The 69786-nt window shown below is 56.1% G+C and overlaps 2 protein-coding genes across 2 annotated transcripts; both read left to right on the plus strand.

The window, feature by feature from the left end:
• The first annotated feature begins 3751 nt into the window (after positions 1-3751).
• On the plus strand, positions 3752-11877 carry LOC132244006 (protein TsetseEP-like). Its single transcript, XM_059714830.1, has 4 exons — positions 3752-3965; positions 9140-9636; positions 11550-11621; positions 11839-11877. The coding sequence occupies exons 1-4, from the start codon at positions 3890-3892 to the stop codon at positions 11875-11877; spliced, it is 684 nt and encodes a 227-aa protein (XP_059570813.1). The 5' UTR covers positions 3752-3889.
• Positions 11878-27349: 15472 nt separating this feature from the next.
• Positions 27350-35925, plus strand: LOC132244007 (major histocompatibility complex class I-related gene protein-like). Its single transcript, XM_059714832.1, has 4 exons — positions 27350-27450; positions 33182-33369; positions 34101-34364; positions 35618-35925. Exons 1-4 carry the CDS (start codon positions 27350-27352, stop codon positions 35923-35925), a joined length of 861 nt encoding a protein of 286 aa, XP_059570815.1.
• The last annotated feature ends 33861 nt before the right edge of the window (positions 35926-69786 follow it).

The raw sequence follows: 69786 nt of genomic DNA on the forward strand, positions 1-69786 counted from the left end.
AAAATACCGATCGAACTTTGATCATCCAACACAAATTCAGGTTTTTTAAAAGTTGAAAATTTTGCAAGATCCAGAGCAGCGGTCCTCAGGGTTTTGAGGTTCAAACCTGTCCGCATTAGACTCACGGCATGCTTATCTTGTACTCATTTTTTGTCTGGGGGCCGAGCTCTTCCCAGGTAGGCTTTGCTGCACCCGGGCTGGGCGGCAGTGGTGCTGGGATGGGGGTTGGGGGGGCCATGACCAATTTTGGGGTGGCTGCAGGGCCCCCTCCAGCCCCCTTCCCAGCACCAGCACCACCTGCCCCGAGCGCAGCCCAGCCCAGCCCAGCCCAGCCCCTGCCGGGAAGAGCCCGGCGCCGCCCCGGCCCCAGCACACGTACCTGGTGCCGATGCAGTCGAGGTCTTGGCATGGATCCCAGTATGCTACCTTGGAAAGTGGGTTCCCCTTCTGCAAATGGGAGTGATGTGCAGCTTTTCAGGAACGCATCTACCACACGCAGCGAGGGCAACCTGGAAACCCGTCTCCTGGTTCAAAGGACACAGCCCACGAGAGCTGAGAATGGTTTGGACTCCCTAGATTCCTACTGGAAATCTCTGAGTGTATCTTGTGACTCCCGTACAGGTGTTTGCACACACACAGTGCTAATCACACCTTTCCCTGCGTGCGTTGAGGGGCCCGAGATACACGCGGACCATTATTTGTTGGGGACTGTGAACGGGCATTATCCTAAGGGCTGTAGATTTGCACTGACTCGTGTGACCGATCTACCTATTTCCAGGTTAACAAGTGTTTTTCTCCATAAAAGTCTGTTAGCGCTGGTGGGAGGTCATCCCGACACTGGGTAGAGCAAGGAACTGAGCAGGGGCTTCTCAGCACGCGGCCGTGACACCGCAGGGACAGCGCCCCGGCACCTCGGTACACGTGGAAATACAGGAATGAAGAAACTCAGACATCGTCTTGAAGTCTCTGCCTTTTAATTCCCAAAGTCTCCGATAATATTCCTGTTTATAACTGGACTAGTTAAAAACGCAACGGGGGAAACACCCACTTGTCACTGTCAAGATGCATATTTGCATCTTCTATCTGTCTGGGGCTTTCCAACCCAGCTGTCTTTCCAAACAAGGACCTGCCTCACTCCCAGGGACCATTTCCCACTGTGAACATGTCTTTGCCTCTGCAGTAATCACGATGGCTTGTTCCCATTCACTTGAGCGGGCTTGGATCAGGTTCCAGCTAGCGCAAAGGCAAGTGTAAAAGGGAGACGAAATATTGTCTCTCGATGTAAAACTTGAAGAGGGACACAGGGAGACAAAATAGGTGGAGGCTCCGCCGGGGTATGCCTGGACTCGTGGGATTAACACTCTTCCTTCACAAACCGTGTTTGATCCCATCTGGCCAAGACTTCGTTTTCTATCTCCTCCACCGACAGGTACTGCTGATACGAGACCTCCCCGCTCCAGCGCTGGGTGGACGTGGGGTTCGCGCTGGTTCGGAGGAGGGCCGCTGCCGACTCGTAATGCCATGATGTTGATCTTTTGTTTCCCAGGCCGTTGAAGACCGTGTTGAAAGCCTGCTGCAGGATTTCCACAATGTCACCAGGTTTTTCTGTGACTACAGGGCCTTTTCTTCTCCAGGCGAGGTCCTGGAAGTCCTCCTGAACAGGTAAGAGCCAAGAGCTGTGGAGGAAGCTGTAAAGGCCTTTATTGGTGGGATATTGCAGGAAACGATCTCAAATAGCATTGAAGAAGGCATACTTAAGAAGCTAACTGATTTGCATGTATGTCTAACAACCCGGGCTATCGCTATCCCTCTGCATAACTCTTTGCTCCATGAGTCGGGCTCTGCTGGATCAGAGCAGGGATTTCACAGGCCTAAAGGCACAAAGCATCCCCCTTCCTCCCCCTGCGCCACAATACTCCTCCAGCTCTGCTGTCGTGGAGGGACAGCACCCCAGCTTTGGTTTCCAGGGAAAAGCCTGGTTGAGCCAGACGAGATGAACCAGGTGCTCTTCTATTCTCAGTTCCTCCATCTGTGAAATAGGGACAAAGATAATATTTGACCTGCCTTGCGAGATTGGTGAGACATAGCTGCTGTTTGCCAAGTCCTTTGACAGTCTCAGATGAAATGTTCCCTCCAAGGGCAAAGCCTTGGTACTAGTATGGGCAGCGCTCGAGCACATGGCCCGTCGCATCGCAGACTGAAGTGTGCAGGCTGGGCAAGACTGCTTAGGCTTGAATTCAGTCGCACCAATTGCCACTCTCCCCAGCATCGTGAACGGGATATAAAATGGTAGATGGATGACATTATGAAGGGGAGTAAAGAGAATGACATTTTTCATCTTTTTTCTCTAAGATAGTTTGAATAGGGAAGTCTTGATTTTTTACTGTCTGGGCAAGGTATTGACATAAACTGCCTTACCATTGTGACGTAGACTGTTTTTTTAATAACCATCTAAAATATCCATTTTGATATTTAGGCATGGAAACAAGGACGCCTGGATTGGCTCAGGAGACGCCAGAAGAGTCCTCGGGAAGTAAGTGTGGCTTTCTGCTGTACAGGAAAACCTGTCAGGATTCAGAGCGTGTGGTCAGCTTAAGCATCTATATATATGATATGTGTGTGTTTGTGTGATATATATATATATATGTATGTATGTATTTCCCTAGCCTTTGTAATTAAGTGTCTATATGTGTGTGTGTATATATATTGGTTTCCCCCTTGTCAATCCCCCTGATCCCCTTTAGCTCCGGCAGGGCATCGCTGTGAGATGCTCCAGAAGAGCACTAGCACGGCTTCCGGCAGTAAGCATTTGGCTAAGTCGCCTTAACTCCCCTGATCTTGCTCCTCAATGACTCGATTTAAGCACGGGTTCATGTAGCTTCAATTCTTTGATTTGTTCTCGGGAAAAACAAGTCCCACGTCCTGTTTCTGTCATATGCCATGCCCAGGAAAGAACCAGTAACTAGTGAATAGAAGAGCAGAGTCTCACCTGCAAGCCCTCACACCACAGTTTTCCCTCCCAGGAACAACCTTTCTACCAAGTTTCATGAATGGGTTTTTGGAGTTGTCATCATTTCAGCATTGTCCAGTCCTAAGACATTGTGGCAGGGGTGTCACAGAGAATGCCACAGGTTTGCATAGCACATTACGAAATGACGATGAATACTTAAGATTATTCATGATAAGATAGCTGACCTAGCAGTCCCACCATCGCAAAGTCCTTTCTGAACTGGGTGGCGGTGGGGTTGGGAAGTGCGAGTAGGGCATGCTCTGGGAAGCAGCAGCTGGGCAGCGGGATCCGGCCTGTTGTTGGGATCTGGCTGGATAGGGACCTGGCTATGCCCACCCGCCTGCGGGACACAGATGTTGGGCACCGCCGGGATGGAGCACGTGTGTGTGTGCCTGCATTACCCCTTCCACGTGAACGCAGGTGTATATGCTGATAATAACCCTTGTGTGTCCAGGGTAGATTCATCCCTCTATTAAAGCAGCTTTTCTGCTTCTAGTAGTGGACAGCCTTTCTTGTTCACCCCTCTCAGAAAGGATCTCCTCCAATCAGAAAAGGTGCAGGGAAGGGCAGTACAGAGAGATGGATGCGGTAGTCATAGAACCAGGTTCAGTCAAAGATTGCAGCTGTCCTTTCTAAGGCGCCCAGATCAGAAGTCCTTGCTGGCTCATGGCAGAAGGAATATGTCCATCTTCTCGAGACAGGCTGAGTGACAAATATCACTGTTTCAAAGACTGACCATGGCCGGATTTGGTCAATGTATTTGTTTTCAGCCCGCTAGCCCTCCTCCTCAGCACCTGGCTCCTTACAACACCAGACGACTTTAGGGAGGCACCAGGTTACCCCAGCTTGAAAAGACTGCTCCACTACCTGCAAGGAGACATGCCTGGCTCCCAAGTGCTGGAAGAGGCAGAACACCTCCTGGCCAAGTTTCTCAGCGAAGAGCTAGAAAATGAGAGTAAGTTATATTTTTTCCCAAGCTATCGCTGCCTAACCTCCCAAACCTGAGCAAAGAATTGCATTTGGGGGGTAAATGTTACCAACAGTTATATTACCAGGGCAAATTCTGATATCGCTGACATGAGAGGGCCAGGCCCTGCAGACTTGAGGGTATGTCCAGTGTCCAACTGACACGTGGTCCTTCACCCAGGTAGAAACTTTCCTGTGGCAAAGAGGTTTGTGGTTCTGCTTCTCAGACCTGGTGCAATGTGTGAGCTAGGACTGGTGTCGAGCTTTGGCACAGCAGTGCAGAGAAATGATATATGAAAGAAGGGAAACAAAAGAAAAGCAGTATTTCACCCCAGAAACCTGACCTGCTGGGTGTTGCAGAAAGAAGGGGTTATTTTAGACTTGGGCACAGCGCCAGGTCAGCTCAGGCATTTAAATGTGGACACAAGACGCATTGCATAAAACACAACTCCTTTTTTCTTCAGCCTCCAAAATCATTCATAGATTCATAGATGTTAGGGTCGGAAGGGACCTCAATAGATCATCAAGTCCGACCCCCTGCATAAGCAGGAAAGAGTGCTGGGTCTAGATGACCCCAGCTAGATACTCATCTAACCTCCTCTTGAAGACCCCCAGGGTAGGGGAGAGCACCACCTCCCTTGGGAGCCCGTTCCAGACCTTGGCCACTCAAACTGTGAAGAAGTTCTTCCTAATGTCCAGTCTAAATCTGCTCTCTGCTAGCTTGTGGCCATTGTTTCTTGTGACCCCCGGGGGCGCCTTGGTGAATAAATCCTCACCAATTCCCTTCTGTGCCCCTGTGATGAACTTATAGGCAGCCACAAGGTCGCCTCTCAACCTTCTCTTGCGGAGGCTGAAAAGGTCCGGTTTCTCTAGTCTCTCCTCGTAGGGCTTGGTCTGCAGGCCCTTGACCATACGAGTTGCCCTTCGCTGGACCCTCTCCAGGTTATCCGCATCCTTCTTGAAGTGTGGCGCCCAGAATTGCACGCAGTACTCCAACTGCGGTCTGACCAGCGCCCTATAGAGGGGAAGTATCACCTCCTTGGACCTATTCGTCATGCATCTGCTGATGCACGATAAAGTGCCATTGGCTTTTCTGATGGCTTCGTCACACTGCCGGCTCATGTTCATCTTGGAGTCCACTAGGACTCTGACATCCCTTTCCACTTCCGTGCCACCCAGCAGGTCATTCCCTAGGCTGTAGGTGTGCTGGACATTTTTCCTCCCCAGGTGCAGCACTTTGCATTTCTCCTTGTTGAACTGCATCCTGTTGTTTTCTGCCCACTTGTCCAACCTATCCAGGTCTGCCTGCAGCTGTTCCCTGCCCTCCGGCGTGTCCACTTCTCCCCATAGCTTTGTGTCATCTGCAAACTTGGACAGAGTACACTTCACTCCCTCGTCCAAGTCGCTGATGAAGACATTAAAGAGTATCGGTCCAAGGACCGAACCCTGCGGGACCCCACTGCCCACACCCTTCCAGGTCGAGACCGACCCATCTACCACGACTCTTTGGGTGCGACCCTCCAGCCAATTCGCCACCCACCGGACTGTGCAGTCATCCACATCACAGCCTCTTAACTTGTTCACCAGTATGGGGTGGGATACCGTATCGAAGGCCTTCCTGAAGTCTAAGTATACGACATCCACCCCTCCTCCTGTGTCCAGGCGTTTCGTAACCTGGTCATAAAAAGAGACTAGATTGGTCAGGCATGATCTGCCTGCCACAAACCCATGCTGGTTTCCCCTCAGCATAATTTGCCCTGCCGGGCTCTCACAAATGTGAGCCTTGATAATTTTTTCAAAGACTTTACCAAGGATGGAGGTGAGACTGACTGGCCTATAGTTGCCCGGGTCCTCCTTCCTCCCCTTTTTGAAAATGGGGACCACGTTAGCCCTTTTCCAGTCTTCTGGGACTTGGCCCGTGCGCCACGAGCGTTCGAATATTCCCGCCAGTGGCTCTGCAATGATGTTGGCCAGTGCCTTCAGCACCCTCGGATGGAGCCCATCCGGGCCTGCCGACTTAAAGGCATCCAGTTCTTCCAAGTGACTCTGCACCATCTCAGGGTCTACGCATGGCAGTCTGGCGCCTTGCTGCTGCCTCTCTACAACCCCAGTGAGAGACTTGTCGTGCCCCTCGCTTAGGAACACTGAGGCAAAGAACTCGTTGAGGAGTTCAGCCTTGTCCCCCCTATCTGTCACCAATTGTTCCTGCCCATTTAGCAGGGGTCCTATTCCTCCCTGGGCCTTCCTTTTACTCCCAATATAGCTAAAAAACAATTCCTTGTTGTCCTTTACTTGGGATGCCATCCTCAGCTCCATGGTAGCTTTGGCCCGCCTAACTGCCTCCCTACAAGCACGAGCAGAGGAGGTATATTCATCTTTAGTGATCTCACCCTGTTTCCACTTTTTATGTGCTCCCCTTTTGGCCCTTAGGCTGCCCTGGATTTCTGTGGTCAGCCATGGAAGCCTCCTGGCCCCTTGCCCTCTTTTGCCTCGCTCGGGGATCGTCTTGCTTTGTGCCCGAAGGATCGTTTCCTTTAGGCACAGCCACCCTTCTTGGGCTCCCATCCCATCAAAACTCCTACTCTGCAGTGCTTCCTTGACTAATCGCCTGAGTGCATTGAGATCAGCTTTCCTAAAGTCTAGCACTTTCACCCTACTAGTTACCTTACCCATTCGACGTCTTATGTTGAATTCTATTATAAGGTGATCACTGTCTCCCAAATGGCTACCGATCTGGAGGTCCCCTATCATGTCATCTCCCGTTGCCAATACCAGATCCAGTATGGCATTCCCCCTAGTGGGACCATGCACCTCCTGTGTCAGGTGGAGGTCCTGTACCCAGGTTAGAAACCTGCGTGAGTGATGGGACTTTGCCGTCTGCGTCTCCCAGCAGATGTCCGGGTAATTTAGGTCTCCCATGACTACCGCCTCTTTAGCTTTTATGGTCTCCGAGAGTTGCCTCAGGAGCCCCGCGTCTATTTCTTCCCCTTGGTGTGGGGGTCTGTAGCAGACCCCTACCACCAAATCCCTTTCTCCTTGCCCCCCATGTAGCCTAACCCACAATCCTTCTACTTCCTCAACCTCGGATTCTGTTTTGATGAGGGTTGACATATATTGCTCACTGACATAAAGTGCAACCCCCCCCCCCCCCCCTTTCTTCCCTGACCTGTCCTTTCTATATAATCTATAGCCCTCAATATGTACCGCCCAGTCGTGGGATGAATCCCACCAGGTCTCTGTTAGCCCCACTAAGTCACAGGTGTTTAGTGCTAGCAGGAGCGCTAGTTCAACCTTGCAGATTCGTATCTGCAAGGTTGCTAATATGTGTCCAATGAGGCTCTGTCCCGGGGTTGGGTCCAGTGGGTCAAGACAATATTCAGGTCGATGTTTTGATCCAACTGTTGTTCAAAGTCAGCAGAAGTTTCCCGGGGGTTTGTTCCCGCATTTATTTCTTGCAGTAATATTGGAAAAAGGGTCTGAAACTTTGAGTGACAGACACTCCCTTGCATGAGAACGAAATGATCCACATCCTGAAAGAACGGCTCCGAATTACAATGCACTTGTCTGTGTAGCAGGGAGTGCGGAGAGGGCAGGGCAGTGTCTAATCTGAGCGTATGATAGGAGCTGTCTTAGAGCGATCACTTGTGTTGTGTCCATCCCGTTTGCTCATGGTTATACAGAGCTGAACGAGCTGTTCTTTCCAAAGTACATCCTGCTTTCTCCACAAGCACATTTAAAGGCTCAGTGAGGAGCCATTGGTCGAAGGCATTTCTTTAGTGAGAAACATGCAGGCAGAGCTTTCTATATGCAGCCTGAGCTCTAGAGACCCCCACGAGGACTCTCGGCAGGGCCCACCCATGTAGATTAGACTGCAAGGCTGGGGCAAGAGACAAGACACACACAAGTCCATTCTGGGGTTTGCCCATGCTGTGCTGGAGTGTGTGTGTGCGTGTGTGTGTGTGTGTGTGTGTGTGCGCGTGTGTGTGTGTGTGGATTGGAGGCCCCCCACGTTTGGGGCAGGAGGGGCACCAGTCTACCGGCCCAACCCTCCAGCACAGGCTGGGCAACCCCAGACACAACTCCCTCCCCTCCCTTCCCCACATGGGTGTCTGGTGGCTCTTGAGTCAAGGGGCAGCACGTGCCCCCCCACCCCGATACCAGTCAGCAACCGGGGGCACCCCAGAGGCCGATCCCAGTGGTTGGGGGGTGCCCCCCGGTGGCCAATCCTGCTGCCTGCGGGGCCCCGATCTCACTCACCATAAAAGCAGCCGCGCTGCTTCGGGAACTTGGTGACCACTTCCAGAAGCAGCGCGGCCATTGGAGCTGGCAGCCCCACTCCCCGGCCAGCGCTCGCAGGAGGGGCTCTGGTGCTCCCGCCTGCTACCCTGCCCACCGGCTACACAGGGAACGCAGCATGACAGGGGTGCCCGGTGCTCTCAGGGGGTGCACCCCCGTGCATTCCCTGTGTCGCCCCTGCTTCTCTGCCCGCATCCTAAGGACAGCACCAGGAACAAGGCCAGGCTGCTTCAGCCCAGCCCTGCTCCTGGCATGTCCTAACAGCAGTTGATGAAGGCGCTCTGCTTTGGAGCGCCTTAGTCTGCACCTTCGTGTAATGAGGGCTCATTGGTCTGACAATCAGGCATTTTTTAAAGTGCTCTGCAGCCATGCCTGTCTCTCAGTGCTTGGGTGTAGAGTGCTGTCAGCGGCTGATCATGGGCTAAAGCATCACTTGTCAGTGCCTAAAGAATATTGTAAGAAATACCAGACAAGGCAAGCCTAGCCCAAGAGTTTGGGAGCCGGCAATCAGTGCGGGTAAGAAGGTAAGAAGAGTTTTAGAGAAGTGGGTTTTAAAGAAGGATTTGAAAACAGAGACGTGTTGATGGAGTTAGACTATAGGGGAAATGCCAGCAGAAATGAAGAGGTTAACATCTTGTCGAACAGGATCTGGAGTTGATGTTACTGAGTTAAGACAGAGAGAGAGGAGAGATTCGAGTTGGGGCAGGGAAAGAATCAGAAAGGGACGACGGAGAGACTCTTTTTGTGAACAATTCTTGTACAATGTCATTGATGTGGCTTCTTTTCATAAAAGAGCCACACATAACTAAGGCTGGTACAGCCATTTTCACTTAGCTCATTTAGCTCCAAATAAATTGTTGTATTTAGGCCAGAGCGGGGACCAGCTCGAGGACCAGCCCGGGGACCAGCCTGAGCTCCAACATGAGGAGCAGCCTGGGGACCTGCCCAAGGACCAGCCTGGCAACCAGCATGAGGACCAGCCCGGGGACCAGCCCGTGGAGCAGCCTGAGCTTCAGCATGAGGAGCAGCCCGGGGACCACCCTGAAGACCAGCCTGGGGACCTGCCCAAGGACCAGCCTGGCAACCAGCATGAGGACCAGCCCGGGGACCAGCCAAGGGTCCAGCCCGGGAAACAGCCCGAAGGCAAGCCTGTGAAGCTACCCAGGGACCAGCCTGGGGATCAGCCTGTGGTCCAGCCCGAGGACGAGGCTGAAGATCTGCCCAAGGACCAGCTTGGGGACCTTTCTGAGGACCATGACGAGGACGAGCCTGGGGACCTGCCTCAGGACCAGCCTGGGGACGTGCCCAAAGACAAGCCTGGGGACCTGCACAAGGACCAGCCTGGGGACCTTTCTCAAGGAAAGGTATGGTCTAGAACCTTTTGCTCAAAGTATTCGGTGTGAAAAGGGTAGGAGGAACTGGCAATATTTACAGTCTAAGTGAAAGTTGAGTTTCCACGTCCATTGGCTGCTCCTGTCCCCCACAAGCTGGTCCTAGCTGTGAGCAAACACAAGTGCGCGGCTGCAAGCAGCTTCAGTGGCCCACCTCATTGCATGTGGTGTCAGATAAAGATGTTCAAAACGTAGTGTCTTCTGGAACGTGTGTCTTCTGGGGCTCCCCACCTGCCGGTGCTTTCAGAGTGGGAGGGGGCAAGGGAGCAGGAGTTGAGTCTGGGGGTTTCAGCCCCCCTCTACAGGCTGGGGCCAGTGTAGTGCAGCCCCCAAGGTGGGGTGGGGGCTCCACTTCCCCCACTCCATCCTTTAGCACCAGGTGCGGAGCCCCAAGTACCAGCTCCCTCCACTGCCTTCCGCCTCCCATTCGCAAACAGCCAGGACTGCACAGAGCCTGGCCCTGGCTGTGGGAACCTGCTTGCAGGCTCCCGGCGGGCAGCGAGATCCCCGCCCCTCTGGACCCGCAGTGACCTTCGGTTTGGTCTGGGGTAAGGGTGTAACTCAGATCACTTTGCAAAACTTGTTCTGAGTTACAGCTGGGAGCTCCACTTCTCTCTGCACCCTTAGGGCACGTCCGCACGTGCAGGCCCATGTGCTTGCAGCAGCTCAGATAGGAGCGGCACGTATTTGAGCTGGGGATTTCTCCTCAGCACATGTGTCTGCACGTGGCCTTTGGTGTGGGGCAAGTTGTGACACTTGGGGCAAAATAACCCTGCCCAGCTCCTCCCGGATCTGCAGCCAGGGGCAGCCAGAGCCTGCAGCCAGCACCGGTTTGCAGGAGTGGGGTGGGACAGGGGGTGGGGTGGGCGTGGGGGGTGGGACAGGCGGTGGGTGGATTGTGAGGGGACTGTGGGTGAGTGGGAACTGTGTGAGGGGGCTGCTCAGGAGGGGTGGGTCCTCTGCCCCCAAACAGGGCACAGCCCCCCCCCACAACCCATGCTCTGCTGCCCCCAGCACCACAGCCTTCCCCGCAGGGCCCACAGTTCCCCTGCATGGCCCACCCCCACAGTACTGCAGCCCACTACCCAGCCCGGCTGGGCAACTGGCAGGCAATGCCGTGCTGCCACTTACCCAGCCAGGGTAGGGGGCACAGGATGTGGGCATGGCAGTGCTGGGAGTGGGGTTTGTGCCCTGCAACTGCTTGCCCCCTTCCGCCCGGAGCAAGGTGCACCTGCATCATGCCCCTGCCCCCCGCCTGTCCTGGCTGGGCAAGAGGCAGCGAGGCATATCCCCCACTCCCAGCACTGTCGTGCCTGCAGCCCGGGCCCCTCTGCCCTCCTCCCCATGTCCCATGCCCCCCTCCCCAGCTGGGCACAAGTCAGAGGAATCTGCAAACACAAAGGGGTGCAGGAGATGGAAGCCGAGTGTCCAGTGTCTTTGAATATTAGTTTCCTTTTCATATCCCAAGAGAGCCCGTTTCCTTGGGCAAGGAGCCTTGCCCGATAGGGAACGGCAGAGAAAGGTCAGTAGGCACGTCTGCTCTGCAGGAGCTCCTTCCTGAGCAAAGCACCTTGTGTAGTCGGGATGCCACCGTTTCATTCAGCAGACAAAGTTCTCTGGGTAAAAGTGCTGTCTTTTATTAGACCAACTAAACACCCATTTCACACGGCAACACTCGATACCATCCATGTTTCAGGGGTATTAGTTGTAGATGAAATACTACATATGAATACTTCATTGCAAATACCAAACTGAGTTACTCCTGTCAGTAGGACACCACCACTAACAACATCCAAGGACCAGGTGTAGACCCCAAAATACTTGCTCCTGGTTCTACTCTTTCATCCCTACCGCTTCCATCACGTTTCTGACTTTTTCCTCCACAGCACACAGGAGACGCCCGTATAGTTCGGACCACAATGCCGAACAGCAAAGGATCTGTATATAAAAGCATCCTGGTAAGTGATGTGGAAGAGCTGTGTAGATTTATTACTGGATGTGCTTTCTCTGCGAATGATAATTTCTATGTAAAATCTCTGCTGCTCTGATTCACACCAAGACAAAGCTTTGCAATATTAGGGGCCACATAATGCCCTTGATTCTTAGGTGAATCGACACTGGCATTTTAGTAGTCAGAGTACAGTCCACCTCCCAAACTCTTCCCTGGCCTTTCAGCCGGATAATATCCACCACTTGTCCTCAACCATTGAGTAAGGTAAGGAGAAAACGTGCACTCCACTTGTACGAATGGGCGTGCGTGCACAGGTAGGCAGACAGATACACTGAAGAACAGCTTGAGGCAAGTCCCCGGAAGATGCTGTATAGCAATAGAGAGTATGTAGTAACACAAGGCTCCCAAAGGGCAGACACCTCTAAACAGCATCATGTATTAGCCTTCATTTTCCCTTAGAGGACAGTGGAGCTGGAAGGGACCTCAGGAGGCCATGTAATCTAACCCCTGCTGAAGGCAGGATCACTCCTGACTAAACCTTCCCACTCAAGTTACGTCTGACCTGTCCTTAACACTGCACAAGCCAGCCTCCCAACAACTACTATTCCCAGTGCCCAAAACACCAAGAATAACCGTCACCTGCTACAGGTAAAGCAAGGAGGCGAGGCCCAATGCCAAACGTGGGGCTTGGTGTGAGCCCGAGCAGAGAAGCAAAACCCAGGAACTTGCTGGTTGTTTTCGTGCTAGCAAGAGCCTCAGCACACCCGAGTCCAAGCCCCCAGCCCTAACTGCAGCCAGCAGACAGCGCTCCCAGTGCGGCTGCTGTCCTTCCCAGTCTGGGGCTCTCTGCACATTGGCTCAGGAAGCTCTTTATTCCTGCAGCCAAATCATCTGAACAGCAGCGGAGCCAGGACACATCCCTGGAGGAGTCCACTCAAAGCCTCCTGCCGTTCCCACCTGGGTCCATGCACAAGCGCCTTAGAGACCTGGCTCAACAGCCACAAGCAATGTGCTCTGGAGTCATTCGGTTTTGCCCATGTTTCTCCAGGTTGTTTCTGAGAAGGTTGGCTGGGTCTTTCCAGGGAAAGGGAAAGTGTTGAGAAGTAAACCCTGGGCCAGGTTCATGGTGATGCAGCTGCTGCTTGGGCCATCTCACTGGCACAAGGTAGAGTTAGGCAAGAAAAGCCTTGATGGCATAGGACCAGCCTCGTGGCTCCTGGGACTCTGCTCCGTGCGGGTGGTCACGCTGGAAGGAAAGGTTTCAGAGAGACAGAGGCAAAAGCAAAGAGCATTCAGAGTGGTCTTTTTGACACCAGGGACAAACACAATCTAGCCAGGCAGCTTGGTAGAGTCACATACACACAGGCACCGTCACCCTTTGCTAGGATGTGCTGTGCACGAGGCTATTCCCATCGCCGTAATTCCCAGTCGCGCGCTGTCTGTACCTCCTCGATGAGACACCAAGCCAACACGCCAGATAGATAACCTGAAAACAGATGTAGAGAAACAAAGAAGCAAAATCAGTCATTGCAAAATGCTTTTTCCAGTTAACCTGCCAGGACAGGACCACCGTGGTCATTGAAAAAATACTGGCGAAATATGATGTCGACGTCATAGAAGTCGATAATTTTGAACTTGTGCAGGTCATCTCCGAGCACAAAGGTAAGACAGCAAAACTTTTTGCTGCTTAAAATCTCCTCCTCATGGTTGCAGAAGAACATGCATGTGAATCCATTTTAGAAACAGTGCATTGTTTCATCTCAAAGCCAGGGTCAGTCGCCCTCCCGCTTGAGTACCTGGTAGGAGTCAGCACACCGCTGCTCCCCTTTGGCATGCCATGGGTGCAGTTGGGGAAGACTGACAAGTAGAGATCCAGCGCTGACATGTGTCCAGCGGTCTGCAGTCAGGCCCAACTGCAAAAGAAGCAGTGGGAGCATCACCTGTACACTGGCTGCTGCCCAAAAAGCCACAGGGAAGACACAGTCCAGATCCACTCCCTGAAATCCATCCTGCTGGACAACCTCTGCGCCCTCTGCACCAGGAAGGTGTCCCAAAGCCATCCTGACGGTCACAGACCCTACGGGGGAAAGCACTGTATAAATGCAGAGCATTACCCGCAGAATAGCTTTGCCTTCCCAGGGGGGCTCCTTGATTGTATGCATTGCACTTGCAGTGCTCGGCAAGCCCTAAGCCTGCTGGGTATCTTGCGTGGCAGGAGGAGAGTCCACCATCACTCCCTGACCATTGCCAGGTCAAACTCTCATCAGCATCAAATCAGCAGCCGCCTCAGGCCCTGCCCTGGATTTCCCAGCCCTCTTTCAGAGGCAGTGAAAGCAGGGAGGATGCAACGGGAGGGGAGAAAGCCAGGCTGAGCAGGCTTCCTTCTGCTCACCTCTGGGACCCAGCAACCCAAGGCCCCAGCGCTCCCCCTCCCCACACACACACCTCTTTGGAAAACAGCTGTCTCCCATTGCTGGCAGACAGGTATCTGGGAGCTCAGGGAGCAGCAATCTCCTCTGCTGCCAAAAGGCAAGGCTCAAGCCCTGCTCTTGGTGCATGAGGAGGTAAAGGGGTTGTCTCGGCTGAATGGAAGAGAATTGGTCTTGCCCCATTTGTTGAATAAAGCCCCAGCACATGCAAGCTGCACAAAACCACACGTGGAAATGATGCATTAAGGAAGCAAGGCAAATGATTGCCTTCCCCCTAAATGTACAGCCCTGTGTGCATACATCGTGCACACATCGTCTGCAGTCAATGATCTCAGAGCCAGGAAACGGTTTCCTGTAGTGCGCACGTACGTTTGGTGTTATCACACTTGCAGAAGCATAACTTTGGGTGGTACAACATTTCTCATACTTTTGCTGGTGGGAAAGGAGAAGTTATACCTAGTAAAAACCATGTTAAAGCCCCTTATGGGAACTTCAGAGAGGCACGTGCCCAGCCACAGCGCACCTCTGAATGCCCCCCCCATGTCCTGCGCTTGCTTGTCGTGCTGCTATCCAGAGTAAATCACTCGACGCGGCTTTTCTTTTCTTTTCTTTTCTTTTCTTTTCTTTTCTTTTCTTTTCTTTTCTTTCTGCAGAGCTAGTCTTCCCACAGGGAGCTAATGTGTTTTATGGGATGAACAGCCAGTGCAGTACAGACCTCATCCTGCGAAGAAAGCCATGTTTAATTTTCGGCCCATGGCCCGATGAGCACAAGAAGAGGAGGCGCCTACCCAGGCTCTTTCGAGGTGGCCGGAGCAGACGCAGACGCCAAAGTTTCTAAGGAGCTGCCGTGAATCCCATTGCCAGGCTGGGGGACACTGGGGCTGGGGGGTTGGGGTGCAGGCATGGGAGGGATGGGGTCAGGGGGGAAAGGGGAGCAGAGGGGAAAGGGGAGCATTTCTGTGTGTGGGGGATGGTGTGGGAGGGACAGGGGGAAATGGGAGGGAGGCTTCTTTCAAGGGGGGACGGGGCTAGGGTTGTGCGATTGCACAAAAGCAGACACCCGGGTGGGGGAAGAGGTGTGCCCCTTCCCCCTGCCCCCCCAGCCCTGCCGGTGCCCCTCACCCCCAGCCCACAGCCCTTTCCCACCCCCATGCCTCCTGGTGCTCCTCCCTCCTGGTCCTTGCCTTTTGTCCTGCCCCTCGGGATTGAAGAAGAGCTGGTCTGTGCCGGGCGCTGTGGGATTCCCAAATCCCAGGTCCCTCAGGATCTGCTCTGCACTGCTCCTGGCTCCATGCCGTGGTGCCACCTGGATGAGGGCCACGGGCTAGTTGTGGCAGGGCTGGATGCGGTCAGCAATTCTGGCCGCGACGCCCCTGCCCCTGGCTCCGGGCAGGCCCCGCATCTCCGCTTCCCCTGGCGTGCTTGTTCTCAGAATGACTGAGGAACGCTCCGGGATCGTCTGCACGTTTGTCATGAGGGAGATTGGGGTGCTGGGTCTGAGGGGTGCAGCTGGGGCTGGCTGAGCGCCTGCCACTCCAGTATTTGGCTGCATCCTGAGTCCTGAGAGATCATGTCTGCATGTGAGCCTGGCCTCTTGGGCAGCATGCTGGCGCTGGCGCTGGGCTGCCTTGTGCTGGCGTTGGGCCTCCTTCCCCACCATCTCCATTCACTTCAGCTCTAGCTCGTGCCTGAGCTTGCTCTCCTCTGCTTCCAGCGGCAGCTGGTATTTCCAGAAGTCCCACTCGGAGGACGGCCCCTCGGGTTCTGCGTGCACGCGCGGAGGTGACCTTGCGGCCCGGGCATCATCACACAGGGTCTTAATCAGGGCTTCTCTCTTTTGTTCCTTCCTCTCTCTTTCCTCACCCCTTTCAAGTCGGCCACAGTCCCGTGGTCATGCTCAGCAGTCACCCGAGCTATGTGCACTGTCCCCTTGACCCCATGCCCAATTAGAGCTTGTTTGCTCAAGGGTTTTTGGTGATCCTCTTCCCTTCCCCGAATGATGCCTTCAAGACAGCAGGTTGTGGGATGCCAGAGGTGCCACCACATGTGGCGGGCCAGTACGGGGTGCTCCTGTGTTGAGCCCCCCGCCTCTCTGCGCCCACCACCTTCCAGGCTCCGCGTGCCTCCCTGGGCACCTCACGTCCAGCCGACCCCCTTCCTGGAGCACACCTGCAAGTCTTAGGGTAGTGAAGCCCCCATCCATGATCTGGACTGAGCTTCACCCTGGGAAGCCTCACATCGGTCGTGGGGAAATCCCTTGAAACAATTATCAAGGAGCACATGTGTGAGGGGGGGGGCAGGGGAGATCATGCCCAGGGGAAGTCAACATGAGCTCATCAAAGCCAGGTCTTGCCAGACCAGCCTGATGGCCTTTTATGACCAGGTAGCTAAATCCCTGGATGATGGTGTCGCCGTGGACGTAGTCTTTCTGGACTTTAAGAAGGCCTTTGACGCTGTCTCTCACCCCATCCTCATTAATAAACGAGCGACTGTGGCATTGATGCCTACACAGTTGGATGGGTCACAAATTGGCTGATGGGGCGCACCCAGAGAGCAGTGGTGGACGGGTCGCACTCGACCTGGCGGGATGTGAAGAGTGGGGTCTCCCAGGGCTCGGTCCTGGGCCTACACTGTTCAACATCTTCATCGGCGACTTGGACGAGGGGGTGGAAAACATGTTGTCCAAGTTTGTCGATGACACCACGATGTGGGGAGAGGTAGGCATGCTCGAAGGGAGAGAGAGGCTGCAATTAGACTTAGACTTGACTTAGCACAGAGGCGGAAAGGGATCTTGGAGTCATTATTGACTCCAAGATGAGCATGAGCCGCCAATGGCAGACCGCAGCCAGCAAAGCCAGCCGCACCTTGTCATGCATCCAAAGATGCATCTCAAGCCGGTCCAGAGAGGTGACAGTCCCCCTCTCCGCGACATTGGTCCGGCCCCAACTGGAGTGCGGTGTCCAGTTGTGGGCAGCGCACTTGAAGAAGGATGTGGCCTGCCTTGGGAGGGTTCAGAGGAGGCCACCTGCTTGGCTGGAGGGCAACAGGGCAGGCCCCACGAAGAGAGGATGAGGGACCTGAACCTGTTCAGCCTCAGCAAGCGGAGGCTGAGGGGGATTTGGTGGCTGCCTACAAACTCGTTAGGGAGATCAGCAGCAATTAGGAAGGGTCCTACTCCCCCCGGCAGCACCTGGGGTGACCAGCAACAATGGCCAGAAGCTGCTGGAGAATAGGTTCAGGTGAGAGAAGAGGAGGCACGATTCCACTGTCAGGGTAGCTAGGGTCTGGAACCAACCTCCTAGGGAAGTGGTCCTCGCTCCTACCTTGGGTAAAGTCAAACAGAGGTTGGATGAACACCTGCCTGGGGTCGTGTGATCCCAGCGTGTGCTCCAACCAGTGGCAGGGGGAGTAGACTAGATGATCTATTCAGGTCCCTTCTGACCCCTAACTACTAGGAAACTAGGAACCTATGAACCAAGGGGATGCCAAGGCATAATCCACACCCTCTCCCAAAGAGTCTCCCATGCTAGGTAGAGGAGAGCTGTACTGGTTACAAGGGGAAGGTGTGGAACAGGGTACAGGACGGAGCAATAGCCGAGAAATCCCTGAGAGCAAACAGCGGCATGGTAGCCTTTGATCACGCCTCGGACTTACTGCAGGCTATATAGGTAGTCGGGCTGTGCAAAATGTTGCTGGGTGTTTCTTTTCAAAACTGTTTCAATGTGTTTGCTGCTGAAAACAGTGACATGGAAACAAAACAAAAGGATTTGAAACAGCTTTGAAGGAAAAGCAGGGCACTTGAAACATTTAGAAATGGTCAAAATATTTTGAGTTTGGAAGCTGGGCTGTCTTGGTTTCCGCACCGGTCGGAGATGACAGGGCAGCCTCCTCTCATCCGGCACGCAGATCTGGGTCTGGCATCCCTGGGAGGAGTCCAGCACAGCCCGGCAGCCTTCCCGGGGCACGAGCCCGCAGCTCTGCTCCCCGGATGAGAGGAGGCTGCCCTGGCACCTCTGACCAGTGCTGGGTACAGGCTGCGCCCGGCACTGGAGAGAATTGCTGCTGCCGCCTGTCCCAAGCAGCAGCTGCAACCTCCTCTCATCTGGTGCAGATGCAGGGGCTTGCACTGCCAGGAGTAGTCCAGTACAGCCCCTCAGCCCTCCCAGGGGTGCGAGCCCCCGGATCCGTGCCCCGGATGAGGGGAGGCTGCCCTGTCACCTGGGACCGGCGCTGGGCATGGAGTGCACCCAGCTCCAGAGATAATTGCTGCTGCCTCCTGTGCCAGGCACCAGCTGCAGCCTACCCTCAGCCGATGCACAGATCTGGGGGCTCGCAGTCCTGGGAAGAGTCTGGCACAGTCTGGCAGCCCTCCTGCGGGTGCAAGCCCCCGGATCCGTGCCCCGGATGAGGGGAGGCTGCCCTGTCACCTGGGACCAGGGCTGGGCACGGGCTGTGCTCCCCACCCCCGGAGAGAATGGCTGTTGCCACCTGTGCCAGGCACCAGCTGCAGCCTCCCCTTCTCTGATGCACCAATCTGGGGGCTCACACCCCCAGGAGGGCTGCCGAGCTGTGCCGGACTCCTCCAGGGGGTTCGACCCCCAGATCTGTGAGCCGGATAAGAGGAAGCTGCTGCTGCTGCCATTGGGGCCCTGTGCTAAAGCCAAGTGAGCCCTGCTTCAGAACTCAAACCATTTCCAAAGTTTTCAAATGTTACGAGCGCCCTTCTTTCTTAGCGAATCCTTTTGTTTCATTTTGATTTCACTGCTTGGAGCTTGAAATGCATTAAAACAGCTTGGAAATGAAACACCCAGTGACATTTTGCACAGCCCTCTTAACTAAATATGTAGCTTGCAGTAACCCAGACGTGTGATCAAAGGCTACCATGTCGCTGCTTGCTCTCAGGGGTTTCTCGGATATTGCTCTGTCCTGTACCCTGTTCCACACCTTCCCCTTGTAACCAGTACAGCTCTCCTCTGTACCTAGCATGGGAGACTCTTTGGGAGAGGGTGTAGATCATGGCTTGGGATCCCCTTGGTTCGGCTGAGGAAGGGGGACCCCGATTTCTGCTTCAGACAGGGAAGCAGCCCAAGTTCTTCCAGGGGATCAAGTACCCTCAAAGTCTGCTAGGCCTGTGTTCCCAGGGGGCACAGGGTGAAGATCAGCCCAGATCATGAATTGTGGCTTCATTGCCCCAAGGCTTGCAGGTGTGCTCCTGGAAGGGGGTCGGCTGGACGTGAGGTGCCCAGGGAGGCGCGCAGAGCCTGGAAGGTGGTGGGCACAGTGAGGGGGGGGCTCAACACAGGAGCACCCCGTACTGGCCCGCCACATGTGGTGGCACCTCTGGCATCCCACAACCTGCTGTCTTGAAGGCATCGTTGGGGAAGGGAAGAGAGTCACCGAAAACCCTTGAGCAAACAAGCTCTAATTGGGCATGGGGTCAAGGGGACAGTGCACATAGCTCGGGTGACTGCCGAGTATGACCACGGGACTGTGGCCGACTTGAAAGGGGTGAGGAAAGAGAGAGGAAGGAGCAGAAGAGAGAAGCCCTCATTAAGACCCTGTGTGATGATGCCCGGGCCGCAAGGTCACCTCCGCGCGTGCACGCAGAACCCGAGGGGCCGTCCTCCGAGCGGGACTTCTGGAAATCCCTGTGCTCGGGGCCAGCACCGCTGCCACCCCAGGCAGCCCCCGCCGTCCAGGGCTAGGGCTGCACGCTCTGTGTGCCTGGGGTCTGGGTGCGGGGAAGCTGAAGCTGCCGGGCACGGCGAGTCAGTGCCGTGGCTGCGAGCCACTTCTTGTACTGCCCTGGTCTCAGCAGCTGCTCTTCAGGCCTCTGGGCTCAGGCCGCTTGCTCGGACCAGCCCTCTGGGCGCCTTCTGCGCTCTCCTCTGCGCAAACTCCTGTGCAGATTCCCGCCCCTGGTTGGGCTGCGCCTGCTTGCGCGCTCTGTTCCCGGGGCTCCCTGGGAGGCGCAGCTCAGGAGGGACCTTTGGCGGGGCGGGGGGCTTCCCTCCCTCCCGGGCTCCACGCAGCTGGGGCATCCCACTCGGCACGGCCCCACATGCACACATGCACGCACATGCTCACACGCACACGCACACTTGCTCAGCCCCCTACAAGCACCCTGCGCTCGCTCGCCCTCTCTCTCGCTCTGACGCCTACCTCCTGGCTCTTTGCTGGGGGTCCGGGTCCTTGGCTCCCGGGGGCACAACGGGCGTGAACCCGTGCGTCTCCACCGGGGAGCACACCCACTAGCACTATGGACCAATGCAGGCCCCTGGATATTTCCCCTCCTCCCGTGTCTGGGACAGCACCGCACCTCCTGCCACGTCGAAGGCATGCGGATGCAATGCAAATGGTTTGGTGAAGTCCGGTGTGTACAGCCCTGGCTGGGTGCACAGGGCATTTTTAACTCTGAGAAATGCCTGCTTCATCTCCGGTGTCTCAGGTGTCCAGCCCCCGGCTCCCTCCCAGCCCTACCGGCACCCCTCACTCCTGCTTCCCCCAGCCCTGCCAGTGCCCCTCCCTCCTGCCCCCAGCCCTGCCAGTGCCCCTCGTTCCCAACCCGCAGCCCCTTTCCCACCCCCAGCTCTGCTGGTGCTCCTCATTCCCCACCCACAGCTCCCTGCTCCCCCCGCAAACCCTAGGTGGGGGGCATCGGCAGAGGGGCAGGGGGCAGGTGGTGTCTGCAGGGGGGTGGGAGGGGGTTGGGGGGGTCTGCCGAGGGGGGTGGGAGGGCAGGTGTAATCCATGCGGGTTGGGTGGGGGAATGGGTGGGCACAATGTGGGGACGTCGGCACGCTCCACGGGAGGGACCATGGGTAGACGGGATCTGAAGGGGGTTCCTGGGGTGTGGGAAGGTTTGGCAGGATCAGCTTTTTAGCCCCCAGCCTGTGTGTGTCGCCTCCGAGTGTCCTCTGAACGCTGCAAAAGCACTGACCTGCGTCCAGACAATGTCTGCAGCACGGCTGTAAAACCTCCATTGCTGAGATGACCAAATGTATATAGTTCAGACATTTCTGTTTCTAGTATTTCAGACAAGAAAATATTTATTAGTTGAAAGGTTCCATTAAAGTTCGTCTTTTAAAACAGTTTCGCTCTCACGGACAAGCTCTCTGCTCAAACATCAGCGTGCTTCTTAACAAGATCGATAGTCAACCCTGCTGCTACCCCTCCTTCCTCCTACCTGTGACTCACCGTCCCATTAATCTGTTCCTGAAATGACAAGAACATCAGGACGTAGCTGGTGGGTTTTGGTGCCTGTGTGCTGTGCAGCATGAGGCAGACGTTGAAACAGAGTGCCCATGTGCCCAACAACGCTCCAAAACCAGGTTGGTTCGTCCCTACTTGCAGCCCGTTCAGTTCTGAGTTATGAATCGTGACTGCAACTGCCAGGAAAGTGCCGTTTTCCCCTCTCACACGTGGACACAAACCCAGTGGGACTAAACTCCCTTATCATTGCCCAAAGGAGTATTTACTTGTCGGTAAGTGGAAGCATGATCAGTGTTACTGTAGAAAGGAAGTGAAAAGGGGAGGGTGAAAAAGTGGTTCTACTGGATCCTGCAGAAGTCTTGGCAGCGTGGGATCTTTTATTCGACCAGCTAAGTAGTTGGAAAACTAATTCTTGATTTGCAAGCTTTGGGGCTCGCGCCCCCTTGCTCAGGCAAAGCAGCATGCACAGGATGTAGCACTTCTCCCGGGAAGAAATGTTCCTGTCCTGGATCCTGGCACGTCCTCATCACTGGAGATGGCCCTGGTCCCACGCAGCTAGTAGATGAACTGGGGAGAAGTCGAGGACGCATCGGGGCTGGTCTGCACGGAGAGGTGGAGACGCACTGCAGGATTTCTCTAAGCAAATGCCTGCACAATAAGTCCTTTGATGTGTTAAACTATACAAGCTTACATCTTTCATTTTCTGGCGTTAAATGTTCCCTTGTCATTCCCGTCCCTGTACCGAGACTAGGGAACAGACAGTTTTCAAGGAGCATTGAAAGGTGTTTTTATGGAGGCACTACTGCTTGAAGAGCCTAAACCCTAAAAACAGCTGTAATAGTTTTAAAATGTGCTTAACTCAGATTCCTCCTCCCCCATCTAACAGCTTCGTCTTCACCTGTCACACGCTATCCCACCTCGTTTCCCTTCTCCACGTGAAGTCTTTTACGTGCAAGGGCAGCTGTGCACCGCGTGGCCTGAGCTTGAAAATGAGACTTGCCAACCCAGGGGCCTCCCGTTCCCAGCACGGTGAGCAGCCCAGCGTGGGAAGCTCTGCCTTGACACAGAGCAGGGAGCTCAGCTGTGCTCCATAGGTGATTGTGCATGCTGCGTGTGTGAGTGTGTAAGACAGGCACTTCCATCACGGCCAAAGAAACGATCGGGCAGTTTTCTCTGCTCACTCCAGTGTGTTTAGTCCAGCCCAGACAGGGATGTTCCCGTCTCACTGAGGGCCTGCTCTTGCTGGCCTGCCTCAGCCACAACTCCCACTGCGGACGAGCTGTGCCAGCAAGCCTTACACAGGGCATGAATCCATGTCCTACATCCACGCGCAGCAGCAGACATCCTGGTGGAGCTCGTGTCCTGCCGTGCAGGAACTGGGGGACCAACGCTCTGTGCATCACGAAACCTGTCCCTGGGCTCTTGGTGTTCAGGACAGGGGTTGACAGCCTCCAGCCCGCTCTGAGCTGGGATCCAGCCTGCAGGACCAGGGGGCATTGGCAGCACGTGGCAGCGGGGGCCGCTGAGCTGGCACCCACCCCGGGGTCCTTCTCCTGCTGGGTGCCATTCATTGCAGGACATGCCTGTGCCATGCCTCATCTCTTGCCTGCGCAGCCCCTGCGCATGCCCCAGCCCTGCCTGCCTGTCTCTCAAGCCCACCACAGCGTGGATACAAGGGTGTGCAGCCCCGCCAGCCCCAGCGCGCACGGGTCCCAGGGGCACTGCCTGGTCGCCAGACACTGCTCTTTACTTACTGGCTTCAAAAGCACTCGCGGTGCGGGCACCCACTCTCCCCCTCTGAATTTCATCCGCAAGCGCTCCCCCGCCACCTCCCATCCTGGTCTGCGCACTGGGACGTGTTGGGGCTGTCTCGTACGCAGATGCCTAGCATATGTGCCTGGAGCTGCGAGAAGTCTTTAACATCTGCCTCGGAGACACAGGCACATAGCTCAGCCTCCTCTGTTTGCAAAGCGGCATCTCTACGGACACTGGACTGCGGCATACTGTTTTGTTCAAGCCTTCGTCACAAACCCAGCATTCACCGTGGGGCTAGGGCTGTCTGGCACTTCAGGCCTGAGCGATCAACACACACAGTGGCAGAAGGGAAGTGGCTCGGGAAGGACAGGAGTTGTGCTGGACTCGCACGTACTCACAACGGCAGCTGCTCTACTCCAAGGGGGTGACGCTTATTTTCGAGCAATGGTCCCCAAATATGGTCCACCGCTGCAAAAGCCCTCCTTCCCTGCCAATGAACAGTGTCATGAGCACAGCGAAAAGGGAACTGGAAAATACTGAAGGGTGGCAGTGGCCATGGCAAAACCTTTGGCAATAAGTGTCCCTGGAGAGCGGGGGGGAGAGCACTAAGACACCAGGCTCTGTTTTCTTGAGTGTCATCACGGCGGGAACGTGCCAGGACTGAACACGTGCAGGGGAGATGTGTCTGACCCACAGCGCATCCGAGCCTTTCTTCCCACCACGGGCAGCTCGACCTCCGAACCCAAAGGGAACAGAGTCGGTCCCGGTGCCAGAGGTGCTGATCTCAGCACTTCCATACACATCCTGGGCAAAGCCACCTCCGCGGGAAACACATCCCATTTCTGAGGGAAATCTGGAATCCAGTGAAATATTTGTGAGGCCATGTTCACGCCTGCGGTTCTACGAGAAAAAGCTCAATTCTGCATTGTTTCCCCCTCGTTTTGAGGCTATGATACCTCCCAGCAGTTTCAGCTCCCGCTCGGGCTCCAAACTGACAGTCCGGTTCAACGCTGCTAAAAAGGGAAGGGCACGAAAATGCCTCCACCTTCTCGTACCGCAGACCACGGCACGATTCCTGCTGGGTTCACAGAGGCCCTTTCTCATGAGCGGCAAGACTACTAACTTCCACTTGTTGAAGTTTTGGAAAGAAATTGTTCTCATGTTCTTAGGGTTTTTTAATATGCTCCAAGGCAAGCAGTTAACTATTGAACGCTGACACCCGCTCCCTGCCCCGGCTGTAGATGCGGTTGACGCTAGCACAGCCGGCTGGAAAACAGAGACCCGACTGTGGTGCTGGGCTTTACCAAGGGGAACCCCCTGCCTCTCCAAAATCATGGCCTATGGCCCGGGGAAGACCCCCGCTCTCCTGCCCAAGGGCAGCAATTCTCAGCCAAGGTGCCAGGAGATCCTGGGAGGGTTGTGGAGGGGCACTCTCAATATTACCACGCTTAGTTGTGCAGACACCTGCACAGGAGAAACCCAGATTTCAAATAGGAAAGAACAGCGACAGAAACACTCTGAGCTGCCGTGGTCTGCCCGAGGTCTTTGCAAGAGAAGACTGGCTTGATTTTTCCATAGTCCAAAAATAAGCTGACATGTTGCAAGGGGTGACCCGAGTCTGAAAAGGTGGATTGGACCACATCAGGCAGTTGCAGAATGGAGGTCTGCAGCGTAGGGACTGGGCACGCTGTGACCTGCATGCAGACAAAATCAACCCATCCTGGGACTGGCTCCCCTGGAAAGTGTTACGCAGCAGCGTGGTGACAGCAACGGGGAAAGGCATTATGCTTGTCCACGCAGAGCCACTCTACATGAATCTTTATAAACACAGTATTGTACACAAGGACTGGTAGAAAGTCGTCATTCAAGGGATTGCTGTGAGTATTCATGCCAACGAGGCCTGCCGTGGAGCCAGCGCACTGCTCCATGGAGGTGTCGACACCACGAGCCCACGCGAGAATGGACTGCAGTTTGCGTTACACTTTTTCAGACGTCTCTGCTCTTCTGCCGGCCAGGAGCATTTGGGTTCAATTCCAGCCCCAGAAAGAAGAGGCCAGGCTCCACTCCATTTGCTTTTGCATTAAAGATGGGAGGAAGGAGACCATGGGAACAGCTCTCGAAGCGCCTAGGAGAAACCTCAAATCTGAGGCAAGATCAGCGGAGGGGCGAGTCACACAGCAAGGTGGGGAGTCCTAGCTCGTCCCTCGATGAGGCTGTGTCAAGGGATGGTTGCGGTGACGAAGCATCTTTGTTGTGGGCATCGCTGTGGATCTGGCCCTGCTGCCATTTCCTATCCCAACGGGTTCTGGCAGCTGTGCAGCTCCCCGGGGAGTAGAAAGAGAAAAGGACGGAGAAAAGATTGTTGTGAGCAACCCTTATCAAATTCCATTTCATAAAATAGCCACGCAGAACTAGGGCTGGTACAGCCATTTGCACTCATCTCGTTTAGCTCCAAACAAACTGGTGTATCTAGACAAGCCTGGGGAACTGCCCAGGGACCAGCCCGGAGACCAGCCTGAGGACCTGCCTCAGGACAAGGTCTGGTCTAAAACGCTTGCTTGAACGTGTTCAGTATGAGAAGGGTATGAGGAATTGCCGACATCTGCACTATAAGCAAAAATTGAATTTCCACACCCATTCTTTACTCCTGTCCCCGAGAAAGTGGTTTATAGCTGTGAGCAAACACAAGTGCGCAGCTGCGAACAGTGTCAAAATGGCCCATTGGGTGAAAATCTGACCCCTCGTTGCATGTGGTGTCAGATAAAGATGTAACAAAACGTAGTGTCTTCTGGAACGCGTGTCTGCGGGGGTGCCCCGCCTGCCGGTGCTTTCAGAGCGGGAGGGGGCAAGGGACCAGCAGTTGAGTCTGGCGGAGGGGGGGGTTTCAGCGCCCCTCTACAGGCTGGGGCCAGTGTAGTGCAGCCCCCAAGGTGGGGTGGGGGCTCCACTTCCCCCACTCCACCCTTCAGCACCAGGTGCGGAGCCCCAAGTACCAGCTCCCTCCACTGCCTTCCGCCTCCCATTCGCAAACAGCCAGGACTGCACAGAGCCTGGCCCTGGCTGTGGGAACCTGCTTGCAGGCTCCCCGCGGGCAGCGAGATCCCCGCCCCTCCGGACCCGCAGTGACCTGCTGTGCCTACATCCCACACTCCCCTGCCCAAGTCCTGCGCCCCCAAGCCCCGTCTGGGCAGCTTGTCCCTCGCTGCGGGGGTGTCAATCTGCAACCCCCATGCCCCTTCCCTCCCACCTCCACCCACCACAACAGATTTACCAGCTGCAGGCAATTGTGTCTGGCATGGTGACGACTGCTGCCTTTTTAGTGTCATAGTTTCATAGTTGGGAGGGTCGGAAGGGATCTGAGCAGATCCTCAAGTGCGACCCCCTGCCATGGCAGGAAAGTGGCTGAATGGCTGAATCTCTGCAGCAGCGCCACATCTTCAGATCCAATTCAGCTGAATCGAATCGTGACAGGGATTCGAATCTCCGAATCGAATTGCTGTCCCTCCGAATCAGCCAGTTCCCAATCCGAAGCAAATACCGACCACTCTGCGCAGGCCATACTATTACTGTCGCAGGGCACTAAGGTGCCTGCTCCTCTCAGAGCAGAGATTGCCCGGGGACCAGCACAAAGAGCCAGATAAGAGCCCAGGCGCGGGTTGCTGTGACAACCGGTTAACGAGGGAATTGGCCGCACCTGCACCTGGTGAGCTAGCCGGAGGAGGCAGGGCCCTAGGCCCATGTACACCCTAGGGCTGGGCCCAGGCACTTAGTGCCCTACCACCAGCTGAAGGGGAAGGGGCCTCCAGGAAGGAAGGGCCCAGAAGTGTTGCAGCCGGCAGATCCGCTCCCCTTCGAACAAAGGGGACCCCAGGAGCCCATAAGGTGTCCATCCTTGCCAGCTAGGCACTGAGCCTCAGAGCGGGAGTTTGCCTCTGTGAAAGGGGCAGAGCGTGCCTTGAGCGTTGAGTTATGTTATAGCCCAGGGGCTCACGTTCGATCACTCTTGTTCGTTTGCTGTCTGATAACACTGGAGGTTTGGGTGAGGCTATTTGGGGAAGGAGGAGGCCTCATTGGGGGCCCACTGCAGTGTGGGGACCCCAGAGCCAGCGTGGGCGCAGAGACAGGGCTGCGGAGAGCCCGGAGAGGACAAGGGGGGCAAATCACAGCAAGGCCTAGCTAGGACAACGTCAATGCCGTCTGCGAGGCTTGGGGCATGGTAAAGGGGTGGCCGGTGCCACGCATACAGCCCATAAGGCTGAGAGACTCGGGAACCGTCCACAGTGAAGCAGAACGCCAAGGGGTCGATGAACAACAGGGTTTAATAGGATCTAGCCAGACCATGTCCAAGCCTAAAGACCGAGGGCAGCCTCCCTGTATTAACCACACCAACAAGACGTGGCGGGCGAGACGGAGGGTGTTTGTAGGGCAAGACTGGCACAGGTAAGGAGCCTAGGGGTAACACGGCCACCCCTAGGGACCCCACCCTGCGACAGCTGCACGATGTCATCACAGGTGGGGAAGTTGGTACTAGCCTGTTTCATTGAGAAAAGGGCCAGCCGGGCACAGAAGTGAACACACAACACCTACATCAGTGTAACTTAAACAGGAGTTTTACTTCTGACTTCTCCCGAGGTAACTCTGCACTACATACTAGGCAATGATGCTGGGCTGTAGGGCTAGATGTCCAAAATATTAAGCAATCCTTCTGGCCCCAATCCAATCTGCACAGCCCTCAGTGCCCCAAAGCTACCCAGCTGATCCCTTTGAGCTCCACAGCTGCCTGGCTGGTGCCTGTCTTCAGGGCTCCCCCACCCCTTCACAAGCAGACACTCGCTTGTTCACCTGCCCCTGCCCAGAGTCATGCTTGTCTGGGGGCAGGATGCTAGAAGTCCCAGTACTTACTTGCAGGGTTGTTGGTTGTAGCCTGTTAGTCTTTGCCTGCCTGTGGTATTTATTTGATGTATAGGCCTGCCTTCACTGTCTCTTTAGCCCATTCTTTCCCCTTATCCTAGCTTTACGTATGAACACATACATTTATGGGCACGTCTACACGTGCATTTACGCTGGCTTAAATTTACAGTGCAGTAAGTCCAGCCACCTGCTTGGCAGCACTTGGCGGCCATTCGGAGGCCAGAGGCAGCAGCCAGCGTGTGGTGGCCATCCTAAGGTCTCATCCCCACCCTCACAGCCCCATCCAGTGCCTCCCCTGCCCGAGAGCCACATGCTCAACACAGGGCCAACACACAGCAGGTGACAACCCTGACAACCCTGCTTCCCCATGCCACCCCTGCCCCTGCCTCTGCCCCGGTGCCCAGCAGCCCACACTGGTGCTGACCCTGCCCAGGCCCCAGGGGAGCCATGCATCTGCCAGCCGGGCCCAGGGCACTGGCTGTGGGCGGCCCTGGCCGAACCCCTCTTCCTACACTCATGCAAGTATCAAATTGACCCCCACATTGCTGCAATGCACCATTTTTTTACTGTGCAGTCCGGGCATGCACGTGTAGACACGCGCCCATACTACGCAGTAATTGAGGTTACTGCACTGTAAACGGGCACGCAGATGCACCTTAGAACAGCAGGAGCACATTGAAAGCAGACATACTGTAATACAACCCATAGTCCATCAATCACAGTGCCACACCAGCCCAGCAAATGTCAGACAACACCTGCCCACAGAGCATGCTCCAGGTGGCATCAGTCAATACAGAAAGAAAAAGAAGAAAACATGTAGAGAAGAGGTCAAGCAAAGGAGGGTCAGAGAAGGGAAAACCAGCAGAGGCCTTGTCAACGTATTCTAAACCTATCCCAGTTTAATTGACCCACTTCAGTTCAATAGCTGCAGAGCCCTTTGTGGACCATTAGTTGAGTTTGGCAGTGGCCTGTTGCATTCAGCTTCCATCTGTTTGCAAAGAGCTAGAACTACACTGAAATAAGCACTTTTAAGTCAAAATAAGAGCAGTCACCTGTTTAAGTGAATTGAAGCTTTGGTTGCCCCCATCCCTCCTTCCGGTTTCGGGTATGCGTGTCAAGGTTTTCTTCAGCCTTCCCCAAGGCATCAGGTGCTGGCTGTAGCCAAGCTGGGGCTTCGACTGGGCTGTGCCGCTGTTCCTGCTGGGAGCAAAGCTGGAGGTCCCTGACGACAGGGTCTTGTCCCTCCACTCAGGGTCAGACCGACCACCATACTTGGGGTCAGGAAGGGATTTTACCCCATGGTCAGACTGGTATGGACTGCAGCAAGGGGCATGGCCCTCTTCTTAGGACCTCTGGAGGTTTATGGAGCAGGACATTGGCTGCTGTGGTTCCCCTGCTTGACCTGTGGCAGGTGAGGGTGTCAGGCCTATGTTGCGTCAGGGTGGAGAGTATTCTTATGCAGAGTTGAGATGATAGCTGCACGGGATGGTTTGGACAGAGATGATCGTGCCTCGGGCAAGGGCTGGATTAGAGGGCCTCTGGAGGGCTACCCAGCCCTGCTTCTCTATGACTCTGTCTGTGACTCTGTGGTAACAATGTCCTGTTTCGGACTTTTTCCTTAAGTTCATGTTTCATTATTCACCTCATCATCTTGTTCATCTGTACCTTCCATGGACGCACCTTCGTCACCACCTCCTTCCTCCACCTCTGATCTGAGGGTCGATAAGTGCCCCGTGACATGCACTCCACGTCCATCTTGCGCCCAGCACAAGGGAGAACCTGCCTCATCCGGAGCAGAGTGCAGAGCAACAGAAGTGCCGTCTACAAAAGTATCCTAGTAAGTGATACAGAAAAGCCGTGTAGGTTTACTAATGGATGTGTTTTCACTCCGGATGACCATTTCTGTGTAAAATCCCTGCTGCTCCGATTCACACCGAGACAAAGTGTGTAAGTATTCGGGGACGCATCGTGCCCTTGATTCGACACTGGCATTTTAGTAGCCAGAGTACAGTCCACCTCCCAAACTCTTCCCTAGCCTTTCAGCTGGATAATCCCCATCACTTGTCCTCAGCTGCGGACTAAGGGAACAAGAACATGAGTCGCCAGGGCGACGCTGTAGCTGGCAGAGCAAACCACACTCTGGTGTGCGTCTACCCATGCATGTCAAGCAAAACCAGGCACATCATCCTCCCACTTGACTCGGCCCTGGGGATGCCGCAGCTGGACTCCTGCATCCAGTTCGGGCCCCGCACTGGAGGAGGAATGTGGAAAGCCTTGAGCGAGGCCAGAGGAGAGCCACCCCTTTGATGCACGGCCTGGAGGGCAGGCCGCACGAGGAAAGGCGGAGGGACTTGGGCCTCTTCAGTCTGGGAAGGAGAAGGCTCGGGGGGACTTGACTGCAGCCCCCGACGAGAGGGGAGGGGAGGGGTGCATCGGGACCGGAGGAGCAGGGGGGGGCCGTGCCGACCGGGCGCGCGCCCATTGGCTGGCGGCGCGGGGGGCGTGGCCAGGGTGTGCGGTCTCCTGCTCGAGCCGGACTGCGCAGGAAACGCAGGTGCGGGTGCGGGTGCGAGCGCGGGGCAGGAGCAGGCTGCGGTTCGGCTCGGAGCGGCACTGCGGAGCGAGGCGCTGCGAGCGGAGCCGCCTCCCCGTCGTGTGGCAGCGCGCACCAGGCGCGGGGCCGGCCGGGCCCGCAGCGCAGCGCAGCGCAGCCGCCGGGAGAGTTTGCTCTCCAGACCCCACGTCGGAGCAGTGCGTTTCCCCCGCGTGAGACCTGCTCCGGCCCGACACCTGCGCGGCCCGGGGCTCCGGGGAGCCTTTCCACGCACAGACCCGCGAGCCGCGGTTCGTGTCTGGAGGCGCATCCCGGTCCCTTCGTCTCCCCGGTGTGTAGCAGAGCCGCGGAGGAAAGGCAGCCCCTGCCCCATCGCCCTCCGCCGGGCAGGACCCGCTCCCGACCCCGTGTTTCTCGCCCTGCTCAGCAGCGAGCACCCCTGAGTGCTGAGCGTTGTGCTGAGTGCCCCGCACGCGCTTCTCCAGGGGCGATGTTTGCAGACTGCGCTGTGCCGTTTGGTGGAGGAAGGGCTGGGGATGGAGGCGTGCTGCGGGAGAGGGCTGATCCGGTGTGGGCTGGGTTGCCACCTTTTACACCGGGGAGCACAACTCCAGTATGTGCCTGGGCTAGAGGGGACGTTGGCCAACCCTAGGAGGGCTGAACCCCAAATCATTACTGAGGAATTTAATTTTTTAAATTGCACCAAATAGTTTCCCATAGTTTTGAGAGGAGGAAGGGGCGGTGTGTCTGCGCCTTCGCCGCTCCCGGGCGGGTGTCAGGGCGATGCAGCCTCCTCCAGCCCCGGCCAGAGGTGCCCTGAGCTGCAGCTCAGCCCTGGGCTGCCCGCCCTGCCCCGGGGAGAAGGGGGGAGCGCAGGGCCTGGAACAGAGCGTGGGGCAGGGAGGGAGGCAGCTGCTCCGCTGGGGGCTGAGCCTCACCGCCATGCCCCCCCCCCCCCGGCAGCACGGCCCAGGCAGTCAGCAGCGCTGGGGGGTGTCAGCCCGGCTCGGGGGCGCTGGGTCCCGGCGGGAGGTGCGGGGGGTGCAGCAGTGCCCGAGGACCCGGCGCTGCGCAGCGAGCAGGTGCCCCCCCCCACCCCGCTCTCCCCCCCCCCCCACAGACGTGACACCGTGAAACGGCCCAAAGCAGCACTTCGTCAGAGAGATGCTGGTTTGCGGGTGGGGGGCTTGGGCTCGACCTGTCCCAGCCCCAGACTCCGCGTTGGGACCGCGCCCCGCCCGGATCGGGCCCGTGGGGGGCAGGGAGGGAGGGGGGCTGCGGGGCAGGGCTGTGGAGAGCGCCCCTCCTTTGCAGTGTCTTGTTCAGTAACACGCAGTGCACGGTCACTACGGAGCAGTGCCTTTTCCTGTCAGTCTCACGGGGCAGCCTGTGCTTTCTGCCGGGGTGAGGAAGTACTGCATCTGCTCTCTCCCTGCTCTCCCCCCGGGCACCCTCGAGGAACAGCTCGCCCACCCCCGGCAAGGTCAAGCCCAGCCAAGAGCAAAGCAGAGCAGCTTCGCCTTGTCCCGAGGAGCACCCGCCTCCTTCTTCCTGCCGCGTCTCCCCGCACCGCACCACTCTTGTCCCGAGAGCACGGGGGTCCATGCACAGCCCCAGACACTGCCCCGTCCTGCCCCGGGCACGCGGCCTCCCCCGGGGTCTCCCCGGCCGCGAGTCTTCTCCCAGCTCTCCCTCCCGCTCCCTCTCCTCGCTGCTTATCTCAGGTCGGTTTTCTGTTAATCCCTCTTCACAGCCGGGTGCAGACTGGGTCCTGGGCACAGACACACACACCCCAAGTGTCTGGGACACGTGTGGACGTGCGCGTGGAGAAGGGACCGTGGCAGGCGGCACCTGGTCCACACCCTGCTCCAGTCGGCTGGTCCCCGTGCGAGCCCCGTCCACGTCCTCGTCTGGCCGTGCCGTCGAGCGGCCCCAGAAGGCATTGCGTGTCTGCCGGGCCCATTGCCCCGAGCAGCAGGAAGGCTGGAGCCGGGCGCAGGTGAAGCAGGGTGACCCAGGCGCTGTTGGCGTCCTGCTGCTGCCAGGACTGGAAATGGGGGTTAAAAGCGGACTCGGGGCGTGCAAGGGCTGGAGCAAGGATCTGGCTTTTGGGCTGGGTTTCCGGCTGGAGCCCGTTTCCTTACGCAGCAGGCATGGGGGGCTGTCAGGTAGCAGCCTGCCACGGCCACACCGTGCTTCGGGCCAGGCCGTACTCTGCTCGGGGATGTCCAGGAGAGTCCTCTGCTGGCACAGTCTGCTGTGGGGTGGTCCACGAGGGCTTTCCAGCCATATTCCCAGCCCAAAGCCAGTTCCTTATTAGAGCCCACAGTGGCAGCCGCACTTTGGACAGGCAGGACTGCGCTCGGGAGTCTTGGGGACAGTCCCCCGCTAGCATTGACGTGAAGTTTGCAGGGGCCCAAGGAGAATTTTACACCATAGTCCCATCCTAATCTGCTCTTCGTTTAGGGCTCTGTACTGGATGCCGGATGCTATTTTCCATATGAATTAGTAAATATGCATAGCTCATGAAATTCTCTCTCTACGATGTGTACTTTGTGAATAACAAGCTTTTCTTGGATATAGATTAAGGAGAAGGAACCAAATTCAGCCTCGTCCCCACAGCCGAAGGCCAGGGCCGCACCGCAGCGGGAATCCTGGGGGCCTGATCCTGGCTCACGTGACCCCGTCGCCCCCCGCACCGTGCAGTGACCCTGCAGCGCCCTGCGGGCTGCGCCACGGCCCACTGCACCTGTCACTGCGCGGGAGCACCCGCAGTGTCTGTGCACAACGGGCAGAAGCGCCGCACGAAGCTGCTGCGAAGGTGGCGCCAGGTTCCCAGCTGCTGGTCTTGCTGCTGCTTGTGGGCGCTGCGGCCGTGCCAGGAACCAGCGCCGGTGAGTGGCAGCGCCTGTCCTGGGCCGGGGGGAGGACAGAGCTGGGGTCCGGATGCAGGCAGTGTGTGCGCAGCCAGGCCGGGGGTAGGACAGCGCTGCCCGTTCCCTGAGGCCGCCTCTGAGTGCAGCACCCCATGGATGGGCACCCAGCACCCTTCCCTCTCCCAGCACAGCCGTTCCTGCCCGGGGAGCTGCTGGTGCACGGGAAGAGAGGACCCGCTGCCTCTGACGTGGAGAACGGATGGGCGCAAGCCGAGGAGAAGCTGCTTGTCCAGCCGGACCCTCGTCTGCTCTGCAGGGCCCCTCCGGCCCCAGCCCCGACGCGCAGCAGGACCGGAGCCTGAGGGGAGCTGAGCCCAGGCCCAGGCCCTGAGTCGGGTGCACGAGGGCTCCCCAGGAGCAGGGTGGGCTGAGTGCCCGGGCTGTGCGGGGCTCGTACTTGGGTTGGAGGGTGCGGGACAGCACAGCTGGGCTCTGGGACACGGTGTGTGGCCCCTCCAGGCCAGGCCTGTGCCCTGCTGGGTCCTTTCCCTCCTCCCCGGGCCCTGCCCCGCACGCAGTCGGCTCTGCCCTCTCCTGTTGACCCCATCGCTCCCTCCGCTCTGCACCTCCACTCCAGCCTGTTGCTGCCCCATGTCCCTCCTCTCTGGCCCCTCCAGGAGGGCACAGCAAGCCCCCGGGGGCACTGGCATCTGCCCCCGCTAGTGCTAACCCCAGTCGCTCTCCCACAGGCTCCCACTCCTACCGGCATTTCTGCATGGGATTGTCGAATCCCAGCCCAAACGTGCCCGCCTTCACTGCCGTGGGCTACGTGGACGACCAGCAAATTCTCCACTATGACAGTGAGACGTGGAGACAGGAGCCATGTAGGGACTGGGTGCAGGGGGCCGTCGACCCAGGCTTCTGGGACAGGGAAACCAGGACCTTGCAGGACTGGAAGAGGGGATTTGACACCAACCTGGTCAGCTTGCAGCACCGCTACAACCAGAGCAGGGGTGAGTGTGAGCAGGCAGGTGTGAGCAGGAGGCCGTGGGGGCCCCTGGCACTGAGGGTGACTGATGAGGGCATCAGGGGGTACCTGACCATCAGCAGCACGGGGTGGGGAGCGAGGAGGGCATCGCATTGTCTCGTGTCTGGTCTGTGTGTCCCTGCCAGCCAGCTCCTCCCTGCAGTTGCCTTGGGCAGGGGCAGGATGCGGGCATCTGCTCAGTCTTCAGCCAGGGGTCAGGTGGCTGTGGAGGGAGCCCTCTCCCCGTCCCACGCACCTGGTGTCAGTGGTATCCCCTGGCCTGTGCCCAGGAGACCAAGGCTCTGGTGCTTCCCTAGCCTGGCATATCAGTGCCTCGATGCCTGTTACACAGAGCCCCCCGGGCTGTCTTGCCCCTGGTAGCAGGAGCCGAGCCCTTGTCCCCAGGCTGGATCCCCCAGGCTGATGCATGGAGGGAAACCCCATGTGCTCAAGAATGGTGGGAACAGCTCTTGTCTGTCCTACCATGGCAAAGCTCCCAAGCTCATGCCCTCCCCTGTTGCACGGCACTCCCTGAGCCCTGCCCCAGCATCTGGGTGTCACGGACAGATGAGGTGTGTTTTGAGGTCAGCCCGCGTGGCCTCCAAACCCGCTCTGCCTTCCTGAGCAGGGTCAGCCAGGGGCGGTTGTTGCCCTGCAAGTGCTGCCACGGCCCGTGCTCCCAGCTCTGACACACAGCAGGGAGGGGACCCTCATGCCAGCCGGTCCCCCAGGCCTCTGCACATGCCAGCCTGACCCCTTTGCAGCATAAGTGGGCACTGGGGTGAGAAGAGCGCTGCAAGCCCTGCAGGAGCGGCTGTAGGAGGGGCTCTGGGCCCCTCAGTGACCCCAGCCCAGATGGTCCCTCTGACCCAGGGCAAGGGGCTCAAGTCCTGCATGCGGGGCTGATGGAGCTGGGAGGGACGGGGGCCAGGGCTGTGGAGGGAGGGCAGGTGTGTGAGAGGGGCCGGCGGCCGTGCAGGCCTGCGGTGCCCAAGACAGCTGACGGCAGAGGTCTCTGTAGCAGGTTTCACCTGCCCCGTCCTGCCCCTGCGTTCCCAGGGTGTGTGGAGGCCGCAGTTGTGTCCCCTCAACCTTGTTCTCCGTGACCGGAGCCCCCGAGCTGTCCCGGTGCTGCCCCCCATGGGGTGGGCTCTGCCCCTGCCCAGCAGCGGCCCCTGCCCTCGGCGGCCCCTGCTCCCTGGGGCTGTGACCCTGACCAGGGCTGGATCTGTGTTTCAGGGTCTCACACTCTCCAGCTCACGTACGGCTGTGAGCTCCACGAAGACCACAGCACTGGAGGCCACATGCAGTTTGGCTACGACGGGGGAGACTTCATCAGCTATGACCTGGCAGCACACACCTGCATAGCAGGGACAACGCAGGCCCAGGTCACCCAGCACAGCTGGAATGAGGATACAGCCATGCTGCAGAGTGCAAGAGCCTACCTGGAGGAGACCTGCATCGCGTGGCTGTGGCAGTACCTGCAGCACGGGGAGGCAGCGCTGCAGAGCATTGAGTCCCGGTGTCACCGCCCAGGGCAGCACTGACCAGGGCACCACCCCGGAACACCCGCCCCATCCCCATATGCCCAGGGTGGCAAGTGCTGCATCTCGGTCATAGTTTCATAGATGTTAGGGTCGGAAGGGACCTCAATAGATCATCGAGTCCGACCCCCTGCATAAGCAGGAAAGAGTGCTGCGTCTAGATGACCCCAGCTAGATGCTCATCTAACCTCCTCTTGAAGACCCCCAGGGTAGGGGAGAGCACCACCTCCCTTGGGAGCCCGTTCCAGACCTTGGCCACTCGAACTGTGAAGAAGTTCTTCCTAATGTCTAGTCTAAATCTGCTCTCTGCTAGCTTGTGGCCATTATTTCTTGTAACCCCCGGAGGCGCCTTGGTGAATAAAACCTCACCAATTCCCTTCTGTGCCCCCGTGATGAACTTATAGGCAGCCACAAGGTCGCCTCTCAACCTTCTCTTGCGGAGGCTGAAAAGGTCCAGGTTCTCTAGTCTCTCCTCGTAGGGCTTGGTCTGCAGGCCCTTAACCATACGAGTGGCCCTTCTCTGGACCCTCTCCAGGTTATCCGCATCCCTCTTGAAGTGCGGCGCCCAGAATTGCACGCAGTACTCCGACTGCGGTCTGACCAGCGCCCTATAGAGGGGAAGTATCACCTCCTTGGACCTATTCGTCATGCATCTGCTGATGCACGATAAAGTGCCATTGGCTTTTCTGATGGCTTCGTCACGCTGCCGGCTCATGTTCATCTTGGAGTCCACTAGGACTCTGACATCCCTTTCCACTTCCGTGCCACCCAGCAGGTCATTCCCTAGGCTGTAGGTGTGCTGGACATTTTTCCTCCCTAGGTGCAGCACTTTGCATTTCTCCTTGTTGAACTGCATCCTGTTGTTTTCTGCCCACTTGTCCAACCTATCCAGGTCTGCTTGCAGCTGTTCCCTGCCCTCCGGCATGTCCACTTCTCCCCACAGTTTTGTGTCATCTGCAAACTTGGACAGAGTACATTTCACTCCCTCGTCCAAGTCGCTGATGAAGACATTAAAGAGTATCGGTCCAAGGACCGAGCCCTGCGGGACCCCACTGCCCACACCCTTCCAGGTCGAGACCGACCCATCCACCACGACTCTCTGGGTGCGACCCTCCAGCCAATTCGCCACCCACCGGACTGTGCAGTCATCCACATCACAGCTTCTTAGCTTGTTCACCAGTATGGGGTGGGATACCGTATCAAAGGCCTTCCCGAAGTCTAAGTATATGACATCCACCCCTCCTCCTGTGTCCAGGCGTTTCGTAACCTGGTCATAAAAAGAGACTAGATTAGTCAGGTATGATCTGCCAGCCACGAACCTGTGCTGGTTTCCCCTCAGCATAATTTGTCCTGCCAGGCTCTCGCAAATGTGAGCCTTGATAATTTTTTCAAAGACTTTGCCTAGGATGGAGGTGAGACTGACTGGCCTATAGTTGCCCGGGTCCTCCTTCCTCCCCTTCTTGAAAATGGGGACCACATTGGCCCTTTTCCAGTCCTCCGGGATCTGGCCCGTGCGCCACGAGCGTTCAAATCTTCCCGCCAGTGGCTCTGCAGTGATGTCGGCCAGTGCCTTCAGCACCCTCGGATGGAGCTCATCCGGGCCTGCCGACTTAAAGGCATCCAGTTCTTCCAAGTGACTCTGCACCATCTCAGGGTCTACGCATGGCAGTCTGGCGCCTTGCTGCTGCCTCTCCACAACCCCAGTGAGAGACTTGTCGTGCCCCTCGCTTAGGAACACTGAGGCAAAGAACTCGTTGAGGAGTTCAGCCTTGTCCCCCCTATCTGTCACCAATTGTTCCTGCCCATTTAGCAGGGGTCCTATTCCTCCCTGGGCCTTCCTTTTACTCCCAATATAGCTAAAAAACAATTTCTTGTTGTCTTTTACTTGGGATGCCATCCTCAGCTCCATGGTAGCTTTGGCCCGTCTAACTGCCTCCCTACAAGCACGAGCAGAGGAGGTATATTCATCTTTGGTGATCTCTCCCTGTTTCCACTTTTTATGTGCTCCCCTTTTGGCCCTTAGGCTGCCCTGGATTTCTGTGGTCAGCCAGGGAAGCCTCCTGGCCCCTTTCCCTCTTTTGCCCCGCATGGGGATCGTCTTGCTTTGTGCCCGAAGGATCGTTTCCTTAAGGCACAGCCACCCTTCTTGGGCTCCCATCCCTTCAAATCTCCTACTCTGCAGTGCGTCCTTGACTAATCGCCTGAGTTCATTGAAATCAGCTTTCCTAAAGTCTAGCACTTTCACCCTACTAGTTACCTTACCCACTCGATGTCTTATGGTGAATTCTATTATTAGGTGATCACTGTCCCCCAGATGGCCACCGATCTGGAGGTCCGCTACCATGTCATCTCCCGTTGCCAATACCAGATCCAGTATGGCATTCCCCCTAGTGGGACCATGCACCTCCTGTGTCAGGTGGAGGTCCTGTACCCAGGTTAGAAACCTGCGTGAGCGGTGGGACTTTGCCGTCTGCGTCTCCCAGCAGATGTCCGGGTAGTTTAGGTCCCCCATGACTACCGCCTCTTTAGCTTTTATGGTCTCCGAGAGTTGCCTCAGGAGCCCCGCATCTATTTCTTCCCCTTGGTGTGGGGGTCTGTAGCAGACCCCTACCACCAAATCCCTTTCTCCTTGCCCCCCATGTAGCCTATCCCACAATCCTTCTACTTCCTCAACCTCGGATTCTGTCTTGATGAGGGTTGATGTATATTGCTCACTGACATAGAGCGCAACCCCTCCCCATTTTTTCCCCACCCTGTCCTTTCTGTACAGCCTATACCCCTCAATATGTACCGCCCAGTCGTAAGACGAATCCCACCAGGTTTCCGTTAGCCCCACTAAGTTGTAGGTGTTTTGTGCAAGCAGGAGCACTAGTTCATCCTGCTTGTTCCCCATGCTCCTAGCATTAGTATATAGGCACTTGAGCCCTGCGACTGGTGCCTTTGCTGCCGCCCCGCTCCGAGTCCCAAGGGGCCCCTTATTTCTTACCTTCTCATTTCTTACCTTCTCGTTTCTCTCAGCCCCTCTGTCTGGGCTCTCAGACCCTGGTCCCACACGCAGCCGCTCCCTGGGCTCTCGGACCCTCTGGTTTCATAGGTTTCATAGGCATTAGGGCTGGAAGGGACCTCGGAAGATCATCGAGTCCAGCCCCCCGCCCAAAGGGCAGGACGTCAGCTGGGGTCATAGGATCCCAGCAAGATAAGCATCCAGTTTCATCTTGAAGGTGTTCAATGAAGGCGCTTGAACAACCTCCGGCGGCAGGCTGTTCCAGACCTTGGGGGCTCGGACAGTAAAGAAATTCTTCCTTATGTCCAGCCTGAAACGATCTTGTAGTAGTTTGTGACCATTCGACCTCGTCATCCCTTGGGGCGCTCTGGTGAACAAACGTTCCCCTAGATACTGGTGGTCACCCCTGATAAACTTGTAGGTGGCCCTCAGATCACCCCTGAGCCTGCGCTTTTCCAGGCTAAAGAGCCCCAGGGCTCTCAGCCTGTCATCGTAGGGTCTGCTTCCCTGACCTCTGATCATGCGCGTGGCTCTTCTCTGGACTCTCTCAAGCTTCTCCACATCCTTTTTGAATTGTGGAGCCCAAAACTGGACGCAGTACTCCAGCTGCGGCCTCACTAAGGCCGAGTACAGGGGGAGAATGACGTCCCAGGATTTGCTTGAGAAGCATCTATGGATGCAAGCCAGCGTTTTGGTCGCTTTACTAGCCGCAGCATCGCACTGCAGGCTCATGTTCATCTTGTGGTCAGTGATGACCCCCAAGTCTCTTTCTTCCATAGTGCTAGCCAACATAGCACTGCCGAGCCTATAAGGATGCTGCGGGTTTTTTTTCCCAAGGTGGAGAACCTTGCATTTATCGGCGTTGAACACCATCAGATTCTCGTCCGCCCACTTGCTGAGCCTGTCCAGGTCAGCCTGGATCACCCGCCTGTCTTCTGGTGTGGATGCTTTGCCTCAAAGTTTGGTGTCATCGGCGAACTTGGCCAGTCCGCTTCTGACTCCAGTGTCCACATCATTAATGAAGATGATGAACAGTATGGGTCCAAGGACAGAGCCCTGGGGGACCCCAGTGGTCACAGGACACCACGATGAGTGACTTCCATCAATTACTACCCTCTGGGTCCGACCACGGAGTCGATTTTCCAGCCAGTGGATCGTGGCGGACCCAAGGCGACAATTGGCCAGTTTCTCCAAGAGACGATCATGGGACACCAGATCGAAGGCTCTTTTGAAGTCAAGAGATATGACATCAATCTCATCTCCCTTGTCCAGGTGATAGGTCTCCTGGTCGTAGAAGGAAATGAGATTGGTCAAGCAAGACCTACCCGCAACAAACCCGTGCTGGCTATCCCTTAAGATGTTGGCGTCGGCCAGTCCATTAAGGATGGCCTCCTTAATAAACTTTTCTAAGATCTTCCCCGGGATAGAAGTCAGGCTGATGGGCCTATAGTTAGCCGGATCCACTTTCCTCCCTTTCTTGAAGATAGGCACCACGTTGGCCTTCTTCCAGTCTTCGGGCACTACACCAGAGCACCAAGAGTTTTCAAAGATCCGCGCTAGAGGCTGGGCTACGATGCTCGCCAGCTCCTTGAGTACCCTGGGGTGAAGATTGTCAGGGCCGGCTGACTTGAAGGTATCCAGCTTCTCAAGATGTTCCTTCACAAAGTCAGCATTAATGGAGGGCAGGGGATCACCCTCACCCGGCCTTCCCGGCCCTGTAGCGGGCACGAGCGTCCCATGGGACTGATGAAAGACCGACGCAAAGTACCTATTTAATAGGTTGGCTTTTTCCTGGGCGTCAGTTGTCAGTTGCCCCATCTGGTTCAGCAGGGGTCCAACGTTGCCCCTGCTTTTCCTCCGGCTCCCCACATATCTGAAAAAGGACTTTTTATTGTCCTTGATGCTCAAAGCTAGCTGGAGTTCAGTTGCAGCCTTGGCTTTCCTGGTCTGCTCCCTACAGGACCGGACCAGTGCAGAATAATCCTCCTTGGAGGTGACTCCCATCCTCCATCCTTTGTAGGCCTTTCTTTTTAGCCTCAGGAGGTCTGCTAGGTCCCTGGAGAGCCAGGGGGGCTGCTGTGCCCTCTTGCTGCCTTTCCTCCGAGATGGAATAGACTTAGTTTGTGCATTGAGGATCGCTCCCTTGAGGAGCAACCACTCTTCTTGAACTCCCCTCTCCCTGTGGTCACAGTCCCTTAGGGCTTCACGGACAAGCCTCCTGAGCTTGTCAAAGTCGGCTTTCCTGAAGTCAAGGACTTGCGTGTTGCTGACTGACTTGCCAGCTTTTCGGCGGATGGTGAAGGTGATCAGCTCGTGCTCGCTGTCACCCAGCTTCCCATCGATCACTAGGTCGCCGACTAGGTCCTCCCCAGTAGCCAGCACCAGGTCGAGCAGCGCTTTGCCTCTCGTTGGCCCATAGACTTCTTGAGTCAGGTAGAGGTCATCCACGCACGAGAGGAAGCTCTGCGACCGCTCAGATTTTGCTGAGCGATCCTCCCACGAGATGTCCGGGTAATTGAAGTCACCCATGACAACCATGGTCCTGGAGCAAGCTGCCTCAGCCAGTTCCTGGGCAAACTCCTGGTCTAGCTCAGGACTTTGGGTGGGAGGTCTGTAGTAGACTCCCACCATTGTGTCCCCTGTGCCGTGTTCCCCACGGGTTTTAACCCAGAGGGTCTCCAGCCGTCCACCCTGGTCGCCAATATCGGCTTGCAGGGACGCGTAGCTTTCCTTAACATAGAGAGCTACACCCCTGCCCCTTTTCTCTACACGATCCCTCCTGTACAGGGTATAGCCATCTATCCCCGTGGTCCAGTCATGGGTGGAGTCCCACCAGGTCTCCGTGATCCCTATGACATCGTAATTGTTTGCACTGAGCAGGAGGATGAGCTCCTCCTGCTTATTCCCCAAGCTCCTGGCATTTGTGTACAGGCAGGCAAGTGCCCCCCGGGGGGCTCCTTCCTTGCCCACAGGTTTTACCAGGGCTGGGGCCGGGGTGGGCTCCCTTGAGTGCCGTGATCCGCTGGCTTTGCAAGGATTGCTCAGCGGGCCAGCAGTGGCGGTGGTCCCCCCGTCCCCCAGCGGGCTTAGTTTAAAGCCCGGTGGAGCAGGTCAGCCAGTCTGGCTGAGAAGAGCCTCCTCCCTAGGGGAGAGAGGTGGAGACCATCTCTTCCCAGCAGCTCGCTGCCTCTCTCGCCAAAGAGCGGGCTGTGGTCATGAAAGCCAAAGCCTTCCTGACGACACCAGCGCCGCAGTCTTTGGTTGACCACATGGATCCTCCTGTCCCTTCTCAGCCCATAGCCTGAGACTGGGAGGATGGACGAGAACACCACCTGTGCCCCCAGACCCTTAAGCCCCGCTCCCAAATCCCTGTAGCGCCTCATGACCTGGCTGGGAGTGCTCCGAGCCGTGTCATTGGTGCCCACATGAATAAGGAGCATGGGATAGTGGTCTGTGGGTTTGAGGAGCTTGGGGATCCTCGCCGCAATGTCCCAGATGCGGGCCCCTGGGAAGCAGCAGACTTGCCGGGCTAAGGGGTCGGGGTGGCAGATTGGCCCCTCCGTCCCCCTCAGGAGGGAGTCTCCCACAACAAACACCTTACGTTTTGTCTTGGGGAGAGCAGGGGCGGGAGTTGCAGTTAGGCCCATGTTGCCTGCGAGGGCCGGCAACTCAGCAGGCTCTGCTGGGGCAGCAAGAGGTGCGTCCCTGTTGGTCAGTTCTGGCGGGGCAGGGGCCTTGGTGCGGCAGGCCTTAGGGCCCTTGACCACCTTGGTCCATACCCCTGGCTGGACACAGCAGGAGGTCCCAGAGTCCTCCTCTGGCCTGGAGGGAGACTGTGATCTTCCCTCTGCTTCCCGGGGAAGAAGGGCCTGGCAGTAGGAGTCTATCTCCTGCTCGCAGTCCGTGATGGCACGCAGTCTGTCCCCTTGAGGGCCCTTGCCTTCCACACAGATTGTTCTGGGGCTGGGGCTGGGGCTGGGGCAGGGGTGGGCTCCCTTGAGAGCCTTGGCCTGCTGGATTTACAAGGGTTGCCCAGTGGGCTTGAAGTGGCAGAAATCCCGCCAACCCCTGGCGGGCTCAGTTTAAATCCCGGTTGAGCAGGTCAGCCAGTGTAGTTGAGAAAAGCCTCCTCCATAGCGGAGTGAGGTGGAGGCTGTCTCTCCCCAGCAGATCACCGTCTCTCTCGGCAAAGAGCGGACTGTGATCATGGAAGCCAAAGCCTTCCCGATGACACCAGCGCCGCAGTCTTTAGTTGACTACCTCGGCCCATCTCTTCCTCCTCAGCCCATGAGCCACAACTGGGAGTCCAAGATGAACTCCAAGATGAACATGGGCCGACAATGCGAGGTCACGGTCAGTAGGGCTAACCGTACCTTGTTGTGCATCTGCAGATGCATCTCAAGCAGGTCCAAGGAGGTGATCCTTCCCCTCGATGTGACACTGGTCAGGCCACAGCTGGAGTACTGCATCCAGTTCTGGGCACCGCACTTCAGGAGGAATGTGGACAGCATGGAGAGGGTCCAGAGGAGGGCCACTTGCATGGTCAGGGGGCAGCAGGGCAGGCCCTACGAGGAGAGGCTACAGGACCTGAACCTGCTCAGCCTTCACAAGAGAAGGCTGAGAGGGATCTGGTGGCCGTATATAAACTTACCGGGGGGACCAGCAGGGTTTGGGAGAAACCCTGTTCCCCCGAGCACCACCTGGGGTAACAAGGAATACCAGCCACTGATTGTTAGAGAGTAGGTTTAGATTAGACATCGGAAGGCACTACTTCACAGTTAGGGTGGCTAGGATCTGGAACCAACTTCCAAGGGAAGTGGTGCTGGCTCCTACCCTGGGGGTCTTCAAGAGGAGGCTTGATGTCTACCTGGCTGGGGTTATTTGAGTCCGGTTTTTCTCTCCTGCCCAGGGCAGGGGGTCGGACTTGATGATCTACAAGGTCCCTTCTGACCTGACTTGTATGAATCTATAAGTCAGTCAGCAATACAGAAGTCCTCGACTTCAGGAAAGCTGACTTTTGACAAGCTCAGGAGGCTTGTCAGTGAGACCCTAAGGGACCATGACCCAAAGGGAAGGGGAGTTCAGACGAGTGGTTGCTCCTCAAGGGAGCGATCCTGGATGAACCAGCAAAGTCTATTCCATCTCAAAGGAAAGGCAGCAAAAGGGCACAGCAGCCCCTTGGCTAGGCAGGGAACTAGCAGACCTTCTGCAGCTAAAAAGCAAGACCTACAAAGGATGAAGGGCTGGATCCACCTCCAAGGAGAAATATTCCGCACTGGTCCAGTCCTGCAGGGAGCGAACCAGGACAGCCAAGGCTGCGACTGAACTTCAACTGGCTTTGAGCATCAAGGACAATAAAAAGTCCTTTTTCAGATATATGGGGAGCTGGAGGAAAAGCAAGGGCAACACTGGACCCCTGCTAAACCAGATGGGGCAACTGACAACTGACGCCCAGGAAAAAGCCAACTTACTAAATGGGTACTTTGCATCAGTTGTTCACCAGTCCCATGGGATGCCCCTGCCCATTACGGGACGGGAACACCTGGGTGAGGGTGAGTCCTTACCCTCCATCAGTGCTGACCTTGTGAAGGAACCTTGACAGGCTGAACACCTTCAAGTCAGCCAGCCCCAACAGTTTACATCCCAGGGTACTCGAGGAGCTGGCGAGCATCATAGCCCAGCCCCTGGCACGGGTCTTCGAGAGCTCCTGGCGCTCTGGTGAAGTGCCCAAAGACTGGAAGAAGGCCAGTGAGGTGCCTATCTTCAGGAAAGGGAGGAAAGTGGATCCGGCTAACTACAGGCCCAGCAGCCTGACCTCTATCCCGGGGAAAGTCTTAGAAAAGATTATCAAAGAGGCCATTCTTAACAGACTGGCCGATGGCAACATCCTGAGGGATAGCCAGCACGGGTTTGTTGTGGGTAGGTCCTGCTTGACCAGTCTTGTTTCCTTTTACGACCAGGTGACCTAGCACCTGGACAAGGGAGAAGAGATTGATGTTGTATATCTTGACTTTAAAAAAGCCTTTGATCTGGTATCCCATGATCACCTCTTGGCAAAACTGGCCAAGTGCGGCCTTGGGTCCACCATGATCTGCTGGCTGGGGACTTGGCTCCGTGGTCGGACCCAGAGGGTGGTGGTTAACAGAAGTCAATTGTCATGGTGCCCTCTGACCAGTGGGGTCCCCCAAGGCTATGTGCTTGGGCCAACACTATTCAACATCTTCATTAATGATGTGGACATTGGTGTCAGAACCAGACAGGCGAAGTTCGCCGATGACATCAAACTTTGGGGTAAAGCATCCATACCTGAGGAGAGGAGGGTGATCCAGGCTGACCCTGACAGGCTTAGTAAATGGGCGGATGAGAACCTGATGGTGTTTAACACCGATAAATGCAAGGTTCTCCAGCTTGGGAAGAAAAACCTGCAGCATGCTGATAGGCTTGGCAGTGCTATGCTGGCTAGCGCTACGGACGAAAGGGACTTGGGGGTTAGGACTGACCACAAGATGAGCATGAGCCTTCAATGTGATGCTGTGTCTAGTAAAGTGAGCAAAACGCTGGCTTGCATCCATAGATGCTTCTCAAGCAAATCCCGAGACGTCATTCTCCCATTGTACTCGGCCTTGGTGAGGCCACAGCTGGAGTGTTGCGTCCAGCTTTGGGACCCACCATTCAAAAAGGATGTCCAGAGGAGAGCCATGCAATCAGAAGTCAGGAAAATAGACCGTATGATGAAAGGCTGAGGGCGATGGGACTCTTCAGCCTGGAAAAGCACAATCTCGGGGGTGATCTGGTGGCCAACTATAAGTTTATCAGGGGTGACCACCAGTATCTGGGAGAATGTCTGTTCATCAGAGCACCCAAGGGGTGACAAGGTCAAATGGTCACAAACTCCTCCATGACCGTTTCAGGCTGGACATAAGGAAGAACTTCTTTACTGTCCAAACCCCCAAGGCCTGGAATAGACTGCTGCCAGAGATGGTTCAAGCACCTACATTGAACACCTTCAAGAGACATTTGGATGTTTATCTTGCTGGGATCCTATGCCCCTGATGACTTCCTGCCCTTTGGGCAGGGGGCTGGACTCAATGATTTTCCAAGGTCCCTTCCAGCCCTGATGTCTATGAAGACCACCTGCATCCCTTAACCCCCTAAGCCCTGCTCCCAGAGCCCTGTAGTCTCTCATGACCCGGCTGGGAGTGCTCTGAGCCATGTCATTCGTGCCCACATGGATAGGGAGCATAGGATAGTGGTCAGAGGGCTGGAGAATCTTTGGGATCCTCTCAGCTATGTCCTGAATGTGGGCCCCTGGGAAGTAGCAGACCTCCCGGGCAAGGGGGTCAGGGCAGCAGATTGCCCCCTCAGCCCCGCTCAGGACAGAGTCTCCCATGACGAGCACTCTGCGTTTTGTCTTAGTGAGAGTAGGGGTGGGTGATCCTCCCTTGCCTTCAGGAGCTGGCATCTCCGCAGGCTCTGCTGGGGCTGCAAGAGGTCCAGTACCTGTTGCAAAGCTCCAGTGGGGGGTTGACCTTGGTGTGGCGGGCCTTGGGGCCCTTGAGCACCTTGGTCCAACCCCCTGGCTGGACAGTATGGGAGATCCCCGAGTCCTCCCTTGTCCTGGAAGGCAACCTTGGTCGACCCTCCGCCTCCAGGGGGTGAAGGCCCTGGCAGTAGGAGTCTATCTCTGCGGCCTGGAGCTCCTCGATCTGGCGCCCCAGAGACTCCAAAGTGGAGCAAACCTCCACAAGGGGAGGTGGCCGTGGTCCCGGTCCCATGGGTCCATCTTGGGGAGACCTCTGAGGTGCCAGAGGGGGAAGCTGCAGACTCGGAGGGGACCCTCTGGGTGCGGCGCGGCGTGTGCCCATCTGCATCGTGCCGCTGGGAGGCCGGCTGCTGATGGGACTGGCTTCCCTAGGGCGCACTGGCAGGGCCTCGGGCCCCCCGCTTACCCTCCTGTGCAGACTCCTGCACTAACTCACATGCCGGGCAGACAAGCGCGCCTGTTTGCGCAACCCGTTCGCGAGGCTCTGGTCACGTGGCTCCCTGTGGGGCTGGGCAAAGTAGGAGCTGGGGTGGGGCGAGACCCTCCTCGGCTCCTCTCAGCTGCCTCCCCGCAGCTCAGCTGGGCTAGTGCCCTCCCACCACGGGCCCCGCTTACCTCCGGCTGTGCTGGGGGTCGGCGGGGGCGCTCCGTGGCGGTTAGGGGTCACTGGGAGGCTTCAGGGGTGTGGGAGCACAACGGGCTTGCACCCATGCATCTCACACAGCTCCCTGAGCCTGACTGATGGGTGATGAGGTTTTTTTCTTCTTTTTCCAGCAGCTCAGTCTTGTGAGGAGCGATACACAAGGGGACGTTGTGCTGTGGTGATGGAGGATGGAGGAACAGGATGTTGACAGGTGGGCTGGGTTAGAGTGGGGGAGGTATTTGCCCTCGGGAGTATTTGGTGGGGGGAGGAAACCCCTGGTGTGGGGGTGTCCGGAGCTGCAGGATTCCCAGGCGATGATGCAAAGGAGAGGATTGTGGTCCTCAGGAGTGCCCACCAGCTGGACGGGGTAAGCCTGGGTTGGGTTTAGCCTGGCTGCTGGTCCTGACTGTTCGTAAAGGCTGAAAATAGCCTTTGAGTATATTGGGGGTTTCAGGGTCTGCCCTTCATAGGTGGGTGAAGTTCTTGCCCTTGGGTGTGCTGGGGCGGAGGAGTTGGTGCCTGCCTGTTGCTGCTGCCACTGGCCTCCCTTCAGTTCTGGGAAGTGCACTTTGTTCTGTCTCTCTGGGTTTGTCACGGGTGTTACTTTCTAGTTTGATGTTTAAAATCACAGCAGCACTTTTTGCTCTTTCTTTGCTCTTCCCAGAGCTGGAAGGAGGGCTGTGTTGGCACTTAAATTGTTCCCCTCCTTTGGGAGGGGTCTGACTGCACCCTGCATGCCTTGTTTGGGGGTGGCTGTGTGCTGCTTCTGGAGTTCTGGGTTGATGGGGGGGGCTCCCCTCAGTACTATGAAATGTGAATACTGTTCCATGTAGTAATTGCTTGTTGTTTTGGGGTGATGCCAATGTCTGAATCCTGAGCAGAGAAGAGCTGAGGTAGAGGTGAAGCGACCTAGAGCTGGCATCACGTAGAAGGAGGTGGAGGAAGCTAGTGGCAGTGCACCTGTAGGCCTTTGCTCGTTGGGTGGAGCTGTGTGCATGGGCAGAGCCTGTAGTGGGTAAGACGTTACTCTCAGTGGTGTGGGATTGTCTTCCAGTGGAGGCCTTCCTCTTTGCCCTTTTGTTTGGTAGTGAAGTTTCCTGCGTGCCCGCAGGAGGTGCCTGCATCCCCTGTGTGCAGAGGATGGCAAGCAGGGATGAGGGAGGGCTGGAGAAGGAGCAGTGTGATGCCAGGTGTGGTGAGTCCTGGCTCTCAGGGCTGAGGCCTTTCCCGCAGCTGGACGAGAGCACCCTGGCCTGCCTTGGACAGCTTTGAGCTGGGGGCTGGGTGTGTGGAGTGGGAATTCTCCCCATGGGTCCCTTCTTCTGTTCGGTTGTGCCTCTTAGGGTTACTGCCTGTTCTGTCTCTGAGCTGTCAGGTGAAAGGCGGACCACCCTGCAAGCAGGAGGCTGCCCTCCGTGTCGCCTTCCTTTTGATTCTGATGCTTCTTCACCTGCTGGCAATGACCGCACAGCGTGGCTGCCCTGTCATCAGGGCCCAGGCCCATGGCTGTAGCTGGCTACTGGCGGAGCAGCCACCTTATTAAAAGGGTGCAAGCTGCTTTCTGCCCAGAGGCAAGACTGAGCTGTGCGGTGCGTTGTACGTTGTAGCTGCCCCATTGTAAGTGTGTCAGACCATGGATGGAGGACAGATTTGCAGTAGATTCAGGTAAGAGAGGGAGACAAGTTTGGAGTGCCAGTGGTCCCACAGTCCGGTCCTCCAAGGTGGTGAGTTAAATACAGTGTCTGTCTCTGTTTATTATAGGCCCCGGTAGGAGAAGCAGAAAAGATGACAGACAAGCAGGAGTCAAGTGACAAGGAGGAAAGAAAACCATGCCAGCCCAGCAAGGGTAAGGGAGTTTTGACATGGTGATTTTTTCTTTTTTTTTTTTTTTGGTTCCAACACCAAGCCGTAGACCTTGGCATCAGTGGGCCTCAGACGATGCCCACTGTGCTAAAGAGCTCCCTGCCTTGGAAAAGGAAGGAGGAGATGACATGACTCTGGTTTACAGTACTCCACCTAAAACCTATCTGCATATGACAGCATCAGGAGCTAAGACACAAATCCTGCTTAGAAGGAAGTGCCAGCTGTCTGAAGGATGCACCGCCCTGTAAACAGGGTTGCCAGTGTTTTTGGTCACTGTCCATGTGCTGCCCTAGCAGTTGTGTCCAGAGTCCCGGCCCATCATCCTCTGCTTCTGCCTGGCCAGGATGTCAGCAGCCGAGCCTGCCAATGTCTGCTCTTCCCACTTTTCACAGGCAGAGGACAGAGTAGCAGCAGATTCAGATAAGGGTAAGAGGAGGAGAGACGTTGGGGCTTGTAGTCTTGTCCTTTGATGTGCTGACTTAAATCCAGTGTCTGTCTGCTTTTTAAGCCCCCAGAAGGAGAAGCAGACAAGACAGCGGATGAGGAGGAGTTAGCCACTAAGGAGGGAAGAAACCCAAACCCGCCCAGCAGGAGGGAAAGGTAGGGGAGTTTGGGCCACAGTGTCTGTCCTCTCTGCAAGTTGCACCCCCAAGTTGTCGACCTTGTGATTAGTGCCTTGTGGAAGGTGGGAGCACTGGGACCGCCTTGTACACAGGATTTGTGTCTTAGGTCCTGTTGTGGTCATACACGGGTAACTGCTAGGGCGGTACTTGCCCCCATTTAGTAAACTGGAGGTATGTCACATCCCCCTTGTTTTAAAGGACACCATGCTCGAGAATATAATGGGCGTTGTGAGCTACATTCTTTTATATTTTTAGGGGGCTGTGCAATTCATTGCCAGCCAACTCCACTTCTGTTTTGTGTACTCTTGCAGGTCCCTGACGGGCAGCTGGAGAAGAAGGAACAGAAGCAGGAAAAGAAAGCTCGGGACCAAGAAGTGTGGGTTGGGGTGGGCAGGAGGGAGGGGAATGTTTAATGTCTGCTTAGATAAGTACAGATGGAGACTGTCGAGTTCATCTCTACACTTTCAAACGCTCATTAGGAGCAAGCAGCTGCATGCTTCAAGTTGCACCATGCATTCAGTCTCGGGTTGGCTCCAATTGTGTGCAACGAGGTTGAGGCTTTGTGCTAGTTGTGCGGTTTGATATGCAGCACTTAAGGGTTTTGCAGGTTATTTGGCTTTGCTAGTTATGCAGTTGATCAAAATAGATATGATTGAAGGCAGTGTGTAGGTTTTTCTTGGTTGGGTTGTTGAGCAGTTCCCGGTGTTAGTGTAGAAATGCAGGTTTGTGCTCGGTTCTGTTTGTGGCTTGCCTGCAGCTTGCTTAGGCTGTAGTTTACGGGGCCAATTTCAGGCTGTTTGTGGTGCAGTTTGTTTGCATCTGTAAGTTAAGGCTCCATGAGTGTTTGAAAGAGTTTAATCTCCAGCTCCATGGCCCATGAGGATGAAGATCTTGTCCTGTGTCCAAGTGATCCTAAAGGTAGTTGGCGTGGTCAACATCAAATTGGAAGGAGCAAGCAGGCCTAAGATATGCACAGTCAAACAATAAACTGTCTAAGAAACTTCACCTCGTGGCTGGTGCTTTTCTATGCTGAGAAGATTTGGCCACGGGCCTTTCCTGCTGCGAGCTGGCTGAAGGATGAACTTTTTCATTCAGTCTGCTGATCCGATCTGTGTTCTTACTCGTGCAATGCAAATATTTCCCCTTCTGACGGACCAATGGTGAAAGAATGTGTAACACATGGTCCCTGGTCTTCAGTTTACAATGGTTAATGCACTGTAGGAAATCAATCCTGATTACTGTGAGGAACTGAAAAATAAGGTCCAGTGAAGTTGTGGTGCTTGGGTATAGTCTGTTGAAGTTCAGCTGCCCCTTGTCTCAAAAGAAAAAATGGTCCCAATAAAAATAAAATGCTCAGGAAACTTGTGAGCTTCTTGGTGTTTGTTTAGTTCAGGTGTTTCAGACCTTCTTCTCTGAACACCTTTAGTACAAGCCTTGCTACTGCTAAGGGCTGGGTGGTTGCTTTTCCTCTAAGGGCTGGGTCCCGGCAGTGGGAAGCTGCATTTTCACCTTGCAAGAAGAAGCGTGACAGTGTCGATCCCTAGTTGCCTCCATGTTTTCGTGAGTCCCTTAAGTGCAGCTCTGGTTCTGCCCCCCTTGCCTGTGCGATGTAATGCCCGCAGGCTTTCAGGCAGCTCTACCTATCTTTTCCCTGAGGGGCTGCTCATTTCGAGGGGAGCCAAACCATTTTCTCAGTGCCATTATATAATTTTTTTAAAATTCATTTTTATTTCTAAAAATATAATTTATTTTCTAATGTATTACTTTAAATAATAGGGAAATGTCTAGGACAGTCAGCACATTTCTCAGGCCACTTGGCTAGAGGGAGGGCATGAATATCTTGTAACCATTGACACAACAATGCACCGCACTTGACTACAGAGGGGCTTCTGATTAACGTAGCATATAAGACACAGATCTACTGTTCCTGTGGGCTGACTCGCATCCGCCTAGCTGCTAAACATCTTAAGCCCAAGCCCAAATAGAAGAAGCCTTTGCTCCTTGTGCCCACAAGCGCAGCTCCCGTAGATGGGGAAGGGACCGACGCTCTAGCTGTTTCGGCATTTACTTCAGCACTGAGGAGCTGTGGTTAAAATGCCGCTGTCCTCCCTGTGCTACCCTGGCTGTCACTTTTGCTGTCATAGTGAAGTTCGCGCCTTGATCTTCCCTGTGCGGGCAGGGGCAGAGCTTTCAACACTGCCCGGTGGTTTTGAGTGCCCGCCCTGAAGCCCCTGGCAGAGCTGTGATACTCACACAGCTGCAAGGGTTTCCACACTTCCTTAGGCACCCAAAATCATGAGCCAGTTCTTAATATCCTAGCCAGTGTCTAGGGGCAGGGTCACGCCACAGTGTCACCTTGCTGGGCAAGGTGCTGAGCTATGCCCTTGTCTGCTAAAAAGGGATTTCTATTTCATGAGGTGAGCCCACGGCAGGCTTCAGCGACTGCTCTAAGCAGACCAGACGATGAGCTTGCCTTCAAAGAAGCCCCTTGTCCACACAAAAGAGAGCTCCATTCTGTCCTGTTACACCAGTATCACCAATAACTTTTTTCAAGATTATGGAGTCAGGTAAAGATGAAGGGGGAAGAATCCCTGTAGCCTTTTCCTTTCAGTAATGCAACAGGTGCACAGTGTCTGCAGCTTTATTGAAGATGTGTGAAGGGGAGGGGTCTGGCGGGTCAGGGCAGGGAGGGACTTTGGCCCAGGGCACCCAGCACTGCCTGACTAGAGATGCTGCTACCACTGCCCAGCAGCTGGTTTGACACTCGGTGCAGCAGGATTCACAGCGGGAGCAAGGGCCCAGGTCCCAACCCACCTCTCCCCACCGCTGCTGCAACACAAGCGGTTGGTCACCCGTGAGAGCCCTTCTCCAGGCCACGGCGGGCCGGAGGCCGGATCTGCTCCTGACACGACCGGGCTGCCGGGTTCCAGCAGACAAGGCAAAACCTCCATCCTCCAGGCTGGGAGGCTTGGACCCCCCATGGGGGCAGGATCTGGTACGTTGGGGAACAGGCACAGGCCTGGCTGCAGGGTTTTCATTTAATTTTCTCTTTAAAAAAGGGAAACTTTTTAAAATAGGGGTCAGTGGAGGCCACATCCTGCAGTGCGAGCGAGGTGCGGACTTCCTGCAGGGCTGAGATGACCGAATAATCAGACCCAGGGGAAGGAGCCAGCTCCCTGCGGGGGCAGGCGAGGAAGGGAAGGGCAGGGAAAGGTCCCAAGGGGCTCCCTCCTTGCAGCCTGTGGCAAAAGGGGCAGGACTTTGCTCCCCATCTTTCCTGCCCCTAATGCACAAGGAGCTTTTGGAGCTCAGGGGCTGGAGGAGCCAGCACCCAGAGCAGGCCAGTGGCCAGAGCTGCCTCCTGGCTTCCGTGAGCTGCTTGGCGACACAGAGGGCGCTGCAGGAGGAGGCCCTTTCCCAGGCAGGGCCCACTGTGGAGTTGAAGTTGCTGAGCCGGCCTCAGCCAGGCATCCAGACCCCAGGGAGAGAGGCCTCCCCCCTGGCCATGCGTTTCCCTATGGTGCAAGGTGCTGGAGGCCTTCAGTGCAGGGGGCTGAGCCTCGGGCTCCAGTCCTGGTACCCCTGCGACTGCCCGGGGCAAGGAGCCTGCGTGCCAGGGGTGCTCCTCAGGCAGGTGCTGCAGCTGGGCCTGTGCCCTTTTCCTCCACCGCCTGCTTGGCTGCTGGGATTGGGGCGAGGGGTGCACTCTTCTGCGTGCCGATTGGTCCATGCCCCGCAGGCCCGTTCTGCTGGTGGAGCACGGGGCTTGTGCCGGAGGGCAAGGGGTGGGGAAGGGCAGCTGGGGCTGCTGGAGCAGGAGGCCCGTACCCAGGAGCCCCGCTTCGAGCCCGGTGCTGCCCACGGTCTCCTTGGTGAAAAACAGTAAAAGACTGAGAACAGGGATTTGAAGTGCGAGTGCTCTTCGTGGTGTACTGACATTGTGGAACTTGAAACTGTGCAGAGCTGTGTCTAATAACTAATAACGAGGTGTATGTGTGTGTGTATATACGTGTGCACAAAACGTGTGTGTAGAATACAGGCCGTAATAAATACAGTGATCCCTGCTATCCCTCTTTCCCGCTCTGTGAAATAAGGGACATGAATTCAAAGATCATTAAGGGTTGGGTCTCAAACCATATTACTAGGTGCCGTGCATAGACACATCACGGACGTGTTGTGCATCTCTCGCTGAAGAGGACTAAAACGCCCCGCAGCGCTGCCCTCCTGTGCCTCGCCCCGCGCATTGCAGCCGGGAGGAAGAGCGGGTGCGAAGTTACACGTGTCGGTGCCTCCTCACGGCGCTTCGCGGCCCGTGGTCGGGGCACGTCAACCCGCCCGAGGCCGCGGTCCGGAGCGTCGCCCTGGGCCCGGCAGCCAGCGAACAGCTGGAGAAACCAGAGCGGGCTCGGTGCTGCCGTCCCGTGGCGCGCAGCGGGCGTTGCAGCCGGGAGACACAGGCAGGGAGCGAGGGGAGAAGCGGCTCCGGCCGCGCCCCTGCAGCTCGGGCAGGCGGGAGATCCCGGCGGGGAGGGAAGATCCAAGGCGTCGCTTGCTCGCTCGGGGGAAACTCGGGCAGGGCCCGCGTCCGGGCCCAGACCGCGCCGCGCCGCACCGCTCGGGACGGACACACGAGTCACGGACATTGATTCAGGGCCGGGGAAAACGGCAGGGCCGGGATCGGAGGCTCGTGTTCCCATTGGTTACTGCCAGGAGAACGGCGATTGGCTGCTTTTGGGGGCAGTGTCAGTGCCGCTCTGCCCTGCTCCGCTCTGATTGGCCTCTGTCTGAGGAGGCGGGTCCAGGAGCTCGCCCTCATTGCTCGGATTGGCTGTCGCGGATGGGGGGGGTCGGCACTGCTTTGTGTGCCGATTGGTCCACCTCCGATCCACAGCGGCGCAGTTCAGCCGCTTGTGTCTCCGCGGGCGGCGCGTGCCCCGAGCAGGGTGGGAGCCGGGGGCCGCAGCGTGAGCGCGGGGAGGGGCAAGCACGCCTCCCGCCCGGGGCTGTGACACGAATGTGTGCGTGTGCGTGCAGAATACACCCCATAACGAACGTAGCCATCCTACTAGTGTCTGTCTGTGGCCGTCCATCTCCCCAACAGGGAAATGGATAGAGGTGTTCACACAGCAGTATGTCTGCATATTGCTATATATTAATGGCTGGATTTCAGCACATCCCCTAGTTATGGTGTGCAGCCCTGGACAGTACTGGGGCGGGGGGGGGCGTGAACAAGGACACGCTGCTGTCGGGGCCGCCGTGCTGCGCTTCCCCCGGCGCCGCAGCCGGGGCTGGAAGGCGGAGAACGAGAGCGCGCTCGGTGCTGCCCCGCGGTGGCTGAGGCCGGGCACTGCAGCGGGGAGGGGCGGGCGGCTCCTGAGCACGGCTCAGTGCTGCTCTCCTGTGGGCACGCCGCGCATTGCAGCTGTTGCGGGCCCGGACACAGCGGAGGGAGGCTGCAGTGCCGCGAGCGGCTTTGTGCGCGGTGCCGCCGCCCGGCCGCTCGTCCCGCGCCTGCGCCGTGTCGCCGCTCCCACCCGCCGGCCGAGGCGCCAGGCCCAGCCCGGTCTCGTGCCACGGCAGGGGGCGCGGGGGGGCCGCGTCCGGGGTGCCGGGGGCGGGGGCAGGGGCGTCGTCTGCAGCGGGGCCGGCGAGCGGGGCTGTGCGGGCACGTGGGCGGGCTCGTGGCGGTTGTGGGGGGTGATTTGGGGACGTTTGTATGGAAACGTTTGCAAATCTGGGGTCATTGGGGGAATTCTGCGGGGTTACGGGAACTTTCTTCTGGAAACGTGTGGGATGTTGGAGGGTTTTTGTTTTTGGGTTTTTTTGGAAAACTGCTTGTTGTCTGTCGTGAACAAGAGCCTTTTTTTAAAACCTGCCTTTGTGAGGAAAGGTGGTGATTTGGTTACCGTTTGTGGAACTGTGTGTGGAAATCTGCTAGTTTTGTGTGTGGAACACGGTGTGGTAATTGTAGGGGGATTTAGAAACTTTTGTATGCGACTGGCGTGTTGTGGGACCTGTGGAAAATTGTGCGGGGATTGGGGAAATGTCGGCCTATGCGGTTCTGGTGTGTGAGGGAAATGGCGTGGGCATTTGGAAAGCTTTCTTGCCGGCACGTGATGGCTTTTGTGTGGGAAAGTGGTCATTTTGTGTGGGGATTGGTTTCAGCACTCTTCATGGGTCATTTCCTCCAGTGCGGTGCGGTAAGCGGTGCGTGCGTTTTCACTCGCGTGAAAGTGTCTAAGGAGGGTGTGCCCTTTCTGGCAGGCTCCTCCTCGTGCCCCCGTCCTTGGAGCCAGCGTCTCAGCGAGGGGCCGCAGCGTGACAGGAGCAGGACTTGGGGCAGAAGGGCCCCCGGGATGTGTCGTGTCGTGTCTGCAAGGGTGACTCTGGGCAGTCGGACGGGTGTGCGGGGCCTGCAGCTGTCCCTTCAAAGCAGCCAAGGCCCCAGGGGCGAGAGGTGAGTACGTGTTTCTGCTTTGACACGCTGAGCGGACGCTGAGCTTGTGCCTGGATGCACATCACCACGTGCCCTGCTCTAGCGCTAACACATCCAGTCTTGCCAGCTCTTGCCTCTCCTGCTGGCAGCACCCTCCCAAAACAATGAGCTGCACGTGGGCTGGCAGGGTCCTGGGGCTGCACATGCCACAGACTTTGTAGTCTCCCTCCCTGTGCCTGGCTGAGGCGCTGAGCACTTTCCTCTCTGCAACCTCCAGCTCCGTCTATCTACAGCTCTGTATATCTGCATCTCCATATGTCTCCTGCTCCAGATTTGTCTCCCTCTGTATATCTCCATCTCCATGTATATCCAGCTCCATATATCTCCATCTCTGTAGGTCTCTAGCTCGCTCTATCTCTAAATATGTCTACCTCATTATATCTCCATATCCTGCTATCTCCATCTAGATATCTCCCCAGCCCCAGATATGTCCAGCTCTAAATAGATGTAACTCTCTATATTTCCAGCTCCATGTATGTGCAGGTCTGCCTCCCTCCAGCTCTGTATAACACCAGCTCTAAACATCTCTAGCTCAATAGATTTCTAGATCTCTATATTTCCAGCTGTGTATGTCTCCAGCTTCATCTATGTCAATCTCTATATGTCTACCGCTCTGTGTATCTCCAGCACTGAATATCTCCAGCTGTGACTATCTCCAGTTTCATATATCTACCTCTCTATATATTTACATCTGTGAATATCTCCAGCTTCATATATCTACCTGTATATATATGTCCAGCTCTGTATATCTGCAGCTCTGCATATCTCCAGCTTGATATATCTGCATCTCTATATATCTACCTCTGTGAATATCTCCACATATAACTATCTCCAGCTATCCATATCTCCAGCTCTGAATATCTCCAGCTGTGACTATCTCCAGTTTCATATATCTACATCCCTATATATCTACCTCACTGAATATCTCGAGTTCTCAATATCTCCGGCTACATAAATCTATCTGTGTATGTGTGTGTGTGTGTGTGTGTATATATATATATATATATATATATATATATATATATATATATATCCATCCAGCTCGGTATATCTTCAGCTCTGTATATCTCTAGCTTCATATATCTACATCTCTATGTATCTACCTCTCTGAATATCTCCAGCTCTGGATATCTAAAGGTCTAAATATCTCCAGCTATCGATATTTCCAGCTCTGAATATCTCCAGCTATCAATATCTCCAGCTCTTAATATCTGCAGGTCTAAATACTGGAAGCTCTGAATATCTCCAGCTCTTAAGAGCTCCAGCTTCATATATCTACCTGTGTATATATATATATATCCAGCTCAGTATATCTTCAGCTCTGTGTATCTCTAGCTTCATATATCTACATCTCTATATATCTCCAGCTCTATATATGTCCAGATTCATATATCTAAATCTCTCTATATGTCTGTCTGAATACCTTCAGCTCTGAATAGCTCCAGCTTCTACCTCTCTAAATATCTACCTCATTATATATATCCATCTCTGAATCTTTCCAGCTCTGAATATCTCTGTGCGGGCTGGGTCAGGCCCCGGGCCCTTTTCGTCGCTCTGCACGCGGGCTGTGGCCGGCAGGCCGGGTCGGAGAGGGAGGTCGCTGAGCTAGAATTAGGCACAGACACGTAACGGTTGATTTTGAGATTGTTTACTTACACCGAGATGGTCGCGGTGCAGGCTGGAGACTTGCTTGAGTTGCGGTTACAACAGAAAACACGAACAATCACGTGGAGTTTGCTAGGCTCCACGCAGACAAACTCCAGATGTCCAGGACAAGCGTGCATAAAACTCGTTGGTACGTCTCATAGTAGGCTCTGTTCGAAGACAGGAAGAGGTGGGCGGTGGATCAGGCCGCCAAACCCCTCTGAGCAACACACAGTGTTTCTATTACCCTGCCGCGCACACCCACAGTCCCCAGGAGAGGGATGCGCAGTCCTCTTCGGCTTGGGTGGAAACTGCTCAAGCCTCTTATACGGCTAGCAGGCCAATCGCGAGCCACCACGTATGAATAATTTAGCACTAGCCAATTGCGGGGCATAAATTTGCATACGATGAGCGGGAACTCTTTGCACCGTGCATTTCTGTGTTGCAAAGAAAATGCACCCTGCAAAGACCGCTGCAAAGTGGCGGGAACACTCCTTTGCACGCGGGGTCTCTGCGCAGCAGAACTCCTCCGTGCAATGAAGCTGTAAACCTATGGGGATAATTCTTAGTGCCGAAGCACACACAAAAAATCAGACCTTTGGGTCATGACAATCTCGAGCACTGAATAGTTCTAGCTCTGTATGTCTCCAGCTTCATCTTTCTACATGTCTATATATCTATGTCTCTATATATCTCCATTTCTGAATATGTCCATCGCTATATATCTCCACCTCTAAATATCTCCAACTCTCTATATATTTGCAGCTTTATTTATCTCCAGCTCTATATATGTCCAGCTCTCATTATGTAGGTCTCTAAATATGTCCATATCTGTATATAGATGCATATATCCCCTGGTTCATATATCGCCAGGTGCATATATCTCCAGCTGTAACTCTCTCTCTCTTAATATGTCTATATTTGTGTATTTTTCTCTCTAGACATCCAGCTGCACATAACTTCAGCTCTGCGTAGCTCCAGATCTAACAACCTGTGTCTGTTCATCTATGCTGTGTCCGCATTCATTGCAGGACGGAGCCGCCGTGGTTAACACGCCCCTGTGCTCCCTGGCTGTTGCTTTTGCTCTCATAGTGAAGTTCATGCCTTCATCGTCACACTGGGGGCAGGGGTAGAGCTTTCCCCAGGGGCCTGTTGTTTTGAGTGCTTGCTCTCCGGCACCTTAAAGAGCTGTGACAGTCAGCTCTCAGGTGCAGGGTTTTCCACTTTTCCTGAAAACTGGAGCTCCCACAGCGCGTGCTTAGGCACCCGACATCACTACTGAACTCTTAACCACCGGGCCGGTATTTAGGGCTGGGTCGGAGCACAGTGTCACCTCGCTGAGGCGCCGAGATCAGCCCTTGTCTGCCCGAAGGAGGCCCGAGCTACTGGTGCCCCCACGCACTTCCGCTCCCCGCGAGCACGGCTCCCGCAGTCGGGGTCTTGCGGCGCGCGCTCCGGCCCGTAGGCGGGCCAATCAGGGCAGAGAGAGCACGCGGCGGCCAATCAGCGCGTAGTACGCTTCAGCTCCCTCCCTCGGAGCAGCCGCCGCGGGATCGCTGCCCGGAGCCCAGCTTAGCCCGAGCCCGCCCCGCAAGCCCCGCCCACACCCGGCCTTTGCCACCGGGGAAGGGCGCGCCGGTGTGCGGGTCCGGGGTCGCTGCTTCGCCGTGGCACGTCCCTGGGCGGCTCCGCGGCGTGCGAAGCGGCCTCCGGCGCTGCCGCTCTCCATGCACCGGGCTGGGCTGGGTCGGGGCGGCGGGAGGCGGTGCCCGCAGGGACAGCCGGGTCGGGTCGGGTCGGGCCCCGCCCAGCAGCACGTTTTGTCCGAGGTGGCCCCGCCCGCCCCGCGTTGCTGCCCCGGAGCACGAGGACGAGCCGGGGTGCTCCGGCGCCCTGGCTCCGCCGCGATACTGTCTGGCAGCGGGGAGCCCCGTCTCGCCTCCAGGGCTTGCAGGCTTCCGTGCAGCGTTTGTGAACGACAGCGGGTTCCTGTTCTCTCCTCCAGAGAACGGGGGACTGACTGTGCGGCTGCCGCCCACCGCAGCAGAGCGCCCCGCGCCCTGGGCAACGCAGCCTCCCGCACGACCCGCCGTGGGTCTGCAGCAGCTGCCGCAGCTCTCCGGGATCGCCCGCGAGCACCGCGGCGTGGGCAGGCAGACTGTGACGTCATGGGCGTCCAGCCGGACTATGACGAAAACTCGGCTCAGTGCTGCCCTCCTGTGGTGCGCTCCGAGCACTGCAGCACGAGGAGCGGCGCTGAGGAGGGGAGACGACCCCGCTGCTCGGTGCCGCCCTGCGGTGGTCCCGTCGGGGCATCTGCTCGGTGTAAAATAGTATACAATTGAGAACAGGGAGCTGAAGTGACGGTGTTACTGATTTCGTACTTACTTTGGAAAACTTATATTGTGCAGAGATGTATCCATTAAGTCTGTGTGTTTATACAGCAATGCAGTGCGTGTGTGTGTGTGTACATATATATAGAGAAAGAGTGTGTGTGTGTGTGGGTGTGTGTACATGTATATAGAGAGAGAGTGTTTGTGTGTGTGTGTGGGTGTGTGTACATGTATATAGAGAGAGAGTGTGTGTGTGGGTGTGTGGGTGTGTGTACATGTATATAGAGAGAGAGAGTGTGTGTGTGTGGGTGTGTGTACATGTATATAGAGAGAGAGAGTGTGTGTGTGTGGGTGTGTGTACATGTATATAGAGAGAGAGTGTGTGTGTGTGTGTGTGTGTGGGTGTGTGTACATGTATATAGAGAGAGAGTGTGTGTGTGTGTGTGTGTGTGGGTGTGTGTACATGTATATAGAGAGAGAGAGTGTGTGTGTGTGGGTGTGTGTACATGTATATAGAGAGAGAGTGTTTGTGTGTGTGGGTGTGTGTACATGTATATATAGAGAGAGTGTGTGTGTGTGTGTGTGTGGGTGTGTGTACATGTATATAGAGAGAGAGAGTGTGTGTGTGTGGGTGTGTGTACATGTATATAGAGAGAGAGAGTGTGTGTGTGTGGGTGTGTGTACATGTATATAGAGAGAGAGAGTGTGTGTGTGGGTGTGTGGGTGTGTGTACATGTATATAGAGAGAGAGTGTGTGTGTGGGTGTGTGTACATGTATATAGAGAGAGAGTGTTTGTGTGGGTGTGTGGGTGTGTGTACATGTATATAGAGTGTGTCTTTATATAGATAGATATATAGATAGTGTATAGAGAGTGTGTGTGTGTGTGTGTATATATATATATATATATATATATATATTGTTTGTGTGTATATATATATATAGTGTGTGTGTGTGTATTGTGTTTGTATATACATGTGTATATATATATCCAGCTCGGTATATCTTCAGCTGTGTTTATCTACAGCTTCATATATCTACATCTCTATGTATCTACCTCTCTGCATATCTCCATCTTTGAAGAGCTCCAGCTTCATATATCTACCTGTATATCTGTGTCCAGGTCAGTATATCTTCAGCTCTGCATATATCTAGCTTCATATAGCTACATCCCTATGTATCTACCTCTCTGAATATCTCTAGGTCTAAATATTTCCATCTATCAATATTTCCACCTCTGAATATCTCCAGCTATTAATATCTTCACCTCTGAATATCTCCAACTCTGTATAGCTCCAGCTCTGAATAACTGCAGCGCTCAATATCTCCAGCTTTCTATGTCTACCTGTCTATATATTTCCACCTCTTCATATCTCCAGCTTCATAGATCTACATCTCTATATATGTCCAGATCTAGGTATCTCCTGATTCAAATATCTACATCTCTGAATATCTCCAGCTCTGAATATCTCCAGCTTCATATATCTACATCTCTCTATTTCTACAGCTCTACATATCTCCAGATTCATATCTCTACATATTTATATATCTACCTCTCTGAATATCTCCAGCTCTGCATATCTCAAGGTCTAAATATCTCCAGCTATCAATATCTCCAGCTCTGAATAGCTCCAGCTTTCTGTATCTACCTGTCTATATATCTCCAGCTCTGCACATCTCCAGCTTCATAGATCTACATCTCTATATATCTACCTTCCTGAATATCTCCAGGTCTCAATATCTGGAGCTCTGAAGCTCTCCAGCTCTGAATAGATCCAGCTTCATATATCTAGACCTGTATATCTATATGCAGCTCAGTATCTCTTCAGCTCTGTATAGCTCCAGCTTCATATATCTACATCTCTACGTATGTCGAGCTCTATATACCTCCAGATCCATCTCTACATCTCTATATATCTACCACTCTGTATATCTGTAGCTCTGAATATCTCCATCTTCATATATGTACCTCTGTGTGTGTGTGTGTGTGTGTGTGTGTGTGTGTGTGTGTATGCAGCTCAGTATATCTACCTGTCAGTATATCTCCAGATTCATATATCTCCACCTGTGAATAGCTCCAGCTCTGAATAGGTCCAGCTTTATATAGCTACCTGTCTGTATATCTCCAGCTCTGTTTATCTCCAGATTCATATATCTACATATGGTAGTTTAGGTCAAGGGATGTTATTGTCACGGGTGACCGAAAGTATCCAGGCATGTGCTGGGAGGTCTGACCGCTCGCGTTGGTTCCTGGCTGTATTAGAGGACCTTCACCTTATCGAGGAAGTGCACAGCCTGACTAGGGGTAACGCCTTGCTGGACCTGGTCCTGGCCATTAGGGATGACCTGGTGAGGGGACTGCAGGTCCTTGACCCCCTGGGCAATAGTGATCCTCACATGCTGGATTTCACTATCCAATGCTGGGTGTCAAGGGCTTACACCAAGGCTAAAGCCCTTGACTTCAGAAGTGCCAACATCAGTGAGCTTAGGAGACAAGTCGGGGAGGCACTGAGGGCCCAGAAGGGAGAGGAGATGGGAGTCCATGAGGGATGGTTGTACCTGTGGTAAAGAAATGAGAAAGATATGACCAAGTGCCAACATGAGAGCAAGCCGTGTTCATAGCAAGGGGAGGAGAAGTGGTGGGTGCGGTTAGCAGCGTTCCCGCTTGTGCTGATTGGCAGGAGGTCGTGCGTCCACGAAAACCTGGACGGCCCCATCACGATTTGGTATACCACCCGAGTATGCTCAAGAGCTCCCGAGGAATCGGCGAATCAGGTTCCTGACACAGCTGTACGAGATTGTTGCCTAAATAGTGAGTAAAAGCGCTTTTTCTTATCTCACTGCCTCCCCGGTGTGTTTCTGTTGACAGAGGGAGAGACAGAAGAAGGAGGAAAGGCCCGAACCCTTTTGTCCCCGACCTACTCCAATAGATTGGTCTCAACCACCCATAGTTAGGTTGCACATGGCGACGAGGATGGGATCCTCGGGGAAAAGGGGAAATGAAGGAGATGCCGACCAGTTAATTAGGCATTGCCCGTGGGGAAACCATCACTGGCCCCCAACCATGAACGCCGATGATTTAGGGGCTCACGTGGTGTATCATCAAGCTGGGCAGGACGGGAAAATGGGAGGCTATGTTTCCATCTGCCTGACCGAAGATAGTGAGGAGCCGCCTAAAGAATGGGTCGTGTCGGGTCTCAGTCCTGCGGCCCTAGGATGTCTCCTTTCCAGCCCTGCAGTTCTTTATCATCCACCCGATAAAAAGCCCGAGGCGTTACTTAGCCGTGTCAGGCTTGCAGGCACGTATGACTGTACTCCCGCAAAAGAGTACACCAAGTGTATTCAGTACCTAAAGGAAGGGAGCGGCTACAAAACCCCTCCTGATAAATGCAACTGCCCCGATCTCGATCTCGGGGGCACCGAAAATGAAATCCTAACGGCACTCCGTGAGAGTCTCGAGGCCGATGGACGAGATGCTACGGGGTGGACGGGACAGAGGTGGAACAAAGGAAAGATGATTAATATCCTGTTTCGCTCAGTGACTACCTTGCTGCGGCATGCGGCGAACCAAGCCAGCATGATAGATACGCTGACTAGGACGGCCGAGCAGCAGAGCGCCGCACAGCCTGAGCCGCTGCTTAAAGATGGCGCCACAGGCGAAGAAGAAGGCGTGGCCAAAGAGCCCCGGGCAGAAAACCTCGACGTTAGAGAGACCCCGTCGGCCCCGCCCGAGGAACCGCCTCCATACAACATCCCGCCGGAGCCACGCTCCGCCCTTCCCACTGACGCAGGCTCACCCGTTCTGCATGCAAACCCTGTAGCCGTGGTGAAGACTGTCATTGATAGCGCGGAAACCCGCACCTTCATTACCTTCCGCACGCGTACTAGTGGGGAACTCCAAGAATTAACAAAGGATACCCGACTAAATCTGGGTGAAACGCTGGCAATATGGCTAGGACAACTGATACTGGAGCACGGGTCCGATTTAGTAGACCCGGAGGAGTGTGCTACCCTAATGAGCCAGCCTGCATGGAGTGGAGGAGCGTGTAGCGATACGACTCAAGTACTGCGCAACCAGGATTGGCCAATCCCTCTGTGTGCTGCCACAGTTCCAGCACTGCTGAGCTGAACTCACGCTTGGCACGCAGGCCCGCCCGATGATCCATCACCCGCACAGCTACTGTACGCAATAGCAGGGGTCAGTTATTTGACTTGGGACGCCGGACAGGACCCACTAACCCGGACTCCGGTTCAGGTGAACAATGTTTGGCTGCATCACTGGTGTAGGGATCCTGGCAAAGTTCCTGTATCAGCGTCGGCAGTGGAGGCCTGTGTTGAAATTTATGGACGTACAAACACACCCATGTTCCGCTTGTTATTACACCCACTGGTAGGAGGGCTGATAGGGAATGTTCTTAGCAGTCTGGGAAAGCTCACCACAGCGTGTAAAGTAGAAAACAAGCCTACCTTGCTAGCGATGGTACAGGAGGTACAGGCCATAGGAGCGTGGAAAGCAACGCCCAGAAAACCCCGAACTGATCGCTCACCGCGTGGACGACCACCAGACCGCACGCTCAAGGAACGCGCTATGTTCAGTTTCCTGCTGAACAAGAGCGGTCTGACAAAGAATCAGCTTCGTGGGCTAGGAGATGAGAGACAAAGGGCGCTGGCACTGAACCTAGGCTTCAAGGTTAGGGAGCAGGAGCTAGACAAGGAAAAGAACGAGTAGCGGCCGTTGAGACGGGCAACGACGGCCGACCTACCGATGATGAATGCCCGCACGCAACTTATGATGTGAGCGCGACCGCAGATTCTACCCCTACCCCTGTAGGCTTTTTGCTAGATACGGGAGCTCAAGTAAATGTGTTGAGATCTGAGAGACCCCACGTTAAGACATCCAAGGTCATCTTCGTACAAAGGCTGAATGCCATGACATCTGCGCCCGTGGTCGTTTTGGATCAACAAAAGGGTATTGCGTGGAGTCTTAGGGGGCATAAATATCTTGGGTATCCGTGCGATAAAGACGTTGGCCTTAAAGAACATCATATATCTAGCACTCCCATTGACATCAGGGGAAAAACACCAGCCAGCACGAGCGAGCTCTGCACCCTGGCGGTATCAGCCAATCCCGGCGCGCACTGATTTACAGCTCCAGATCCGAAATCTTCTGGCTGATTTGTGCAAACGAGAATGCATCCAGCCTGTGAAGTCGCCCACCTACCTCTCAGCCGGATGGGGAATCCCCAAACCAGGAAAGCCGACGGAGGCTCGTCTAGTGGTGGACTACCGACAAGCGAATCGTCGCTGTAAGCCGCTTCAGGTGCCCGCCATGCAGACTGTCTCGGACATCCTCAACAGCATGGCCGAAATACAGAGAGGCGGAGAGTGTTTTGCCACCACACTAGATTTAAAGGACGTGTTTTATTCGATTCCTATACATGATCTGTGTGGGATCCTTAATATGTGTGTGGGTGGACAGATGTTTTCCTGGAAGGTTTGTCCCCAAGGTTACCGCAACGCACCAGCCCTAGCAGTTGCAGCGATGAATGGGACAATCGACAGCTTTGTCCGTACCCGCCCAAAGACTGCAGACGTCCACATCTGGACCTATGTAGACGATGTTGTTATTATGGAGCACGACCGTGCCGCGGTCCGCATCACTACTGCAAACCTAAAGGACCACTTGAGTGAGCAAGGATGGACAGTGAATCCGACAAAGTCCATGAGTGAGCCGTCCTCGGACATCAAGTTTTTAGGGACACGATTCACTGGACCATGGCGATCGGGGACAGCACACAATGCTACCCCGGAGCTGTCCTCACCTTGGCCGACTACGCAGGCAGACTTTCAAGGCCTGCTAGGCCAGCTAAATTGGTTCCGTAACTTTGTGGCGCCATCGCACCTAAAAGTTATCCAGCATCTACAACAGCAAATCCGTAAGAAGACGCGACGCAGAGTCCCATGGAGTGAGCATGACCCAGCTGCACTAGAACAGGTTATGACAGAGGTCAAAGCGATGTGCCTGATCGCGCCCCCCGCCGGTAACCTCCTGATGATCCATGTGGGCTACACCACGGAGCATATCTGGCTTACAGCCAATGACACCGAAACAGGGGAACTCGCATATACGGGTCATCGCACACTAAAAAGCCACCAACATTGATATGGTTGTCTAGGGAAGGTTATGCTCGCAGCCCAACTGGGGGAACACCTCGCAGCCAGCCCAGGTGTGCTTGTCGCACTCGGCGGCACCACGCTAGGACTGCTTAATCCTAGCAGGATCCATCCAGAGTATCAGGGCACAGAGAAGACTTGGAGCGCCCTAGTCCTTCGTCACCAGTATCACTGGTCGGCATGGCAAGTCGCTGATGGAGAGGTGATCTCGGTCACTGAAGAGGACGATTCCAGTGTCCCGCGATCGTATGGGACCACGTCCCCGGCATGTGGTCCCATAGGCCCCCCCACCCTCCCGCCTCTCCGCGAGCACGGCTCCCGCAGTCAGGACCTTGCGGCGCGCGCTCCGGACCGTAGGCGAACCAATCAGGGCAGAGAGCGTACGCGACGGCCAATCAGCTTCAACTCCCTCCCTCGGAGCAGCCGCCCGGAGAGCGCGGCCCGGAGCCCAGCGCAGCCCGAGTCGCCCCGCGCCGCAAGCCTCGCCCGCACCCGGCCTTTGCCGCGGGGGAACGGCGCGCCCGTGTGAGGGTCCGGGGCCGCTCCTTCCCCGCCCGCGGCACGTCCCCGGGCGGCCCCGCGCCGTGCGAAGCGGCCTCTGGCGCCGCCACTCTCCGCGCACCGGGCCGGGCCGGGCTGGGTCGGGGCGGTGGTGCCCGCAGGGACAGCCGGGTCGGGCCGGCCCCGCGCAGCAGCACGTTTTGTCCGCGGAGGCGGCCCCTGAGCACGAGGAGAAGCCGGGACGCTCCGGAGCCCTGGTCCCGCCGCGATACTGTCTGGCAGCGGGGAGCGCCGTCTCGCCTCCAGGGCTTGAAGGCTTCCGTGCAGCCTGCTCTCCTCCCGAGAACCCGGGCCTGACTGTGCGGCTGCCGCCAAGCGCAGCAGAGAGCCCCGCAGGCCCCGCGCCCTGGGCAGCGCAGTCTCCCGCACGCCCCGCCCTGGTCGCCGCAACAGCTGCCGCCCAGCCGCGCGACGTGAGCAGACAGGCAGTGACGTCACGGGCCTCCCCCCGCAGTGTGCAGGAAACCCGGCTCAGTGCTGCCCTCCCGTGGTGCGCTCCCAGCACTGCAGCCACGAGGAGCGGCGCCCAGGAGGACGGACGACCCGGCAGCTCGGTGCTGCCCTCCTGTGGTCGCGTCGGGGCATTGCTGCGGCCCGTGAAGGCGGGGAAGGAGCCGGGCTCAGAGCCGCCCTCCCGTGGCCGCGCCGTGCATTGCGGCGGGGAGACCCGGGCGGGCACCCCAGCCGGCTCCGCGCTGCCCGCCTGGGGCTGGAGCGGAGCTTGGAGCCCGGAGATAGCGACCCGGAACGAAGCCGGCTCCGTGCCGCCCTCACTGCGCTTCAACCGAAACCCCTGCCCTATGCTACTGCCCTAGGGTTCAAGCCGAGAGATGGGGGCAGAGAGAGGGACAGCTGCTCCGGGCCCCGCGCCTCCAGCTCGGGCAGGCAGGAGATCGAGGCAGAGAGAGAAGGAATACAAAGGCCTCGCTCTCTCGAGGGCCACTCGGGCATGTCCCGCGGCCAGGGCAGGCGGGGTGGCGCTGCTCGGGGCGGACACACGATGCGCGGACATCAACTCAGGGCCGGGCAGACCGCCAGGGCCGGGATCCAAGGTGCGTGTTCCCATTGGCCAACAGCAGGCCGGGAGGCGATTGGGTGGAATGGCCTCCTGGGCGGAGTCACGGCCACTCCGCCCTTCTTCGCTCTGATTGGCCTGTGCCTAGGTAGGCGGGACCAGGAGGCTGGCCCGCTTATTCGTATTCTGATTGGCTGACGGACAAGGTGGGTGTGCAGGTTTCTCTGCGCCGATTGGTCCGACTTCCATCCCAGCGGCCCCGCTCAGCGCGGTGTCTTCCCACGGCCGGGCGCTGTGCCCGGAGCGCACGTCCCGTCCCGCTGCTGCCCCGCACAGCCGGGCGGTGCCGGAGAGCTGCGGCGGCATGTTCTGGCGACCTCGGCGAGTTGCCGGCCCCCGCAGGCAACATGGGCCTAACTGCAGCTCCCGCCCCTGCTCTCCCCAAGACAAAACGTAAGGTGTTTGTTATGGGAGACTCCCTCCTGAGGGGGACGGAGGGGCCAATCTGCCACCCCGACCCCTTAGCCCGGCAAGTCTGCTGCTTCCCAGGGGCCCGCATCTGGGACATTGCGGCGAGGATCCCCAAGCTCCTCAAACCCACAGACCACTATCCCATGCTCCTTATTCATGTGGGCACCAATGACACGGCTCGGAGCACTCCCAGCCAGGTCATGAGGCGCTACAGGGATTTGGGAGCGGGGCTTAAGGGTCTGGGGGCACAGGTGGTGTTCTCGTCCATCCTCCCAGTCTCAGGCTATGGGCTGAGAAGGGACAGGAGGATCCATGTGGTCAACCAAAGACTGCGGCGCTGGTGTCGTCAGGAAGGCTTTGGCTTTCATGACCACAGCCCGCTCTTTGGCGAGAGAGGCAGCGAGCTGCTGGGAAGAGATGGTCTCCACCTCTCTCCCCTAGGGAGGAGGCTCTTCTCAGCCAGACTGGCTGACCTGCTCCACCGGGCTTTAAACTAAGCCCGCTGGGGGACGGGGGGACCACCGCCACTGCTGGCCCGCTGAGCAATCCTTGCAAAGCCAGCGGATCACGGCACTCAAGGGAGCCCACCCCGGCCCCAGCCCTGGTAAAACCTGTGGGCAAGGAAGGAGCCCCCCGGGGGGCACTTGCCTGCCTGTACACAAATGCCAGGAGCTTGGGGAATAAGCAGGAGGAGCTCATCCTCCTGCTCAGTGCAAACAATTACGATGTCATAGGGATCACGGAGACCTGGTGGGACTCCACCCATGACTGGACCACGGGGATAGATGGCTATACCCTGTACAGGAGGGATCGTGTAGAGAAAAGGGGCAGGGGTGTAGCTCTCTATGTTAAGGAAAGCTACGCGTCCCTGCAAGCCGATATTGGCGACCAGGGTGGACGGCTGGAGACCCTCTGGGTTAAAACCCGTGGGGAACACGGCACAGGGGACACAATGGTGGGAGTCTACTACAGACCTCCCACCCAAAGTCCTGAGCTAGACCAGGAGTTTGCCCAGGAACTGGCTGAGGCAGCTTGCTCCAGGACCATGGTTGTCATGGGTGACTTCAATTACCCGGACATCTCGTGGGAGGATCGCTCAGCAAAATCTGAGCGGTCGCAGAGCTTCCTCTCGTGCGTGGATGACCTCTACCTGACTCAAGAAGTCTATGGGCCAACGAGAGGCAAAGCGCTGCTCGACCTGGTGCTGGCTACTGGGGAGGACCTAGTCGGCGACCTAGTGATCGATGGGAAGCTGGGTGACAGCGAGCACGAGCTGATCACCTTCACCATCCGCCGAAAAGCTGGCAAGTCAGTCAGCAACACGCAAGTCCTTGACTTCAGGAAAGCCGACTTTGACAAGCTCAGGAGGCTTGTCCGTGAAGCCCTAAGGGACTGTGACCACAGGGAGAGGGGAGTTCAAGAAGAGTGGTTGCTCCTCAAGGGAGCGATCCTCAATGCACAAACTAAGTCTATTCCATCTCGGAGGAAAGGCAGCA

The sequence above is a fragment of the Alligator mississippiensis genome, chromosome 11 (assembly GCF_030867095.1).
Source record: "Alligator mississippiensis isolate rAllMis1 chromosome 11, rAllMis1, whole genome shotgun sequence".
NCBI lineage: Eukaryota > Metazoa > Chordata > Crocodylia > Alligatoridae > Alligator > Alligator mississippiensis.

Bases quoted from the DNA above. Each gene is read 5' to 3' on its own strand.
- LOC132244006 (XM_059714830.1), top strand. From the start codon at position 3,890: ATGCCTGGCTCCCAAGTGCTGGAAGAGGCAGAACACCTCCTGGCCAAG. The intron at 3,966-9,139 runs GTAAGTTATATT...TGTTGTATTTAG, and splicing joins CGAAGAGCTAGAAAATGAGA to GCCAGAGCGGGGACCAGCTC. The intron at 11,622-11,838 runs GTAAGTGATGTG...CTGGCCTTTCAG, and splicing joins CTGTATATAAAAGCATCCTG to CCGGATAATATCCACCACTT.
- LOC132244007 (XM_059714832.1), top strand. From the start codon at position 27,350: ATGTCCAAGCCTAAAGACCGAGGGCAGCCTCCCTGTATTAACCACACC. The intron at 27,451-33,181 runs GTAAGGAGCCTA...CGCACCGTGCAG, and splicing joins GTAGGGCAAGACTGGCACAG to TGACCCTGCAGCGCCCTGCG. The intron at 34,365-35,617 runs GTGAGTGTGAGC...TCTGTGTTTCAG, and splicing joins CCGCTACAACCAGAGCAGGG to GGTCTCACACTCTCCAGCTC.